The sequence below is a fragment of the Solanum lycopersicum genome, chromosome 3 (genome assembly GCF_036512215.1).
Source record: "Solanum lycopersicum chromosome 3, SLM_r2.1".
Classification (NCBI taxonomy): domain Eukaryota; kingdom Viridiplantae; phylum Streptophyta; class Magnoliopsida; order Solanales; family Solanaceae; genus Solanum; species Solanum lycopersicum.
Window position 1 is genome coordinate 20,873,532 of NC_090802.1, and position 61,283 is coordinate 20,934,814.

At 35.2% G+C, this 61,283-nt stretch overlaps 1 protein-coding gene across 6 annotated transcripts; it reads left to right on the forward strand.

Moving 5' to 3' along the window:
• The first annotated feature begins 9,566 nt into the window (after nt 1–9,566).
• On the forward strand, nt 9,567–51,273 carry LOC101265709 (kinesin-like protein KIN-7K, chloroplastic). 6 transcript variants are annotated; one of them, XR_011219908.1, is made up of 24 exons: nt 9,567–9,920; nt 10,221–10,465; nt 10,545–10,642; nt 11,777–11,866; nt 13,042–13,094; nt 15,966–16,031; nt 16,107–16,160; nt 18,096–18,155; nt 20,682–20,760; nt 25,914–25,981; nt 26,105–26,167; nt 26,802–26,906; nt 28,312–28,416; nt 28,528–28,635; nt 28,714–28,857; nt 29,860–30,042; nt 30,250–30,408; nt 43,033–43,254; nt 43,608–43,748; nt 43,838–43,963; nt 44,136–44,186; nt 44,275–44,354; nt 44,440–44,643; nt 50,463–51,273. XR_011219908.1 is itself a non-coding variant. In XM_004234712.5 (24 exons), exons 2-24 carry the CDS (start codon nt 10,227–10,229, stop codon nt 51,057–51,059), a joined length of 3,063 nt encoding a protein of 1,020 aa, XP_004234760.2. In that variant the 5' UTR covers nt 9,567–9,920; nt 10,221–10,226; the 3' UTR covers nt 51,060–51,273. The 6 variants fall into 6 exon arrangements, 4 of the variants coding, with proteins under 4 accessions (XP_004234760.2, XP_010317864.2, XP_069150990.1 ...); XM_004234712.5 differs by having other exon boundaries at nt 44,307–44,354; XR_011219909.1 differs by having other exon boundaries at nt 9,704–10,055.
• The last annotated feature ends 10,010 nt before the right edge of the window (nt 51,274–61,283 follow it).

Below are 61,283 nucleotides of genomic sequence, written 5' to 3' on the forward strand. Positions count from 1 at the left end.
GGTAAGTTGTGACTTTTTCCAAAGGGTTGAGATTTTTCTTTGAGTTGTGACTTTTCCAAAGACTTGTGACTTTTTCGATAAGTTCTGACTTTTTCTAAGGGTTGGGACTTCTCGGAAATGTCATGACTTTTCAGATAAGACATAAAAATATGTGTTCATACTACCTTTTGTTGACTATAAATAGAGAGACTTCCTCCCATATTTCAACAATATTTTAATCTTCAACTCTTCTTCTTCTTGCATTTTTTTTTGTAATTTATTAGAATTGGGTGAGTTCAAAGTTAAGACGAATATGAGGTGTAACTATTCTAATGAAGTAAGTCGTTCTATCCTAAGCGTGTACATTCCGTACCCTTGAGTACTTGAGGAAAATAATTTTGATGATATAATGATTATTTTTTTGCTTAATATATGTAACACTGTGTAATGTTCCAATATATGAAGTTAACATGATGTAATCTAAATACATTCATTTTTTATAACAGTTTCTCTTGTGATGTATATATATGCTTCTGAATATTTTTTTTTAAAATTTAGAGAATTGTCACGATTTGTTTTTTATGCTTAAGACAAAAAAATGACTTTATTTATCAATGCTACTTAAGAGATTTAGATTGTCTAGAAGTTTTCGTCAAATTATTTATTACTCTATAGCCCTTGTTTTACTAATTTACTATTTTTTTTAATATTTCAATATTTTAGACGAAGAAAAGTTCATATGACTTGTAATAACACAATTGATGTTTCTATTAGTTTAATTTTTATTATTTACATAATAGCTTATTTTTTTAGATTAATATTATCATTAATGCATATACATACATATATATATATATATATATCATATTATATTATAAGTGGGAAGCTCCAAGATGTAAAGTTGAATTACCATTTTATCCCTATACTAAATAAAAATGTTATATTCATATTGAGCAGTAATTTTCTTTTACTATTAATTAATTGAGAATACTTGAACAGTTATGAAAATAAAACAATCTAAGCGTTCAAGAAAATGAAGAGACAAATGTTAGTTAATGAGAGTAAATAGGTAGAGATTTAAGTTGCACATTAACTAAAATATAGAAGCAGTTACCTTTACATTGCTAGAATCTTAAAAGTTATAAATTTCAATACAATGAATCTCATAGTTAATATATTAATATATGTTATTTTCAATGATAAATACATGAAAAGAAGCTAAAGAGACTAATTAATCATTTAAAGTGAAAGTATTATATAAAGCCAAGAATAGTTTCATTTTCCTCAAGTTCCCTCTCCATTTTTATAGGCTCTAAAGAAGAGTATATCATTTCTCTGAGCAGTTTTTTCTCAATCAATGTCAAAGTTAAAGGCAATTAAAATACGCTATGAACGTTGTTGGATTTGTGCAAGAATTTCAGCTATGCATGTTGTTGGATTCATCACAGAAATTTCTTAATGAAGAATACACTCATGACACTTACTATTTAATTTCCTTAATAGGGTTTAATATGTGCAACACACAACATTAATTTTATGGTAAAAGATTTTTATGTGTTACTGATTTTACATATATTTCATTAACGTAGCACATAACATTTCACTTATACATTTAAATATCGTAGTTGTATAGTTTTTTAGATTTTGGATCTTAGAAACAAAAACACCAAGATGCTTATCAATTTTAAGAACATGTAGTTTGTATTTTCTATTTTATAACACAAAATATAACTTAAAAATATTGCTAATATACAATCTTCACAAAAATATTTATATTTATATGGCCACACGCACGTGGCGCGTACCCAGAAACTAGTATATATATATATATATATATATATATATATATATATATATGAGTAAGCATTTGTATTTAGCTTAAAGTTTTATATATGTCAAAAATGTATTATCAAGTTAACAAGATCTTCTTACTTCAAAATATATTATTTTAAAATGTTTCGAATTCTAGTTTTTAGAAAAATTCGTTATTGCACATTACTTCTTTAGTTATGACATTATAAATTTTCTTAGTTATTATTACTAATTATTGAACCGTTCCACTCTTTTACATTTTTATTTATGATATTATAAATTTCATAGTAATTACATTAATTATTTCTATCTTTAAACTTCTTTATATTAACATTTGACCTATAATTTTTCATATTATTATACCGCCCATATATGTGCGATAAACGATGTTGCTATATTCCTTTGAAAACTCATGCTTGGTTGAATAAATTGAATATCGTTCACTATTATTGAATTATATATTTGTTGGATGTAAGATAAACATGTGATTATATATATGATTTCACAAATATAATATATTATTTAATTTTTTGTTTTTTATTTTACGATTAAATAATGAATATTTCTCAATTAACTAGGGACAATCAATTTTTGATTTATGTACACAGTCAATCAGGAAGTCAAATATGAGAGGCAACAACATGAACATCGTCCATTATATTATAACTTATAAAATAAAAATTAATATACAAAAAATAGTTCTAAAATATGAAATGCAGTTGTTCTTTTCACATGTTCATATGATATCTAAACAATTAAATGTGAAATACGTGTGCAAAGTTTTGGGTATGTAGCAAGAGTTAATGAGAAACAGAGGGAAGATGATAAGGGAGGAACTTGGAAAATTGAGAACTTGAAGAGTCCTCTTATGCTTTTGTGAAAAGGCATATTTCCATCATTGGCGGTGGAACGAAAATTAGAAGAGCTTAAATATTGAAATACTTCTATTGAATTTTTAAAAATTTGGAACAAGGGACCCCCCTCCCCTTCATCGTCGTCGCTCACTCGACTTTGGCTTTTGCTTTGGATAATAAGTGATCGAGAGATTAGAACTAGTTCCTCTTACCTCTATATACCATTCATTCTTCAGACTTTTTCCTTAAGAATTTTTCTGAATTCTTCTTCTGCACAAAAATTTCTTCATGTACTTTATTGTTGTTGAGTGGTTTGCCGACATCAGAGTTTTGTATATCAATACGCTGAGAGTTTCGTATATCAATACGCTGGTGATTGAGATCATTTTGGGAGGACATATTCCACATCAAACATTGGATATTAGAGGGGAATAATTTCCTTAAGGGGAAAGACATTATGCATTCAGTGGGCGTAATTTTTTTCTATTCTATTTTTTCCAGATTTTTGTATGTTTACATATTCCAGTTTTTTGCGAATTAATTTATGTACATCTTTCTTACTAGTTCTTTGAATGTTGGTAACTTTGTGTTTCTGCAATGTTTTATTGGAATAAGTAGTTTTATTTTTTTAACACAGATTGACAACAATATTAAGGAAATCAGATTTTTATTTAATCTTTGTTCTGATGGAGACAAAAACCTTTGTGGTTTTATACTCATTTAAGTGTGCAATTTTAAGTTTTTTGAAACTGAATCTTTATCGATTTTGTTTATCAGAAATGACAAACAACAAGGTTATAATGGTTGTCGCTGCACCAATTCGAACTATTATACCACTAGCAGAGAAACTGAGAAAATTCTCTAGTGCGAATTTCAAAGATGGCAGCAACGAGTATTTTCTGGCTTACCACTCTTGGTTTGCAGAAACTTATCAATGAAGAAACGCCAGTGCCAGCTGCTGAAATGCCAAACAGAGGAAAAGTTATGACTATAGAAGCATGAAAATAGACAGACTTCCTATGTAAAGGCTACATTCTGAGTGCTTTAGAAGACGACTTATATAATGTCTATAGTACAATAACAACTTTGAAAGAATTGTGGGATGCACTTGAGAAGAAATATAAGGCAGAAGATGCATGATTGTAAAAGTTTGTGGTTGCAAAATTTTTAGACTATAAAATGGGAGATAAAAAAACTTTTGGATCACAAGTGCGGAAACTTCAACTTATTTTCCATGATCTGATTGCTGATGATATGGTAGTAAATGAAACTTTTGAAGAGGATGCAATGATCGAGAAGCTGCCTCCTTCATAGAACGACTTCAAGAATACCTAAAACATAAGCGAAAGGAAATGAAGCTCGAAGATCTTGTGGTTCTTCTCAAGATTGAGAAAGATAACAAAACCGTCAAAAAGAAGTCTCGTAAGAGCTCGACAATCATTTGAATTAATATACAAAAGTCAAAACTGGCAAAAAGGAAATTCAAAGGTAACTTTTATAATTGTGGTACGACTGGTCATTAGTCTTCTAACTGTCGTGCTCCCAGAAAGGACAAGGTCAAAGGCAAAGGCAAAAGTCAATCAAACATCATGGAAGAAATGGAAGATGCAGATGACTTGTGTGCAATGATTTCAGAGTGTAACTAAGTCGAAAATCCAAGAAGTGGTTTCTCGACTCAAGTGCCACTCGACATATTTGCTCTGCGAAGTAGTCTTTGCAATGTACACTCCTCTTGAGTACGATGAAGATTTGTTCATGGGAAACACAACAACAACAAGGATTACAAGAAGTGAAAAAGTAATGTTGAATGACATCCGGCAAGGTGTTAACTTTGAATTGTGTTATGCATGTCCCTGCTATTAGGACGAATTTAGTTTTTGCTGCACTACTTGTTAAGAACGGATTTAAGTGTGTCCTAGTTGATGACAAAGTTGTAGTAAGTAAGAATGAGATGTTCATAGGAAAGGGCTACCTCAATGAGGGTCTTTTCAAACTAATGTAATGGTTGTCGACAGTATCAATAAGAATTCTGCTTCTATTTACTTATTGGAGTCAAATGATTTAAGGCATGCCCGTTTGGGACATGTAAATTATAAAGCCTTGCAAAAATTGATTACTCTAGAAGTATTGCCTGATTTTAAATGTTATAAATCGAAATGCGAAATTTATATAGAAAGTAAGTTTGTTAAACATCCTTATAAGTCTGTTGAGAGAAATTCAAAACCTTTAGACTCAATTTAGACAGATATGTGCGATAAGAAGTTGACACCATCTCATGGTGGAAAAGTATTTTATAATTTTAATTAACGATTGCACTCGATTTTATTTTGTATATTTGCTTAATAGTAAAGATGAAGCAATTGATGCACTTAAGCAATGCGAAAGCGAAGTGTAGAACCAATTGAATCTAAAGATAAAAATGACTCGCGGTGATAAGGGTGGAGAATACGAATCTCCGTTTGCAGATATATAAATGGAACAAGGTATTATTTATCAAAAAATACTTCACTTTATACACCAAGTCAAATGTTTGGCGGAACGAAAGAATAGAACGTTTAAGGAAATGATGAATTCTTTGATAATCTGTTCTGGTTCACTACGAAACCTTTGGGGGAAAGCCCTCATTATGGCCAATAAGATACTCAATAGGGTACCCTGTAGCAAATATGCAATCAATTCCATAAGAGTTGTGAAAAGGAAGGAAACTCAACTTGAAATATTTCAAAGCGTGTGGGTGTCTAGCCAAGGTTGAGGTTCCCTTACCTAAGAGAGTGAAAATTTGACCCAAAACGATGAATTTTGTATTTATTAAATATGTTGTGAACAATAAGGCCTGTCAATTTTTGGTTTGCAAATGTGATAATCCTGAGATTCATGTTAATACGATAATTGAATCAGATAATTCATAGTTTTTAAACATATTTATCCATATAAAATTGAATGTGAGTCGACAAGTGAAAGACCTAAACAACCACTGAAATAATCAACGGAAAATACACTACCTAGTGAGGATCCTAAGTGTAGCACTCGCCAACAAAAATCCACCTCTTTCAAACCAGATTTTTTGGCACTATTGCTTAAAAATGAGCCTCAAGCATTTAAAACAACTATGTCTTCGTCTAAGTCAACTTATTGGAAAGAAGCTGTCAATAGTGAGATTGAATCAATTTTAAGTAATCATACTTGGAGATTAACTGATCTTCCTCCTAAAATAAACCTCTAGAATCAAAGTGGATATTTAAAAGAAAAGTGAAAGTTGAGGGGACTATTGACAAATATAAGGATAGTCTTGTAGCTAAATGATACATACAAAAGGAAGGTCTGGACTACTTTGACACATACTCTTCAGTAACAAGGATAACATCAATTAGAAAATAGCACTAGCGGCAGTATATGATCTTAAAATTCATCAAATGGATGTAAAAACAACCTTCTTAAATGGAGAGTTGGAGGAAGAAATTTACATGAAACAACCTGAAGGTATTGTAGTTTTCGGTGAAGAAGAGAAAGTATGCAGATTTGTGAAGTCGTTTTATGGGCTCAAGCAAGCACACAACAATGACATGCTAAATTTGATCAAACAATGTTGGCAAATAGATTCAAAATTAATGAATGTGATAAGTGTGTTTACATTAAAAATATTATGTATCATGAAGTCATTGTTTGTCTGTATGTTGATGACATGTTAATAATGAGTAACAATATTGATGATATAAATGCTACAAAGTGCATGTTGTCTAGAAAGTTTGATATGAAGGACTTAGGAGTTACTGATTTGATCTTAGGGATTAGGATTCTCAAAATTCCTCGCGGACTAGCATTATCTAAATCTCATTATATTGAAAGAGTATTGGATAAGTTCAAGTACTTGAATTTCAATGTTATCAAAACTCCAATTGATTTAAGCTTTATATTTTTTTAAAAAAATGAAGGTGAAAGTGACTCTCAATTGAAATATGCCAGAGTGTTGAGAAGTTTGATGTATATTATGAATTGTACGCGATCAGATATAGCATGTGGTATTATCAAACTGAGTTGGTTCACTAATATTCTGAATCAAACTCATTGGACGATAATGAAACGTGTGCTGGGGTATTTGAAACATACACAACACTATGCTTTATATTATAATAAATATTATGTCGTGATTAAAATATATAGTGATGCAAATTAGATCACTGATTCAAATGAAGTAAAATCCACAAGTGGTTGTGTTTACACTTAGTATAAGAGCAGTCTCTTGGAAATCGTCTCAATAGACATGTATCACTCGCTCCACAATGAATTTGAATTTATTACTTTAGATAAGGCTGGTGAAGAAGCTGAATAACTCCAGAAATTTTTAAAGGATATTCCATTTTCACTCAAACCCGTGGGACCTATTTGCATACATGCGATAGTCAAGCAGCAATAGGTAGCGCATGGAGCGTCATTTACAACGGGAAGTCTCGTCATATAAGATGAAGAAATTACACCTTAAGACAACTACTCTAGTGAAATTATCACAATTGACTATGTGAAGTCAAGCGATAATGTGTAAGATCCACTAACGAAAGGCGTAGTGAGAGAGGAAGTTGAAAGATGATCTAAGAGAATGAGTTTATGGCTCAGGACAAGTCAGCATGGAGGTAACTCTATCTAGCAGTCCGGAGATCGCAAGAGCTAGATTCTAGGAGAAAAATAAAGTTATGACTAATAGTTCGACATTTTCAATCTACTCAATCCATTCTCATGATGAAGACAATGTTCAAAAACAAGATTAAGACTTTAAGGCTTGTTAATGAGCTAATAAAGCTTAAGGTTTTTAATTATTTGCTAAGTTTGGAAAATTTGACCAAATAGTGTATCTAAAAGATAACATGGTTAAAAACCACCTATGTGAGTGTGAAGTGTAAGTTGCTACAAAAAGAATTTTAGGTCAAAAGTCTATTCTATATATACTCATAAAACCAGAAGGTATTCATGGCTGAAACGAACAAAATCGTAAGAACCATAAACAGTAAAGAGTTAATTGTATGACATATGGTTGTCTAGGTATACACCAAAGGTCGACGGTTCAAAGATATCACCTCTAACGATTGACCGAGTATATTCGACATATGTTTACTATGAAAAGTCCAAAGGAAAACCTACTTATCCAGATGCAATCAATCATTCCTTGTAAAGTACACGCTTGTTCGTGAGTTCCTATGTTATAACCATTCCCCATTCATGTGGGGGATTGTTGAGTATGTAGCAAGAGTTAATGAGAAATGGAGGGAAGATGAAAAGAGACGAACTTGAAAAGTCCTCTTATGCTTTAGTGAAAAGATAATTGTTCCTTATTGATGATGCAAAGAAAAATAGGAGAGTTTAAATATAAAAACACTCATATTAATTGTTAAAAGGGTTGGAAAGAAGGGCGTTGTTCGCTCGACTTCGGCTTTGGAAAATGATCGATGGAGAGGTTATTTTTTGGACAAAATTTGTTTTAGCTATTTAGTTAATTAATTAAATTAAATTAAATGGCCAAAACGTTTCAATTAATTAGTTAATTAGCAGAAACGTTTCAATTAATTAGTTAATTGATCGATCCGGATCCGCGCAGGCCCATTTTATTTTGATTCTTTCCCGTTTTATTTGAATTTTTTGTCGTTGGAAGTGACTGTTTTGAAAGGTAGCAACTTGCGGGAACAACCATGACCGAGGGGCAAAATAATCGAATTTATGGAGATCTTGGCCTTTGATGAAGATGAACTGATATACTGACATTCTCTTCCAACTCTGTATCCTAACGTTTGAAAGATTGCAACTTTCATGAACGGTCGTATGAATTTTGAAAGGGTTGCAACCTTTTAGAACCAGTTATTTTTGCCTATAAATACCATTCATTCTTCAAATTTTTTCCTTGCGATTTTTTCTGACTTCATTTTTTTTGCACAAAAATTTCTTTGTGTACTTTAATATTGTTGAGTGGTTCATTGACACCAGAGTTTTGAGTATCAATATGATGGTGATTGAAGTCATTTTATCTGGGAGGACATATTCCAAATCAAACCTCGCATATTAGAGGGGGATAATTTCCTTAAGGAGAAAGTGTGCATTCAGTGGACTTGATCTTTTTATACTCTAATTTTTAGATTCCGGCACCTTTACAAATTTTTATTTTTTGTGAATTAATTTCTATTCATCTCTCTTGCTGGTTCTTTAAACTTTAGTAATTTCGTGTTTCTGCAAAGTTTTGTTGTTGAAATCAGTAATTCTATTTTTTAAACATAAATTAGCAACTCAAAGTACATCTGGTTAGATGACAAGAAAAATACAAAATAAATATTGTCTTTAAAGTAATATTAGTGAGACCCAACTAATAACATGATTGAACATCATTAAATTGAAATAAATATATACATCATTGCATTTAACTAATAAAATTTTTCATTGATTATCTTCTTAGGTTCGCGCGAATAAGATATATAATATATATATATATATTATGATGATGATTCACAAAATCTACATAATTATTTTGTGCTAAGCTTATTATTCAAATATTCTCTTAAATAAGTACTATTTAATGTAACATATATTTTCAGAATTGACAATCACGTGCAACACATGTGTCAATGCACTAATAACTAGGATAAATATATACAAAATTTTAAATTTAGACAAATAAAAATTAAATTATACAGATTTTAAATTTATACAAATTAAACGAATAATAAAATTTAAAGATATTATAACCACAAATTGCAATTCTTTTAAACGGTAGGTATAGTACCTAATATAGGTTTCATGATTTCCCCTAAAATTAATAAATTAATTAATATCTAAAAGTATAACTTTGAACTTAGCTCATAACCGAACGGCCCTACATAATTCTCGTCCATCTTTGACGCAAGAATCTTGTGAACAAATATGTAATGTCATAAATTTGTTGTTGTTGCCCCCTACAATTTAAACAATAATACCAAAGAGGGAAACAAAACGCCCCCACAGTTTATAAAAACTAACATATCCACCCTGCCAGTTTTCTTCTTCACTGTTTCTTTTATCTACAAACAACCATTTCAATTTTCAACACTATTGACTTCACGAGTCGCACTTTCTTTTTTTTTTGTTTCATCCACTACCCAGCGCAATAGTGTGGGACGGTCCTTTTCTGTCTCTTCTCCAGTTTTCTCTCTCTACACACACGGCACAGTTATGGTGTCATTGTGATAAACAGTAGAGAGTTGGTTTAAGCTTTCATGGAAATAAGTAAGAGAGAGAAAAAAAGTGTGCATCGCTTCCAAGGTAAGCTATTATAGTTAGAGAGAGAAACAGATTATCCAATCCGAACACAATCTTCTCACCTAAAAGTGATATTCTGAGAATAATGCTGTTTTTTTATCACCTACTTTTAGATCTTAAACTAAAGTGAAGATTAAGGTATTTTTTTCCAATCTCAACTGTAAATGCATGCAATTATTCACTTTTATACCTTTTCTTTTTGCTAATTTGAGTCTATAAATGTAGGTTTTGATTGTTCTGTTTTTTTTTTCTTTTCAGATTTTATATTTATCTGTTTTGTTTCCAATGGATTAATTTCTGTAGATAAAAATGGCGACTAAACAAGCTTCGAAATTCCAGAAATTGAGCTCAAGAGTAGCGAATTCGCCTACGTCATCAACAACATCGTCATCTAAGCAGTTTCCAGAACATTCTATAGATGGTGTGAGCTCCCCGGCTTCCTCATCAGCTAGGAGTAAGCCGCAGTTTCATTACTCGGAGAGTGTGTCAGTAGAGACAGAGAGACCCAAAGAGAATGTTACGGTGACAGTGCGTTTCCGACCTCTGAGGTGGAATTGACTTTACTCATCAGTTTTTGAAATTGGCATCGTTTTTTTTCGAAATTAATTTGGTCGTTAATGTGATTAGCCCGAGGGAGATTCGACAAGGGGAGGAAATCTCATGGTACGCAGATGGAGAAACTATTGTTAGAAATGAGCGTAATCCTTCACTTGCTTATGCATATGGTATGTCTCGATGTATATTGTCATTCTTTCTGTATAGTATAGACAATGCACTTTTCTTATTTAGAAACATAAGAGTTAGCTTCCTTATTGCTTGGATGCTACTAGTTCATATCTTTCTATTCCCCTATTATTCAACCAAGAATTGTATTCAGTTAGCACTTAATTTATGACTTTAGTCAAAAATTTCTTTTTATGGTTTATCAACTCCAAATCACTTTGTTAAGGCTAGATGTATTAAGTATCTATTTAGCTGGCAGAATGCGTCCCTCTTCATAACTGACAATTTTTTTTTTTTTGAATTTTGTTTGCTCCCTAGTTTAAAATAGCCACTCATATGATGGAGCTAACTCGTTACATTTTGTAATGTCTTTTGTACAGCCATGCATCTTCTTGATGCCATCATATGAAGCTATTTACTTCATCAATAAAAGAATTGACCATTTCTACTGATATAGAAATGTTTGTCAACTACGTCATAATATTATGAAGTGCAGCAGTACTTGCCAAAAAATAAAATAAAATAAAATATTTAGTGCAATAGTAATGTTTGTAACATACCTGAGCAAATGATAAATTAGCATGCCAAATCAACAAATTGTTGAAATACTAATTTGCATTCAATGGTAGAAAGGGGAACTTAATCATATATCCGGTTACAACATTTTCAAATGATTCCGCAAAAAAATAAAAATAATCACCAATTGCTTCATCCTGAATGCTGCTTAAGGTATATGAGTTCCTTTAGCTAGAAAGAACAAGAAGTTGAAACTTGAGCCACTTCGTCAATTGAGGTCATCTCAAGGAATTGGGTCTGTGACTGAAGATTTAGCATAAGGACTTTCAGCATCCTATATCGGACATACTTGATTGTTTGAATCAGGTGTTTGATTGTTTATTGCAGGTTTAGTGTTTCACAGTAGTTAGACTGTTTGCGTTCACTATTCACTACCAGACTGCTTATTTCAGCAAAACTATAATCATTATTCGGTCTTATTTCTTTTTGTGTATTGAGTCTGACAATTGTTTCAATGCCTGATTGTGAGACATGCTTGTCTTGTCCATTATAATGCCTTGGTCCTTCTGTATCTAACTATTCACATAGGCTAACTAACAAATGTGGTTGACTCTTGACAGATAGGGTTTTTGGTCCTACCACCACAACACGTCATGTCTATGATGTTGCTGCACAACATGTTATTGGTGGTTCCATGGAAGGCATAAATGGTATGTAGCTTTTATCTTATGATCAAGGATTATGTTTACACAAGTAAATGGAGTTTATGTAGCCTTGAATGTGCATTTGCTGCTCATGAACACTTCCCATTTTTGCTTGCATATTTTTCTGATAATCGATATTACAAAAGAATACAAAAAGCTGACAATGTTATGGTGGAATACTCATTTGACTTAGAATAAGTGCCTATCAAATGCAAATACCTGTGTTAAAGAGAAGTGGCAGCCAGCATGAAACCTTTGCCATATATGGCATGTCTTGTGGCTTTCAGTGAGCAAGCTACCAGAAAGTTAGTTGAGGGATTATATTTTTTCCATTGAATTTGACCTGTAGTTAAAACTCTGTTAGGTAGCTGGTTTATCTGTAGCAACCAATACTTAGAGGGTGTTTTTCCTTGTCCAAAGTAATTTCAGTTTCTTGAAAAGATCTTCTTATCTTTCTTTTCGCCGTGATGTCTGGGCTAACTTGAATGCATCTTGACTAATTCCATGGGTTCCTGCTACCTCACCACCGCCATCACGGTAGCCGTGTCGATCAAAGCTTGGACAGATAGGAAGAGCACCTAGTGTTTTTTGCCTCTTCTGAGATTGAACCAAAAGATCTTCTTATCTATGATCTTCCAAACTTCTAAAGCGTAAGCTGCATCCATGACCTAAAACAGTCAATAGCTTATTAACTTTACTTATCAAACCAAAAGAAAAAAGAAAACAAAAAGAAGAAAGGCAGTGTAAAAAAAGAATAACGTGAGCTGATGGTGAAGTAAGGTTCCTGTAAATGATACTTGTATCGAAACAGGGCTTTTGTCAAATCCAGTTCTAGAGTAACTATCAGTAACTGTGACCTGAGAGAATATATCAGATCAATATTACAGATTGAATGCTAGAATACTAGTATGTAATGTAGGCGTAAGATATATCTATATTCAAAACACTACTTGACAAGATTTACCAACTTGACTGGGATCAAGGAATTGTGATTCATAGCAAGTAGTCGCATTTAAACTGGAGGAGCTGGCTAATATCATGGGCTGCTCCTTTTCTTGTATATAGGTATCACAATTTTACTGATTTTTGGAACGAGTTTCCTTCAAATCCTTGGATGAAATTTGAGAGGCTGATATTTCTCATTTTCAGTCAGATATTCATCCTCGTTTTTTCAATTGCAGGCACGATCTTTGCGTACGGGGTTACGAGCAGCGGGAAAACCCATACCATGCATGTAAGATAATTGTTTCCACATTGTTGATTTTATCTACTAGAGCATATCCTTTCCTCTTCCATCATGTATCTCTGTAAACATACTTCTGTTGGTGTGCATGTTGAACATGATTTCGACTTTGTGTGTGAATGAAATAAATAAGCCATTTTCTCTCGAAAATTATGTATGGATAATAAACATGTTGCAGTCATACTCATGCCACTCATGGAAGGTTGGACTGAGTAGCTGCCAAAGGAAATATAGACTATCCCTAAAAGGAAAAAGAAAAAATTATCTAAAGAATACATATGAACTTACTTGACAAAAGAAAATATGTAAAGGAAATGTTATAAAATATCATATTGAAGAAATCAAAAATCAGGTAACAAACTGAATTAGATGAAAAGTCCTTCATAGGTAAAACACTCTGTTCTTTCTATTCTTTTAATTGGTTCTACACTTGTGCTAAAGAAAGAAATAAAGATTAAATTCCTTCTCAAGAAAAAGAAATAAAGATTAAATTTGGCTAGAATCTAGTTATCATAGAAAGGATTTAAGACAACTCAACTTCACTTTTTTGTAGTAACTGTACCACACGAAAATATCTGTTACTGCTTCTGGTCCTTATTTTCATGTGGGGATAGTTACTACAAAAAAGTGAAGTTGAGCTGTCTTAAATCCTTTCGATGATGACTAGGTTGTAGCCAAATTTAATCTTTATTTCTTTTTTTAGTCAGGAACTTCGTGAGTGCAGAAAAGAATTGACTAAAGGAGTCAAGCTATTCCTCAAATGTATAAAGCTAGGCTATATCCCTTCAAACACCCTTCTATTTTTCTTTTGTATACGTGAACATTTTTATAAGCTAAAGAAGCACCAAGATTTTGCAGTGACTACATCAGGAGCCTTATAAGTATTTCAATCTCATATCTAGGAACCTTCCAAAAACTCAGTTCCTACCTACTCTAACCTGGGAGATAACTGAGAATATCGAAGAAGCTCTCTACAGCATATACATTTTGCATGTTGCACCAAAAGGCTAAGATGAGTAAAGAAATTGAACTTCAACTTGTGTGTGTGCTCTCTTTTGCCTTCAAAACATTTAAGATTCCTTTATTTCCAAATCCCACCTAATACTATTTTACTGATAGTCTTTGATGCTCGCTGCTCCTTCCCTATTCAAAAAAATGGCGATTAAGGATATACTTTGAGTCTCATCTCGAACTTCTGATTTTGTCAGATGGAGTTATTATTTCCTCACCTCTTATGTAACCTTGTTCCAGTACTGTTGGAAGAAAGCCAAAAAGAACCATCAGATCCCTAGGAGTTTTATCTTGTTTACAGCTATTCACCACCTCCCTAACCTCCTCTTTCCTTATGTCCCTCTCCAGCCATTCCCTCATCCCTCTCCTTATTGTTCTTGTACTTTCTCCTTATCTGCTTATATTTGTTCCCCCCTTTACAACACCCTCGGTGCCGGTGCTTCCCTTTGGCCAGCGAACCCGGGAAGAAATCAGATGCCCCTGGCTGTGGGATTTCCAGTGTTGTTACTACTCTTGCTCTCCACTGTGCAGTCCTCTGTAGCTTCAGCTGATCCAACCCATATTGGGAAGCTTCCTACTTGGTCTTCAAGAATTCTTTCTCAACTGCATGTTTTCACAAGTCCAATTGAAACCCGGCTTTTTCCACTGTTTATCTTCCTATAACCTCCAGGTTCAAAGCTGGCTATGCCTGTGCTTCCTTGATCTGAATTTCTTGACTTGTCGAGAAAGATCTCTCTCCAAACATTTTTTTCTTCAGCCAGATGGCAATATATGCTCTGAAAATTAAGCTGACAGAATTCCAGCCGATAAAAAGTATTGAAAACTGGATGGGCTGGAAACAGTGGTGTTGCACTAGAATCTGTTACAAGCGCCGCACATGATTGAGACTCAAGGAAATTACTTTTCCTCTCAATATGTGTCACTGCATGGCTGTTCCGTCTGGGAAGCCACTTCTGTGATTTGGTTGCCTGGAACTTCCGACACCTTGGCTGTGGCCGGATCTACTAACTAGTCGCCAGTTTTGTCTCCAATGTCTTGGGCTTTTGACTGTCAGGGTGAACTGCCATTCTCTCTCTTACTGATATGGCAGTTAAAACTATATCAGATCATTGTCTTACTATTTATAAGAACAAAGATATTTAATGATAAACTTGAAAAATACATACTGGAAGATGGGGTGTCTGTTGCTTACAAACATTGGAATAAGAAAAAAAATGAAGACAACCTTCAGTAATAGACAATGAAATCTGTACCCGTGAACATTGTCAGATAGTATACCATTCTGTCTAGTTCCTGAAATACCTGAACTCGTGCGTCATCCATAAGTGTTTTTAAAAACAAAAAACAGAAAAAAGCAACAAAGTGAAGCACACATTTTATGGGGAAAATAGAAATCATCTACGGGTTAAGTACAGAAAAAGTTAAATTGTAATTAAAATAACTAGTTCAGCATCCAATATCCAATGCCAATATTAATCCAACTTCTCAAGGTTGAAACTCAAAGAGGCGATGGATCCTTGATGGGATCACTTTGTGCAGCACTTTTTGAAGCTCAAACTTCTTAAAGTGGATGGGATCACCTGTGAAGCGATAATCCCTTTTCATTGCTTTAAGTTACAACATGATGGCTTTAAATTAAATAAGGCTGATTCATTCTACAGGGAGTTCACAAATCTTTAAATTGCCTTGGCAAGTGTAGGTTTCACATGATAGGCTGGCTCTTTGTTTGCTAAATTGGAGCTGCTGTTGCAGTTCCCTATACATTATGCTATATAGGGGCCTATGTAATCAACTTACTGTTCATTTGATGGATGAATCTGATAATTCTATGAAACTTATGTCTCATCATAGGGTGATCAAAGATCTCCTGGTATTATACCATTGGCTGTGAAGGATGCCTTCAGCATTATCCAAGAGGTACTTCTTGTTAGTGCAAACTTTTATGGATTATACTCCAACATAAATACTTGGCTGAATTTGTTGCTGGTTTAGACTCCAAGCCGAGAATTTCTGCTTCGTGTCTCATACCTGGAGATCTACAACGAGGTGAGATTCCAACCATTTATGAAAATTGGCTGTTTCGCTTTTAAGTTCGTAGTTCTGCTCAATATATGTATAGTACTTGTCCACTGTTAATCTCTTTCCTTGATCTACTTTTCTTTTTTTGAAATTGGCATCTTTGTATATTTCTATAAACTCAAACAGTTCAGTGGTTGTACTTGCACCACATTTTCATCAAACGACTCCAAGAAGCTGGAGCTATTCTAGTGTTCTAGAGGGAGTCAAATACATCTAGAATTTCAACAGTTCACCGTTTCAACTGCCATCCCTTTCCTTGATCTACTTTCTTTTGTTGTTTATCCTAATTACTTGACCCCTTTTAATTAAATGTTGAACTTCCCCATATCCTTGATTTCCACCACTGTGGATAATGATAAAAGTTTGATTTTCATCTTTTCAACAAATAGCTACCATTAAATATAAACCGGAATGATTTAGGAGACCGTTCTACTTGTTCCAGTTTGTCATTCCGGCCACTGTACTCTCTAAAGTTTCTTTTAAATACCTGTATTGTTAAATCACACTATCTAAAACTCTTCTTACCTTCCGTGCTCTTAAGACGTTTCAATATGAATGACAAATCAGTGGCCACATCGGATTTTTATCACACGTCATATTAATTTATTAGTTTTATATTACTATTCTTTTAAAAAAACTACCTTTTTTGAATTTTTTCCTTTTAGATCTATCATCATCTTCACCACCTTGGGACTACCCCCGCCCCCTCACCCACCCACCATCTCCATTCTCCACCTTTTCCTTCACTGAACCTTCCTCTTCATTCCACCATCTTCATCCTCTTTTGTTCCACCATTTTATTGTCAACTTTTTTCTTTCAATAATAAAAAATAAAAGAGATTGACAAAATTAAATTTCCTTCAGCACCAACGGCAAAAATAAGATAAAAGAATGAAAAAATGATGAAAGATTTCAGCTTCAACCAAACAGATTCAAAACCCTTTAAAGAAATGAAAACCATCTTCACTGGCATCATAAACAAACAATTTTAGAACCTCTTTCCAAAATAAAATATAGATCTTCAGTTTGATCTTAATTGTTTTTCTCAAATAGTGATTTCAGGTGGTGAAAATGGGGGGGGGGGGGGGGGGGATGAAATAGGGGAAGAACGGAGGGTGGAAAGAAGAAAGAGGTGGCAGAATTTTTTTTTCTTTTTTATTGTTGGTCTTTTTCTTTCCTTCTCTTATTTTAATCATTTTTAGTGTAAATTTAATGTTTATGCTCGTTATACGCGTGAAATTCACGCATTATTCCAACTCAACCATCGAATTGCCACATAGGATTGGTCAATGGTCATAGGGGTTTAAATAACGTGATGTAACAATTACAGGTGTTTAATTGAAACTTCGAGTGTACAGGAGCTGGGATGACAAACATCGACACAAGTAGGAGCGTCTCTTAGGCCATTCCGCCAAATAAAAATTCACGTATAGATAAAACTTGAGAATGGCTTATAAGAATTCATCTGCACAAATATTAAAAACTGAGTAACATGTATTTATTATATAACACCTTTACCAGTCATACGGAAGTTCTGAAACAATTTTCTTTTTGAAAATTTTCTTTAATATGAAAATGTATGGGTGGAATGAGCAAGCTCAATGAAACTATGACCCATATGTTTCCATCTTCTGTTTTTTAGAAATAAGCTATCAATTATCTGACGTGTAAGCATGATTCATGTTTAGTGTGACTTCATAAGGCTTTGACATCATCTTGATGATTCATTGAGTTGTTTATGTTACACATTTAAAATATCCATGCATTCAGACTACTAATTTCTTCTGTTTAACTGTGGTTACTTGAGAACTAAAGGGTTGATGCTTACAGTTTGGGTTAGGTGTTTAATGTTGAAACAATTTTGTGTTAGTTCATTGTATCCGTAACATCTGCTTTATTCAGGTTGTCAATGACTTGCTAAATCCAGCTGGACAGAATTTAAGAATCAGAGAGGACACTCAGGTTTCATTTCCATTAAGATTTTTATGCATGTTCACGTAAACAATGCTAATAAACACCTATTTTTCTTTATGATGCTGCATCAAGTCATTAGCTGTATGATTTACTTGTTGTTTTGTTAACTTCCATTCACTTGGAAGCTATGTTGATTGGACTCTTTAAAAATGTCTACGGGTGCATGTCGGATTCTCCAAAAGTAGTGTATTTTTGGAGAACCCGTCACAGGTGCGACATCGGAAGTGAAGAGTCCGTGCAAGAGCTCTTGTTTTTTCTGCTAGGTATCCCTTTTAATATAAACAAACTGTACTTCTACATATGGGAGGGAGTGCAGTTTAGTTTAGCATGATCAATCTATTCCGGGTACCTTCTTAGTTCATTCAATGAAATCTTACTCGATCAAAAAGAATAAAAAAGGTTTAGGGATCAACCTACTGGACACATATATCTACACATGTAAAAGAAATGTCGTGAACTTGCAGTGGAGAACAATCATAAGTTACATGCATGAGTAGTTGCTTCCTTAGGAATGCTACATTAATGGCATTGTCAGCACTTTGTTCCAAATACTAGATTCACCTCAGCAACAACAACAACTCAAACTTTGTTATCTGAAAGAAGATGCTGGTTATTGCACATTATTTCCGTTGCTTGGACTAATCATTGCCTCATTGGTTAGTAGCATTTACCATAACAGGCCATGGAGCACGTGATAACTTGGGTGTTAAATAGTTGCATGAACTATTTGGCTACTAAGATAACTTTGAAATTGAGAAATCTTTGCGAAGCAAAGCTACTTTTGAATCACCATTGAGTAGAAAAACAAAAAGACCTTGTGAACTATACTGGAAATTCTCTTCATCTTTTGGTTAAAATAAACCACTTCAGTGGTTATTTGATAGATAAGGGGGACTTGTTCTGTCCCTAGGCTAAAAAGAATTGAAACCGTTTAAACCTTGACAGAAGTGTAGGTGCTAATCCTCTGGAATGTAAACAAAAGGTTTATTCCTGCATCAGAGAACTCCTTTTATTTGCAATGTGAACAATAAATAATTTAACTACATGACTGACTTTACAAAGGTGTCTTCTAATTGTGGAAAGTATTTTGATAATTGAGGAATTCACCGTACTCCAACTTCGAAACTTGAGGGATAATGGGCCTATGCTTTATCCTTCTCCTTTAAGTATTCGCTTGATAAGATTTGAACTAGTGACATGAGCCCCTCATACATCTGCCTTGTACTACCTTTTCCGTTGAACAAAATTTTTGGAGCAACTCGGCTAGCAATTATTCTTTTTCTTTTGGGCTAGCAATTCTTATCAATCTAAAAGGAGAACTCCTCTTAACCTTTCAATCTAAAAAAAAGGGCTCAGCTAATGAGAGCTTTTACCTGCTATGTTGGAGAGAATCTGGGAACATTAACAGAGATAATTCGTGTATACATAATCCCCAATTTAAGCGACCCAAGTTTGGCTTGAATGATTTGCTGGCACATAATAAAAATTGTGCGAGCCCCCTTGAGATAATAAGCTAGACAACACTAAGTTCATATAAATAACATGCCTATTGCAAGGTATACATACAACTGCAGATCTGATAAAGAATATATACCACCACGGATACTTCCTCCTTCAAATTTTTAAAAAAATATTTCAGCATATCAAGTGGTAGCGTCTTTTGTGACATTTAATGACTTGTGCAAATCTAAGTGTTTGTCGATTGAGAACAGAAGTTCCAGTGAAGGGGGATTTTACTTACATAACTGATATATATATATATATATATATATATATATATATATATATATGTATGTATGTATGTATGTATAGAGGGACTAGCTGGATTATTGTAGTTCACAACTTCATAAGAATGTTGACTGGATATAAATTAATTTAGTATTGCGGGCATTTTGTGAAAAAACAGAATATCTATGGTTCTATTGTGAGCTCCAATCTAGGGTTTTGTTTGCTGCTTATACCTTACTTAATGTCACTGTTATCTAACATCACTATTGTACTCGATTAGTGCACACATTAAGCAATATTGTTATAGCACCTGTAGGGTCATTGTCTGATTGACTTCTTCTGGGTTCTCCAGCCAGCTTCCTGTATTAAATGCTACTAAGCATCCTCCTGATGGGATGGCCAGGGTGCTGCTTAATATACAATAAGGACCTTCTCCTACAAGCCTACATCTCACACACTTGCACATCCAGACTCCAGAGATTGACATTTGTCGGGCTTCTAGCTGCTTTAAACTAAGCATTAGTGCTTATTTTTCAATCGGCAGTGGTCTTCTTTTTCGAATTAAAGTAATTGGTAGTGTTCCGGTTAGTTTGTAAAGTATTGTTTATGCTCAGTTAGTTTGTAAAGTATTTGCTTATGCTCATTTTTCTCCATCTTAAGCTATTTTAGTATGTTGAACTCTTTTATTTGATGCTAACAACTTTGAAATTATGTAGCACGCTGCACTTCAATGTTCTGATTTCTAAATACAGTGTTCTCATTTGTTGTTCTCCTTTTTGATTTTAGGGGACCTTTGTGGAAGGAATCAAGGAAGAAGTTGTTTTGTCCCCTGCTCATGCTCTTTCCCTTATTGCTGCTGGGGAAGGTATAAGCTTATGCTTTTATAAGTCAGTATAACTATCTCCAACGAAGAAAATATAAACGGAAATGTTTCTGTTAGAGTTAGAATAGGAATAAGAAATTACGTGAAATCCTACTTGGATAAGGATTGTAATGTAGAGTCTATAAACAGGGCCGCAATAATGCAGATACAAGTTAAATGATATTTTTCTCTTATACTTTTCACATGGTATCAAAGCATTGGTGAGAAACATCTGGTGAAGGAAAATCAGGTCAAAATTGCCGCCATGCATCAAATTCTGGCAACTTTCTAGGGCTGTTGGTAAATTTCAGAAGTACAAGATATTAGATAGTAGAGAAGTCAAGAAGAATATCAGCAGAAGAACTTTTTATTGATGTCTCACCATTACATCTGTTAGACTGGAGTGAAATAAAAAGTATTAAACACGGCTAGGAGATTCCCTAAAGCACTAACTAACTCCTAAATAATAAGAATACATGGCTAACAACTAATTGACTAAGTCTTATATAATATAAAGCAGTAAACATAAATTATCTGCAGTTCAAAAGAAAATTCCTAACACTCCTCCTTGCTTTGGAAACTGCAAACTCCAAATCTGTCTGAGGAGCTCAAACTTACTGACTGGTAAATGTTTAGTCAATGTATCAGCCAATTGTTCTTCCGTCTTGCAGTAGAGAAGAATTATATCTCTTATCTTTTTGCACTTCTCTCAAGAAGAAAAACTTGATTTTGAAGTGCTTAGTTCATTGTGAGATATAGCTATTGTTGCCTCATTGTCCACGAGCACTTCAATGCTTCCAGTTGGCTTCATATGCAGATCAATCAGAATTTTCTTCAGCCACAGTGCTTGATTTACTGCTGCTGCTGCTGCCACAAACTCAGCTTCTGTAGTAGATCGAGCCACAATATCTTGTTTCTTACTATTCCATGAGAAAATTCCAGGACCAAGACTAAAACAGTACCCTGAAGCACTCTTTGCATCATCCTCAAACCACCCTAATCACTGTCGGTGTACCCACAGAGCTTCACAGGTTTCCTCTTCCGAAACTTGACTCCATAGGTGATGGTTACTTTGATGTATCACACAATTCTCTTGGCAGCCTGCAATGAAGAGTACAAGTCCCAAAAGTGGACCACAACAAAGCGTGTCTCAAAAAGCAACAAGACTAGCCAAAACAAAAGGAGACAGGATAAACCCAAAACGCCAAGTGCTCACTCTCGTCTCCGAACCACAATTGCAAAAGAAGGCAGGAACTGATCACCATTGGTAACTGGTACTGGGACCTGCATCATCACGAAATTGATGCAGAGTGTAGCATGAGTACCTCAACAACATGTACTCAGTAGGCATCAAAGGCCGACTGAGTAAAAAAGATAGAAGTAAAAAGTGTAGAAACAATAAGAAAGGATAGAATCTAAACATAGAGAGGTCAAAGCGGATATGAAAAGAAAGCACCAAGCATACCATAAATAAAGAAAGTATAGCTAAACTAAACCTAACTGGACCCCAATAAGCCCAGAAGGTACACTCGTGCGCAAGTTCAAATAAAACCTGAACTGACCCCCATTAACTGATAGGTACAAAGAATAGCTAAGTGTACTGAGGAAGAAGAAAACCGGGCTCCCAACCCAAAACAACCAAGATAACCCATCCGACTCCACCCAGCTAGCAGTGCACTCCCAACCCAGCTAAAAAGAGTGACCCAGGGGGCACCCAACCAGACAGTCCACTCCCAGCCCTGCTAGAAAGACAACTCGGGGTGAGATAGATATCGCAAGTTGTCCTACCATGCAGTCAGCTCCCAGCCCAGGGATACCCAACCACCACACTCCCAGCCCGGCTAGAAAGAGAGGCCTGGGTGCGATCGCCGAAATCACCAAGTCCACCCAGCCAGTGATAAGCACCCCACCTAGCTAGAAAGAACGACGCGGTGGGTGATGGTATCTCCAATAGGATCCAATCCAGCAACAACCACCGTGGAACACCGTCTACTCCACACAGTAAAGGCTCCAAACCTATACTATCTCAGTTCCACGCCTCTAGTGACGCACTGATCCTCCAAGAACATGTTGGAACAACAGAATTAGTGGGAGAAGATACAGAAGTGCAACAAACAGCGATAGCCTCAAGTCTGCTACTAGTCTAAAGGAAGCTAAGTTATCCGAACGATGTTGGTAGAATGTCAAGGCTATCCATCCCACAAGATTCCACTGGCACAAAACCTTCCACATGCCATAGAGCAGCCGATTTGCTAAATAGGGTTGATGATTTCAATGGCACTACTGTTGAACCAGATACATTAAGATGGAAAGACAATATTGATGGGCAATTCTCTGTTAAAAGGGTTTGTAAAATGGAAGAAAGGGTAAAGTGTAGAGGGCAACCAAAAATATGGAGAAACTTATGAAATAGTCCATCCCCGACCAAGGTAAAATGCTTTACTTGGTTGGTGGTTAAAGGGACATGCCTGACACTAGAAGTTTTGAAAAAAAAAAGGGGCCATCATAGTTTCCAGGTGCTTCTTATGCAATGAGACATGAAACTTTTTGCACTGCACTTTTACAACACAACTTTGGTCTCTATTTCTCAAGATAACAATGACAAGCTGAACTATGCCGGAGCATACTGCAGATTTGCTTAGTTGCTGGATGGAAAGGGGAGGCAGCAAAAGTCAAAAGAAGTGGTGGAGGATCTTCCCACACTGCATCTGGTGGACAGTATGGAGAGAGAGAAATGGGAGGTGTTATGAAGATGGATCCAATTCCATCTAGAAAGTTAAATGGAGTTGTATAATATCTTTCTACTTTTGGTGTAAAGAAGTAGGTTTAGGGATATAGATTAGTTTGTAGATTTATTAAGATCTCTGTAAGTATCTTGTTTTCTAGTTGTTTTTTTTTAATCTAAACACTTTTTGATGGTGTCCAGCATGCCCTTAATGCCGAGGAATACACATTTACCAGTTTAAAAATAAAATAAAATAGCTTTCTCTGATGAGATGTAGATATTCTCAACACTTCATTCTCTTCAAAGTTGGCTTGTAAAGCTTCCTTTTCCTCCTCTATTATAACTGGACATTGGGCATCTTGAAGAGTAGGCCTCCATTGAGCTGTTTCAGTGTACACTTTTTTTTTTTTTTAATGAGTGATTTCTCCCTGTACCATGAGCTGATCTATGTTATTATATCTTCTATGTGCATTTGCTATTCTGTGAAAAAACTTGGTGTTCTTGTCCCCTTCTTTGAGCCACAATGCTCTTGATATTTGTCTCCACAGACTTTCTTCCCTTTGACCAGTTCCTCATACTTCAACATAATCCCTGCCTTCTGTTATCTCTTCCTCTGTGAGAATTCTATCTTCTCTATTTGCATCTATTACTGCCATTTGTTCAAGTAGCTTTTTCCGCTGATTGCCCAGATTTCCAGCATCATATTTCCTCCATTCCTGTAGTTTAGTTTTAACAGCTTTGAATTTGGATGCTAAAACATGGTCAGGTCTTCCAGTGAAGTCGAAAGAATTCCACCATCCTTTCACTCTGTAGACAAAATCTCATTCAGTTTCAAGCCACCAGTTTTCAAATTTGAAAAGTTCTTGTTTCTCTCCCAAGATCCACCCAGCAAGGCTAATGGAATGTGGTCTGAACTCAATCTTTGGAGGGGTACTTGTTTCAAATTAATGAAGTTAGCATCCCATTCTTCTGAAATCAAGATCCTATCAATTCTGGATGCTACTTCATGTTACAGTAATTACAAACATCCCATTAACACATTCTAGCCATATCGGCAATATGTTGGCTATTAGGCGGCAACTTGCTCGTCGGATCCTTCTTACATATGCTTCTTTCTACCCTTTTTTCCCTTTTTACAGCCACAAGTTAAATGCATAATGGACACATTTCTAATAGCTAATAACAAAGTGGGATCCTCAAAACAGTCCTCCACAACCAAAAACTCGGTATATTGCCACACCCTCCATTAACAACCCAAAGCCACAATCAGCCCTACCATAAGGCTTCCATTTTTAGAGACAACAATACATATAATACAAGCTCAATCACAGAAAGAAAAACTTGAACTCACGGCTTTCGATCACCGTCCTGTGAGTTCGTACAATAATTTTGTCTACAGTTGTTTCTTATTTTTAATTTTTATAAACAACAAGAGAGGGAGGGGGCAAAAAATGCTCTCAAATTGAGAGCGCTCCCATTTAATATAAAGAATTTTGATTTTCATGCCTAAAAGTCTACTATTTACACCCCTAAATGTTTGTTAACCCTAATTGTAATATCTTTGAAAATATGCCTACATTAATCCCTGATATCTCCTATATATGGAAAGCAATTGTCACCATAACCACAAGTAGGGTCTGGGAAGGGTAGTGTGTACTCATATTTACAGTGATTTTGAGTCTGAAAAATACTTTTATTTATTGCACCTATTGAATTATTTTTAATTAATTGCATCAAGGCAGTGCCAAGTTTTATGACATATATATAAAGGAACACTTGCACCAAACATATAAAAACAACAATAAATAGGCTGTTGATCCTCTTTGTTGTCTTCACAATTACTTTGTGAAGTACATTCTATTAGGAATTGTTCATCTCTTTTATGTACTTCGTCAGAGTTTACAGTTATATATTACTCCCTGCATCCCAATTTATGTGTCACTGTTTGACTTGACACAATGTTTGAGGGAAAAGGAAGACTTTTGAAACTTGCGGTCTAAAATAAATCTTAAATATTTGTGGCTACTAAAGAGTAAAGCAATATTGAAGAATAAATTGATCCTTTTATTAACTTGTGTTGTGCAGTATATAAAGGGCTATATCCAGCTGATACAGAGTCCTGATATATACAAAGTTTGTACATGATAACTATAGGAGATAAAATAGGATAATGAAGTGACTGAGATAAACTCTTATTCTAGAAACTAAAAGACAACTAAACAAGAATAGGCTAAAGCTTAGGATGAATATTCAGTCGTTATTAGCTATATATCATTTAATTAAGGGTAAGTGAGGAATTTCTAAGTTGTATTGTTTCCAATTATGGAAACACTATTATTTTTGGGACTGACTAAAAAGGAAAGGGTGCCACATATTTTGGGACAGAGGGAGTATGTTTTCAGTTTTTTGAAAATTGGTTTTCTACTTGCAGAGCATCGGCATGTTGGTTCCACAAACTTAAATATACTCAGTAGCAGAAGTCATACAATATTTACACTGGTATTTTATATTTTCACTAATGAACTATAAATCTGTGTTTCATTATGCTATTTAATATTACTTGCATATAGAGTTCCATTGGAATAATGTATATAGTAATTTTAGCTAACTTTCTTTTGACAGACAATAGAAAGTAGCCCCTGCGGTGAATATAGTGAAGGAGGGGCTGTTACCTTGTCACAGCTGGTAAAAACTCTGCTCTAGACTTGTTAGACTTCAACATAATTACTTTGAACAAATCATACATTTCTTACATCTTGTTTGGATGGTTTTTACCTATTGTATTATGTTGTATTATTACTTCAAATACAATATATGTTTTGACTGTTACTTAAATCTTTTTGTATCGTATTGTTAAGTTGGTTGTTTTTTAACAATCTAAGTGCCATTCTACGTAACGCTGATTAGGTGTATGTTTTTTTTTTCTTGTTCTCATTTTGTCCGTACTTATTATTTAATAATTCTATTTTACCCTTCACCCATCTTTTTTATAATAATCCAACTCATGCCCAACTTTTTTTTTGTAATATTATGAGTTTATTATTCATATTTCTAGTGTGTGTTATTATGAATAGAGAGATGATACGATTTATCATCGTTATATGTATCAAAACAATATAATACAATACATTATGAAATGATGCTTAACGACCATCCAAACAAGTTGTTACTGGCTTAAACTAGTCCTCACTTCCTAACAACTAATATCAGGTTAAGTTTTGCTATTTGTCTGAAAGAGTTCCATCTTTGTTTTGATTGAGAACTTTTCGCTCTTCATTTCCCACTTTTCTGTTTCTTGATTAAAAAGATATGCTTGCAGCACCTTATTGATTTGGCAGGTTCTGAGAGCTCAAAGGCTGAAACCACCGGTGTACGCCGAAAGGAGGGATCTTACATCAACAAAAGCCTACTGACTCTTGGAACTGTAAGGACCCAAACGACTTTATTTTATCATCAGTGAAATAGTTTTTCTGGACTAATATCATCTTTTTTGACATTTTAGTTATAAAGTAGCTTAGTTATTTGAGAAAAATTATTTATATACAAGAAGTACCCGTTTTTATGATCAATCATCAGGTATATTGACTTGACATTCTGTTAGAATAGAAATAGGAAGATGAATAGTATATATAATCCTACTTGGATAAGGATTGAAGTACAGTTTCTATAAATAGAGTTAGTGTAATAATGTAGATACACAGTTCAGTTTCCTCTTATATTTTGTCACATGGCATCAAATCCAAGTTGAGAAGCATCCAGGACAAGAAAGCAATTACTGTGCGTCTTTCTGTTGACTTTTTAAATTTGATTTGTGCATTTCCACTTTTCATTAGTGATGTGTGAAAACCAACACCACGAAGAGGTCCAATGTCTCCCTGCGATCAAACCCCAACCAACGCACCACAAACTGACTTACCACTCTCGCCTAGATGGTCATCACCTCCGGTGAGATTTAGAGCAGAAGTAGAATATCAAGAATATCGAGCAATGATTATAGCAACTTGTGAGCTGATTTGGATTAAACAGTTGCTTAGATAACTAAAATTTGGAGAAATCGGTCAGATGGAACATGTATGTGATAACCAAATAGCCTTTCATATCACATCACTTCCGATATTTCATGAGAGGACTGAGCACATTGAGAAATGATTGTGAATGATAGTGAAAAGATACTCAAAAGAGATATTGTTACAAAATTTGTGAAATCAAGTGATCAACTTGCAGATATCTTCAGCAAGTCCCTCACCAGTCCTCATATTAGTTACATCTGTTACAAGCTCGATACAACTGACTTGTATGCACCGCTTAAGGGGAGTGTTAGAATAGGAAGTATGAAGAATCCTACCTGGATACGAATTGTAATGTAGTGTCAATATATAGAGCTCAATGTAACAATGTAGATAGGCAATTCAATAATATTTTCTCTTATATTTCTCACAATTGTAATGTGCACAACGGACAAAAGATTTTAAAATTTGGAATTTTTGATGATTATTTTTTGAAGAACCAAACTATAGCTTATCATCTTGGGTATTTGATGACAAGGTCAGGTTAAAAGAGGTATGTAGTGTGTATGGGTAAGTAATGACTTTATGTAAGGGGTTTAGAAAATGTTGAGTGAGCATTATATGATACATGAGTTGTTTGCAGATGCTTTTATTCTTAATTCCGACTAATGGAAAGTTATTTAAAAGGTTTCATTTCGTCACAAAATAACTAGACAGGAAGAGGCTTGTGATTAATAGAACAAAAAGAAGGAAGAAAGGAAAGAAGGTTCCTATCTTTGGTTTTCATTTATTTTGGGCTAGTATTTACTTTTTTTCTTTCAGGTTATTTCTAAGTTAACTGATGGGAAAGCTACTCATATACCATATAGAGATTCAAAATTGACCAGGCTTCTTCAATCATCATTAAGTGGTCAAGGACGTGTATCTGTAAGTTCTTTTTTCTTTATGTGTTGATTATCATACTAATGATCCTTATTAACCAGATCTTTAAATTATAGGGATTACCTTACAAATATGTTATTTCTTCATCTCTAATAGCTAATATGCACTGTGAATCCTTCGTCAAGCAATTCTGAAGAGACGCATAACACGTTAAAGTTCGCTCACCGTGCTAAACACATTGAGATTCAAGCAGCACAAAACAAGGTCAGACAAGTCCAGATACATGTCATCTTTTATTGTGGATTGTCAGTAGTGTTTGAAATGGAAACTGTCAATTTGCAGATAATTGATGAAAAATCACTTATCAAGAAATATCAAAATGAAATTCGTCGTCTAAAAGAAGAGTTAGAACAACTAAAGAGAGGTATCGTTACAGTTCCACAAATGAAAGATAGTGGAGAAGATCTTGTGCTCCTGAAACAAAAGGTAACCTTGGATGACGTTGCTTTCTCCTCTGGCCTCTATATTCTTTCCATAAATCAGCATTGACTGGGAAAGGTTGTACGTTTGTTTCATTCAACTTTATAAAAGATTACAGCTATTCAGATAGTTTTTAGTGGGATTGAGTTGATGCCATTCCCTCACTATCAATTTGCATATCAATTTCAGCCTGGTTTCTTGAAGAGGGTCTTTGTTGAAGTGATAACAGAAAAGGGATGGGAAGTGGTACCTTCTGCTAAGCTAATGTGAATGAATAGGTTAAACATCCTTGCTGAAAAATAAAAATAAAAATGAGTAAGGCGAACATAATTAGTTAACAAATAAAAATGAATCGTGCAAACATAATTAGTTAGGGTATCCATTTATGGTGGTCATAGTAGTAGCTTTGTCAGTGTTTGTCATCTTTCTCTTTGTTCGAGATTAATTTGTTCCAGATATAGTTGTTTATTTTGCTCTATGGTGTGTACCTTTCTGGTTTTCCTTAACTGATAATGGGCTTGTAATGTCTTATTACTGGTTATAGGGTGCTGTGTTCTGAAGCCCTCTTTGAACTATTCAATAATACTTTCAATAGAAATTTAGTTGCCAGACAGTAACTAGACTTACATCTTATGCACTGGCATATTGGAAGTCTTTTATGTTTGTTCCTGCCCTGTATTTTTTTTTTTTTGTATATTCTATATGCGTTTTTGTTATTTAATTGAAGCCTTCATATGATAAGGAATACAATGGTTTAGCAGCTTTCCTGTTATCGACTGAATCTCAAAGTCATTGCTGTCTATCTCAGACATCTGGATCTCACTGAATAATCACTGCGAATATGTTAGGTTTTTCTACAGTTAGTACATCATTGTCATTAACATTTTTTGGTTTATAGCAAATTGGAAGTTTTTGTTTGATATTGTGTTTGGAGTGTACAATGGTTTGTGACTATTGTATAATGCATTATCTAACTAAAGTCCATCTATTTTGACATAATTTGTAAAGCTAGAAGATGGTCAAGTCAGACTACAGTCGAGGTTGGAACAAGAAGAGGAAGCTAAAGCGGCTTTGCTTAGTAGAATACAGCGTCTAACAAAGCTAATTCTAGTATCCACTAAAACTTCACAGTCCTCAAGAGTTCCTCATCGGGCTGGTCCTAGAAGAAGACATTCCTTTGGGGAAGAAGAGGTGCTGTTACTCATAATGATTCCTTTGTTTTGATACTTGCCTTTTGCAGTATGTTCATAAAGTTCTAGTGCTTAGTAGACTTTCCAATGGTAACTGGTTATAATATGATGTAGCACTTGACACAAGGAAAGAACCTGCCTTAACATACTAGTAATGTTTTTACCAGGTCTTAACTGCCCTTTTTCCTTCCCTTTGTTGAATGTATAGCTTGCATATCTTCCGCATCGAAGACGAGATCTCATCTTGGAAGATGATAATGTTGATTTGCATGTTTCGGTTGATGGCAATGTGGACACTTCTGATGATACATTCAAAGAGGAGAAGAAGACTCGGAAAAATGGATTGCTAAACTGGTTTAAACCACGGGTATTTGGAATCTACTCTATTGTTATTACAACTGCTTCACTTCTTACATGTCTGTTCGTGTTTCTGAAATGATGTTAGTGGCATGTACATAGGCAGTTAGGCACTGTGTTTATTTATCAAGTAACAAGCACATTACACTTAACAATGACGATCTGGGTGTGGAATTGTAGCAAAGTACAAGAACCCCTTCAATTTAGGGATTTTGAATTTAGAGAACACGTGTGAGGGATCAGACTGACAACTATTGAAAAGGTTGGCGGAGCAGCACGTGAGAGGCACATGGGTATTTTAAATGTAGTCCCATGTTTGGGTCAACTTCAGAAGCCCAACACAAAGAACCCAGTCTCAAGAAGGGATGGGGCTGATATTGCAAGCCAAGCATATTTGATGATTCAGCAACAGAGTCAAATCCCTGGAAGCACTAGAGGATTGTCTTCTCCAAGACGTAGTTCAAGAAGACATGCAAGCCACAGAACAACCACCATCTTTTTTTTGATGACCGTGGTGTCCGGTCTAGCTTTCACACACCTCGACTAATTCTACGGGATACCTGCCACCTCCCATTAACAATAGGTACTAATTTACTCTGCCCACCAAGGCTAGGACAGATGACAAGAATAACTTAATGTTTATGTCTCTGCTGAGGTTTGAACCTGAGACCTCAGGGTTCTCAACCACACCCTTGGATGCCACATAACAACCACTATTAGAGGAGAACGAGGTGGCGAATACGATAGGAGATTTGATAGAATAACCAAATACTACTAGAGACAGATGGCTAGGAATTGGGAGATGATGATATTACAAAAGACGAAGAAAGTTTGCCTAAGGCAGGGGAACAAAATTCAACCATAATAGTTGGGGATGGGAGGTTGAGCGGCTGAACTACTTCAAATTCAGCAAGTGATAATTAAAAAAACAAGGGAAGGGAGGCATCTTTATGGGTGCAAGAAAACATGATCAAACTGGGCAAAGTATTAGGGCATATCTGCAGGGCTGTAAAGAGGAGATTTGGAACTACTTTTACAAGTAGATAGTTCTAGACAAGCAAGAAGAATGGAGGCTGAGGCTGTTTGTAAGAGAACAGATTCAAAGGCTTGCAAGTGCTGTAAAGTCTTGTGAAATTTGATCTGAAATTTAAAAGAAGTGGGAAAAGGAGCAAGGGGCTTGAACAACACAGATAAAAATAGATTTGTAAAGAGTTTAGTGATAGAATGGAAAGCAGATATCATGTCTTTTAAAAAAATTAAACTTGGGGGGGGCGCTTATCTGAGGAGGTGAAACAGATATGGGGAGGCAGACGAGTCAGGTTTGCATGCCCGAAGGCTAGTGAAACTAGAGGGGGGATACTGCTGCTGTGGGATTGTAGGGAATGGAAGTGTGAAATTCTGGAAACAGTTGTTTGCACTTGAACCTGCAAGTTTGAGGCACAGTTACATAATTATTCTTGTCACATCACAGGGATGTATTCTCCTATTATATTGAAGGAAGGCTAGTGTGGGAGGAGATTGGAGATGTAAGTGATTAATGGAAGGACATTCGGCTGTCTGTTGGACTTAAATGTTAGATTCATATCAGAGAAAAGAAATTGCTTGAGAAGAACAAGGGGAATGAGAGAATTTTCTGATTTCATTGAAGATTTGAAGCTAATTGATACACAGCTAGAAGACAACACTTATATTTGGTTCAAAGTGGATTACCTAGAGATAGCTTCTAGGATTGATAGGATACTAATCTTAGGAGAGTAGGATGACAACCTTAAACAAATCCCTCTTCAGAGGCTAAGATCAGATCATGCACCACTTGCTTTACAAGGGGATTGTTAGAATAGAAATAAGTATTTCTTACTTAGAATAGGAATTAGAATAGGAATAAGAATAGGAATTCTAGTTGGAAAAGGTTTCCAATTTAGTGTCTATAAATAGGGTCTTCATGTAACAATTTAGATACGCAATTCAATAGTATTTTCTCCAATATTTCTCACATGGTATCAGCACAATTGTGAGAAAAAAAAATTAAAATTTTCCAGTAACCTAGTTGCTGTCCGGATAATTATTATTTTCTGTCACTGTTTTCATAAAATTGACACCACCACTAGCTGCGGAATTTTCCGGGCAAGCAAAGCCCAGTCATCCCCATCGGAAACCAGTGCTACACGCGCCGTCGGTCGCCGACGAACTGTCAGCCCCATGCGCCGGCGCGTGTGACTTTTTTCGGCCAGTTTTTTCGACAATTTTTTCTATCTAAGTCGCCTTTTCATTCCGAGGCTGACTATGTAATTTTTTTTTCTGATTTCGACCAGATTCGATTGTCGAAAGTAGGGTTCCGGCTATTTTCAGCAAAAAAAATTTCGAGATTTGAATTTTCCGACGATCAGATCTCAATAATCAAGATTTTTTTGTTGTTCCTGAGATAAATTTAGCATAATGTCTTTTGGATGTAATGTTTTTGGTTCTAAAAATATAGGGATTGGAAATTCTAGCCCTACAATCACTTCAGAACTTCTATTAGGAAGTTCAAACTATTTATCTTGGGCTTCGTCAGTTGAATTGTGGTGCAAGGGTCAAGGTGTGCACGATCACTTAACGAACTAGACTTATGTGGTAGATGTAAAGGCAAAGACTAGTGAGGAAGACGCAAAAGTCAAAGCACATTGGGAGAAAGTAGATGCTCAATTATGTAGTCTCCTATGGCGTTCGATTGATTCCAAATTGATGCCCTTGTTTCGCCCATTCCAAACGTGTTATATAGTTCGGGAAAAGGCGCGTGCTTTATACACTAATGACATCTCTCGATTCTATGATGAAATATCTCGATTGACCAACTTAAAGAAACAAGATCCGATATGTCTACTTACTTGCGACAGGTACAAGCAGTCATGGAGGAATTCGACACGTTGATGCCAGTAACTACGGATGTGAAAAAACAAGAACATAGACAAACATTGTTACTAGTTCTTACTCTTGCTGGACTTCCTCCTGATAATGATTCTGTGCGTGATCAAATTTTAGCTAGCCCTACAATTCCTACAATCGATGAATTATTCTCTGGTCTCCTTCGTCTTGCGGCACCTCCTAGTCACAAAGTCGTTTCATCACCCACTGTTGACTCCTCTGAAAAGCGTACATATTAGTCTACGGAGAATTGGCGAGGGGGAGGACGTTTTGAGAAACCTCGATCCAAGTGTAGTCATTGTCACAAGTCTGGACATACTCGTGACATATGACATATTTTGCATAGTCCACCACCCAGTTATGATCCTCTTGTTCTAAAGGAATATAATGAGTTCCTTCAAAATCGCGCAAGTAAACAGTCATCTCCACCAGTAGCATATGGTGCTCAACCTAATCAACCATCCATAATGCTCATAGTGCTCAGATAGAATATGATGAGTTCCTTTAGTATCGGGCAAATAAGCAAACGTCTCCACAAGTAGTTTCGGTTGCACAACCTGATGTGTCTGTCACGGGTAATTCTTTTGCTTGTGTGTCACAATCTAATACTGTTGGAATATGGGTTGTGGACTCTGGGGCTTCTGATCATATTTCTGGTATTAAATCACTTTTATCCAATATTGTTTATTAATCTCTTCCAGCTATTACTTTAGCCAATGGGATCTAGACAAAATAAAAAGGGGTTGGAAAAGCCAAACCCCTATCTTCTGTCACCCTAGACTATGTTCTTTGTGTTCCTGGTTCTCCTTTTAATCTAGAATCCGTTAGTCGTTTGACGAAATCCCTACATTGTAGCATAACTTTTTTCGATGATTTTTTTCTCATACAGGACCGCAGCACGGGACAGATGATTGGAACAGGGCATGAATCACAAGGCCTTTACTATCTTACCTCTTCAAATTCCTTGACAGCATGCTCCGTTACAGATTCCCCAGATCTAATTCACAAAGGTCTGGGACATCCGAGTCTATCCAAACTGCAAAAGACGGTGCCTAGTTTGTCTACTTTATCTATGTTAGATTGTGAGTCGTGTCAATTTGGGAAACACACTCGTGCTACATTTTCTCGTAGTACTGAGGGTCGTTCGGAGTCTATTTTTTTCATTAGTTCATTATGATATTTGGGGTCCTAGTAGAGTCAGTTCCACCTTAGGATTTTTCGTTATTTTGTTAGTTTCATTGATGATTATTCAAGATGTACTTGGGTTTATTTTTAATGAAAGATCGTTCTAAGTTATTTTCTATTTTCAAAAGTTTCTTTGCTGAAACAGAAAATCAATTTGTTGTTTCTATTCGTACTTTCCGCAGTGATAATGCCTTAGAATACTTATCATCCCAATTTCAGCAATTTATGTCTCACCACAGAATCATTCACCAAACATCTTGTCCATACACTCCTCAACAAAATGGTGTCGCAGAAAGAAAGAATAGGCATCTCATCGAGACTGCTCGCACTCTCCTCATTGAATCCCATGTTCTGTTGCGTTTTTGGGGCGATGCAGTCCTTTCAGCTTTTTATTTAATTAACAAAATGCCCTCTTCGTCTATTCAGAATTAAGTTCCACATTCCATACTGTTTCCTCAGTCACATCTCTATCCTATTCCCACTCTTGTCTTTGGGAGCACATGCTTTGTTCATAATTTAGCCCCAGGGAAAGATAAATTAGCTCCTCGTGCCCTCAAATGTGTCTTTCTTGGTTACTCTAGAGTTTAAAAAGGGTATCATTGTTATTCACATGATCTTCATCAATACGTTATGTCCGTTGATGTTACATTTTTTGAGTCTCAGCCTTACTATATATCTTCTGATCATATTGATGTCTCTATGGTCTTACCCATATCTCAAGTTTTACCCGTGCCAACCTTTGAGGGATCTACAATTACGTCTACATCTCCAATTGCAGTGCCACCACTACTAACTTATCATCGCCGTCCACGTCCAACCCTAGTCCCAGATGATTCATGTCATGCGCCAGACCCTGCTCCTACTGCGGATTTGCCTCTACCTAGCCCATCGCTTGCACTTCAAAACCAGACATCTCTTTTCCCACGAGTGTTGTAAGTCAATTTATGACTTTCCCTTGTGATAGTCATTGGGAAGCAGTTGTTCATATTCTTCGATATATAAAGTTAGCCCCCGGCAAAGGACTACTCTTTGAGGATCAAGGTCATGAGCATATCATTGGATATACAGACGCTGATTGGGCAAGATCACCCTCTAACAGACGTTCGACATTCGGATATTTTGTTTTAGTTGGAGGTAATTTGGTGTCGTGGAAGAGTAAGAAACAAAATGTGGTTGCTCGATCTAGTGCAGAATCAGAATATCGAGCAATGGCGACAGCAACTTGTGAGTTAGTTTGGCTCAAACAGTTACTAGGAGAACTAAAATTTTGCAAAATTGATTAGATGAAACTTGTGTGTGATAATCAAGTGACTCTTCATATCGCATCAAATCCAGTGTTTCATGAAAGGACTAAGCACATTGAGATTGACTGTCACTTTGTCAGAGAAAAGATACTCTCAGGAGATATTGTTACAAAATTTGTGAAGTCAAATGATCAGCTTGCAGATATGTTCACCAAGTCTCTCACATGTCCTCGTAGTAATTACATTTGCAACAAGCTAGGTGCATATGATTTGTATGCACCAGCTTGAGGGGGAGTGTTAGAATAGGAATAAGTATTTCTTACTTCTAATAGGAATTAGAATAGGAATAAGAATAGGAATTCTAGTTGGAAAAGGTTTCCAATGTAGTGTCTATAAATAGGGACTTCATGTAACAATTTAGATACACAATTCAATAATTCTTTCTCCAATATTTTTCACAGGGAGCATGGAACAAGAACCAAAATTACTTCAAGTTTGAAAACTATTGGCTAGGTACAAAAAGATTAAATGTTAGAATCAAGGAGTGGTGAACCTATTTCAATTTCTCTGGAAGACTTGATTTCATTCTTGCATCCAAGATTGATGCCTTAAAACAAGCTTGAGGAATGAAGCAAAAGTTAGCAAGGAAACTTGGGTCAAAAAGGAAGAGTTTACTCTAAAAGTTGGCAGATTTTGATGATGCTCCGGAAGTGTGAAGACGGACAGAAGAATAGACAGCAAGAAGGGAAACAACTCTCCTAGAATATGAGGAGCTGATTAACAATGAAGAGATCTCGTGGAGAGAAGAATCAAAATCACCGTGGCTAAAGGAGGGTGTTAGAAACACCAAGTTCTTTCACAAAAGGGCAAATCCACACACGAGATACATTAGCATTGACCAACTTCTAATTCAGGGGATACTATCTCAGGATCCAGCTAGAAATGAATGGGTAATAGTGAATTATTATAAGAAGATATATTCAAAAACCACAAGATAGAGACCTGCCTACTTATTCACAAATTGTCCCAGATTGATAGAGGAGGAAAAGGAGACCACAAGGAAGCTTTGAGAAAGTGAAATCTTGAGGTGTCTAAAACTACGTGCAATTGACCAGGCATCTGGTCCAGATGGTTTCACCATGGGTTTTGAGGTGTTGAAGTAGGTCACTATGATTACCTTCTAAAATTTCTATGAACAAAAAATGTTTGTAAGAAGCCTTAATGCTACATTTATAACTCATCGAAAGAGGAAAGGATCCAAAGAGCTGAGGGATTTCAACTCAGATTTTTGCCTTGGAAGCTTATCTGGAAAGTCCAAATTCCATATTAGGTGGCAGTCTTTACTTGGTTGGTAGTTAAAGAGGCGGTACTAACACAGGTTAATCCTCCTAATGAAGAGGGGAATACATGTGTCCTAAATTTTTTTGTGCGCTATAGGCAGAGACAATCAACCATCCGTTTCTTCATTGCAAGGTGGTTAGACAATTGTGGCATTTATTTACTAGCTTCAGGGGAAAAGAATCCAACAGAGTGTTTGAAATTCAGAACCCTACGATGATTGAAACCTCAAGGTGGACCAAAATAGTGATGGTCAAGGCATGCAAGGGTTTTGGGGTTAATATAACAGGATTTGAGCATGAAACATGATTTTGCACATGTAACATAAGAGGCAGCTGCAATTGAATAAACAAAAATTCGAAGGTGGTTTAGCAAATAGTCTCGAAGAAAAGGTGAACTCGAGCTAGAAAGGCTGAAATGTGATTTAAATTATGATGGCATGGCAAAGGAGGATGGGGGCAGGTTTCACAAAGCTCTTTCTGAATGAAAATAAAAATTATCAGTTGGAATGTGAGGGGGTGGGGTGAATGAAGCAGCTAAGCGAAGTTCAGTGAAATCTTTAATGGGTAAATGGAAAGCAGACATAATCTGCCTGGAGGAGATAAAAATAGTAGATTGGTCGTCATAGATGATTACACAAATATGGGGCAATAGATGGGCTGGTTGAACCGAGCTGAAAGCAAGTGGTAGTAGGGGTGGGATAATAATTCTCTGGGATAAAAGGTTGTGGAGTTCCATTGATGTGCAACAAGGTTCATACACTCTCTCGTGTATGTTAGAGAGTTCTCAGGAAGAATTTTGATTGTGTTTCACATGTGTTTTTGCCCTCACTCTAATCCAGAAAGGGGGGATCTATGGCTCAAACTTGCAGCTATTAGAGGTATCTGGAACGAACAGTGGGTCATCAGTGGTGATTTCAATGTATGCAAATTTGGAAGTGAAAGGTATAACTGCATCAGAAAATCGAAAGCCATGAAAAGCTTCTCAGATACCATCCAAGATCTGAACTTAATTGACCTCCCTTTACAGGGTGCTTTCTATACTTGGTCCCGAGGAGAAGATTCTATTCAAGCTTCTAGAATAGACATGTTTTTGATATCACCTGAATGGAGTGACACCTTTAAATCTGTAAAACCAATTGCTCTTCCAAAATTATGTCAGACCACAGACCTGTACTTTTGGTAAATGGTGACTGGGAAGACAATCCTTCCTATTTTAAATTTGAAAACATGTGGTTGCAAGAGGAAGGGTTCTTAGATAACATTAAAGAATGATGGCAGAACTACTCTATCAGGGGTAGTCCAGATTTTATTTTCTCAGAAATTGAGGTGTCTTAAAAAAGATATCACCAACTGGAACAAAGAAATCTTTGGCAAGATGGAAACCTGAAAGAGCAAAGCACTGGATGAACTTATGGCTATTGAGCAGTCAATTGACAACAGGCTCCCATCCCAAGCAGAAAAAGAAAAAAACTAATGGTCCTAAAAATGGAACTACAACAGATCGCTAAGGCGGAAGAAGTGTCATGGAGGCAAAAATCCAGGTGTTTATGGCTTAAGGAGGGTGATAGAAACACCAAATATTTCCAAAGGGTTGCAAACTCCCGCAGGTTGAACAATTAGATTGATACACTGAAGGTGGGAGATGCGATTATCGATGATAAAGATCAAATCCATAATGAAATTCTCGACTTCTATCAAAATCTGTACACTGAAAAAGAGCAATGGAGGCCTACTGCAACCTTTGAAGATCTAGCTAGCCTTACGATGGAGCAAAAGGAATGGTTAGAAAGAGCTTTTGAGGAAGACGAAATACTTGCAACAATTAACTCTTGCGCTCCCAATAAAGCTCCAGGTCCCGATGGCTATACTATGGCATTTTACCAGAAGACATGGGATTTTATTAAAACTGATGTTTTGGGGGCAATGCATCACTTCCATTAGCGTTGTTACATGGTCAGGTCCAACAATACCTCTTTCATAGCACTGGTTCCAAAAAAGAAAGGTGCCATTGAACTCCGAGGCTACATGCCGATAAGCCTTATAGGCAGTGTTTACAAAATCCTTGCCAAAGTCCTAGCGGAAAGACAAAATTGTGATTGTGCAACTGATTTCGGTGCAACAAAATGCTTTCATCGAGTCCAGGCAAATCGCAGATGCTGTTTTAATAGCTAATGAAGTTCTAGACTAGAGGCTCAAAAGTGGACAGCTAGGCATTTTGTGTAAACTGGATGTTGAAAAAGCCTTTGATCAAGTCAGTTGGACTTACCTATTGCATATGTTGAGGATGATGGGTTTTGGAGATAGGTGAATTAAATGGATCAAATACAACATCACTACATTCAAATACTCTGCTTTAGTTAACAGAAGCCCAGTCGGATCTTTTTCTCCTCAGAAAGGCATCAGACAGGGTGATCCTCTCTTACCCTTCCTTTTTATTCTTGCCATAGAAGGCGTCAGCAAGATGTTGGTCAGGGCCAAGCAGTTGCAGTGGATTGACGGGTTAACAGTGTGAAACAACATAGAAACCTTAGTATCAGTTTCTCACATTTGCTTTATGTTGATGATACCTTGATATTTTGTGGCGCTAAAAGATCCCCAGTAGAGCATCTTAATCTGACCCTTCTTGTATTTGAAGCTATTTCAGGTCTCCATATCAATATGCTGAAGAGCGTGATATACCCAGTGAATACAATTCCTGATCTTCATGATTTAGCTGAACAATTATGCTGCAGTGTTGGGTCTTTCCCGACAACCTACTTGGGTCTCCCTTTGGGGGCAAATATAAGTCCATTGATGTTTGGAGCAGTGTTATCGAGAAGGTGGAGAAAAGGTTGGCTACTTGGCAAAGGCAATATCTTTCTATGGGTGGTAGACTAACTCTCATCAATAGTGTCATGGATAGTATCCCTATGTATCTCATGTCACTATTCCCATTGCCCGACAAGGTCTTGAAATAGCTAGATAAAGTCGGGAGGAACTTCCTTTGGGAGGGTAACAGTGAAGGGCACAAGTTTCACTTAGTTAAATGGTGTAATGCGGTCAGACCAAAGATGCAAGGGGGTTTGGGAATCAGGGACCTAGCCAAGCATAACAAAAACATGTTGTTAAAATGGCTATGGAGATGTGGAATAAAGGGAAATGGCTTATGGAAGAAAGTGGTTGCAGCCAAGCATGGTAAACCACTTGTGTACTTAGCAAAGCAATTCTCCACACGGGGTAGGGGCATGGAAATATATATGCAAATATTGCGAAGATTTTGTTCAACAAATTTCTTTCAAAGTTGGGAATGGCCTGAAAGTGAAATTCTGGAAAGATAGGTGTCTTGGGAATTTCATCTTGAAAGAGCTTTACCCAACTCTCTTCCTAATAGCACGTGATCCTGACTCTACAGTTGCGCAGAACAGAGAGGACAATCAATGGAATCTACTTTTTATGAGAAACTTCAACGATTGGGAGCTTGACAGTCTGGTTGAATTAATGGGTAGACTGGAAGGTTACAACATGAATCCGCAAGCTACGGATATCATGTGTTGGGAACCTAAGGCAAAGGAAAACAATGTGAAGAAGGGGTATAAATTGTTGTATGCCCAGAATAATATTACAGATTTATGTCCATGGAAACTAATCTGGAAAACAAAGCTACCCCCAAAGGTAATGTGCTTCAGCTGGTTGGCATTAAAGAATGCTTGTTTGATAGTGGACAATCTTTGTAGAAGAAACTTCCAGCTGGTCAGCAGGTGTTATTTGTGTCAGGAAAGTGCAGAATCAGTAAATCATCTTCTCTTGCATTGTGCGGTGGCTGCAGGCATATGGCATATGTTCCTTTCCCTATTCAGTTTGAACTGGGTGATGCCTCAAACTATCAGAGAAGTTGTTGTGAGTTGGGGCCATTTGACAGTTGATGGGGCCATCAGGAACACCTGGAGAATGATTCCAGCATGTATTTTATGGTGCCTATGGACCGAAAGGAATCAACAGTGTTTATCACTCACTCAAAGCGTTTGTTCAGTCTTTTTTGTTGGTCCAACCCGTCTTATGTGAATAGTTACACTGCTTCCTTAGATTTTATTAGCTCTTTATCTCTAGGCCAGACATAGTCATGTTTTAAGCCTTCTCTAGATTTTTTGAATTGGTGACTGGCTCCCGTGTCTTAACTGCTATCATGTAACGGAGCTAACATTATTTATCTAGGGGTGGAAGATCGACTCTCATCAACTCAGTCCTTGATTTCCTTCAAACCTATATGATGTTTGTATTTCCAATTCCAATGGGGATTATCAACAGGCTGAATAAAATCAGGAGGAATTTTCTCTGGAAAGGAAACAATGAAATGAAGGGATACAACTGTAGTGATCACTGGAAAGAGATGAGGGGGATTGGGAATCAAGAATCTGAAAATTCCGAGTTAAGTCTGTTAGAATGAAATGGTTATGAATATATAGCAATGAGAATCAGCCTCTTTGGAAGGATGTCATCAGTGCAAAGTATGGTAGGAAGACAATTCGTTGACCATGGACATAACCATACCCTCTTGAGTTAGCTTATGGAGGTCTATCAAATCTCTGTGGAGTGAATTCATGGTTAACACTAAGATCAAAGTGGGTGATGGGGTTGATTTCGGGAGGGATGAATGGCATGAGGCAGGCAAGCCAAGAAACCTTTTCCATACATAAATTTATTAGTTTCTCACCAGCAGAAGACTAGTGCGCAGAGAACTGGACACCTCAAGGATGGAGCTTCATTTTTGGAAGGCAGTTAAGTGACCGGGAGATTCAAAGAGTGACACACCTTTTCATTAAAACATAGACCAGTTTAATTTTCTGGAAGAAGAACCAGATACCTTATGGTGTAAAGGAAGCAAACAGGGCATTTTCAAAGTTAGTAATGCTTACAATTGGATGAACCACTCCACCCAAAGTCAAAATACCATACAACAGTGGCCTGCTTTGTATAGTAGTTAGCCAAGGAATCAGTACTGATTCAAGATAATTTGATGCGGAGAGGGATATCATTATGCCCTAGGTGTTTCTTCTGTGGTGAGACTGCTGAGATAGTCAACTATCAATTTTTTCACTGCAAAGTCACTGGACAACTGTGGAGGATATTCTTAAATTTTGAGGGAATACTTTGGACTATGCCCGTGAAGATTACGAACAATCTGGAGTTGGGTGGAAGCTATTTTGGCGGGCAAAAAGCAGAAATAAATTGAGAATTGTCCCTGCTAGCATTTGGTGGACAATCTAGAAGGAGAGAAACTCTAGATGTTTTGATAGTATAGATAGTAAGCAAAAGATCAAGCTAAACTATCTTTTGATACTATATTTTTGGTGTAATCAGTTATACTCGAATCATATTATCTCTAGAATTGATGTTCTAGATTCGATTCAGGATAAAGATAGCAAGATTTTGAAGTTAAGGTTGTAATTGTGGTTTCAGTACATAGGATGTACCGTTCTGCTCACAATGTGATACCTACAAAGTTGACAGTTTAAAAAATGAAGTTTGTGTTGATCAATGATTAGAGCTAAATTGTCTTTTGATGGTAAGATTTTGGTGTAATCAGTTATGCTCTAATGATTTTATCTCTATAATTAATGATCTAGATTCAATTCAGGATAAAGATAATAGGAATTTGAAGTAAATGTTGTAAATATGGTTCCAGTACAACCTAAGTACTGTTTTGCTAAGAATGAGATGCATATAAAATTACCAGTTTCAAAAAAAAAAAAGAAGTTTGTGTTAATCAAGGTTAGCATGGTCGGTTTAATTCTATGTGTGCCTTGATTGCATATTACTGCAGTTTATATTGCAATAATTTCTATTCTTGTAAGTTTTGAATCCCAAGGGTCAATCAAGCCTTTGAAACTAGTGATAATAGTCGCCATAATCTGAGTTACTGCGTTCAACGGGACTTCCTTACCTTATTACTTGTGCTGCTTCAAATTCTTATTTTATTTGCAGAGACGAGACAGTGGGTCAGGTACCTTGGCTAGCACTAGTGATAGATCCAGTGGACTCAAGTCAACTAGTACACCATCCACTCCTCAAGCCGAAAATCACATGGAATCAAGAAACTCACACTCTTTACCGACAGAAAGCACGCCATCAGCAGAGCATTTATCTGATGTTAGATTAGATAAAGAAGTTCCAGAAGACAACCTTTTGGACCCAGAGACTCCTCTGGTATGAAAGTTAATAATTTTTGCACTGTTTGATAAAGAAGTGAACATTAGTATATCTATTGAATGTCTTATAACAAACCCCAATATTGTATTAGCAGATTGAGTTAAATATAGTGTTGATCTGGAACAGTTGCTCTTAAATTCTTCCATTTTTAAGGTGTGTGAAGTTTCTCTGAGAAGTGCCAGATGGGAAAACTAGTGATTGGATCCAAAGTTTTATATCATGAAATAAATACTAGAAAGCTCCCACATGGAATCACTGTCAGCTTTGTGTTTAAGCATAAATTGACAATGTCATGCTTACTGTGCTTTCTCATGGTCTTGTTACTCATAGTTTTACTTCTTGTGTAATAGGCTAGCATGAAGACAATTGATCAAATTGACCTTCTGAGAGAGCAGCAAAGGATTTTGTCAGGTGAAGTGGCACTGCATACAAGTGTTTTAAAACGGTTGTCAGAGGAAGCTACACAGAGTCCAAATAAAGAACAAGTGCAAGTATAAGTCATGAAACAATATCTTTTTCATCTTATTGTTTTCTTTTAAATGCAAATACTTTCCGACTATTAACTCTGTGAGTGCTTAAGATGGAGATTAGGACATTGAAGGATGAAATAAGAATGAAGAATGAACAAATAGCTTCACTGGAGATGCAAATTGCTGAGTCCATTATTAGCCCTTCTGATAAGATGGATAACCAGGAAGAAACTGTTGTAAGTTTGGCTTCTTCTACATCAATAATTTATTACCTTATCAAATAAAAGAGGCTGGTTTACTTCATCAAAAATAAAACAGTCTGGTTTCTTCTACTATTCCGGTGGCAGCAGATCTGTGATAGTATATTTCTCCATTCACACTGTTTTTTCTTTTGTCTGGACTCTACAGTCTGTTGCTGAGCTCTTGGCACAGTTGAATGAGAAGTCTTTTGAACTTGAGGTAGTGTGACTTGCATGCCTTCACTAAGAATATTCCTTCTTCCATTTCTCCTTGTAGTTAGATTTTATGCATATCCTTTCAATTGTAGGAAACATCATCCAGTTATATTGCTCTTGCCAGGTTAGAGCTGCTGATAATCGAATAATTCAGGACCAGCTAAATAAAAAGGTGGATTGCCTCTTTCAGCTGTTTCCTCATGGAATTTTTGATTGATCCAGGGAATCTGGTCTAATGATATTTCTTATTTTGATAGACCCATGAATGTGAGAATCTACAAGAAGCAATTGTGTCCTTAAAGCAACAGCTTTCTGATGCCCTAGACCAGAGAAACCGCAATCCATCAGTTGCCCATTCACAACGTCTATCTGAAACCAAAAGTTTACTTGTGGAACTAAGAGCTGAAAAGGAGAGTGTTGCCTTAAAGGATGCAAAAGAATCATTATTCCTACAGGCCCAGGTTCTCATCTGTTTTTCTCTGTTGAGTAGAAACTCTTGCATATCACCTACTGTCTTGTTGGCCACTCAACTCATATACCTCGGGATCTATATGTTTGTTGCAACACAAAGAAAATGATTTGCTAGAATGAGAAAGATGGAACAAAAAGAATCTTACTAGAGGGATATAACAGCTTCAAGCTTAAGGTCATATTGTCTCAGCATTTTACATTTTGTTCCCATTTTGATTTGCAAAGTGTTTCTCCACATCAAGAAAACCTTCTGCAAATGTCTTTAGGATTCTTATCGCCTTTGCCACCTACCGTTAAATACGCAACCTCACAATCATATTCTTTTTGATGAAACATCCTGGATAATCATATTACTGTTGTTTATACATAAGTGTACATGTATGCAACTTTTCGCTTGTTAGTTTTTCTCCTTGCAATACCTAATCTTTGCCATGCCTAATCTATTTTTATTTTTTGACTGAAAGAGGCTGCCTGTACCCTGTTTCCCGCTTCTGCCACAAGTATATACCCTATGGAATGACTTATTCTTGTGATATTCATATTCAATAAGTCTCTCATCTTTAATAGTAATGCGAACTGCACCCAAGGGTGTGGCCTAGTGGTCAATGAAGTGGTTGAGAATGCTGAGGTTACAGGTTCAAAACTCAATGGGGAAAAATCACTAGGTGATCTAGTGATTCTTCCCATCTGTCCTAGCCTTGGTGAACAAAGTTATCTGGTACTTGTTGCTGGTGGGAGGTGGCAGGTATCTAGTGAATTAGTCAAGGTGCACAAAAGCTGGCCCGGACACCACATTCATAAAAAATAAATTGTAACGCGAACTAAGTGTGATAGTTCATGATGATTGTGTTGCGTCATTTTCTACTTAAGATGGTGCTCCATTATTGTGTAGGTTAAAGTGATATTTTCGATGTTTTGAATAAGTATTTCAATATTTGGTTCAGAATAATATTTCAGACAAGACTAAAAGGAGAGATTATCTGGTTGGTTTAGAACATTTCATTTTTGGGCAAGATAGGAAATAGAGAGTTCTGAAATTAGAGAGATGGATTGTATTAGGATCAGGTTTAGATCATTGTTTCTTTCAATAGCCTACTCTTTTAATAAGTGTAATCTGAAAGAGAGTAACCTGATCTATCTGCATAAAGTAACATGATCTATCTGCATATTCAAAATAAGTACTATTTTAAAATTAGAAAGGCTCTCAGGCACAGCTTTCGAGGGGGAGGGAAATCTTTTTTCTCTGGTGACCTCTGGTTTATTTCCAGCGTTCTTCTACGATTTGTTTATTAATCAATCATCTCTTAATGATTATTCTATAGCCTGGTGTAGTTTCATGGGGTAAAACAGAATCTGTAGTAGGTTTAAGTATTACGTCATTACCAGACTAGCAGCCAGAGCTGAAGTTTGGCATGAATGGGTTGGAAGAAGTAGAAATTTGATGAGCAGTTCAACCTATAGCAGGAAGCCATTGAATGGATGGTTTTAGTGTTACAAGAGTCATCAAAAGACTCCGAGACTCATACGAGAAGGTGGTAATAACACAAGCAACAGGCAAACTTCTTTTGATTGAGAAAACACATGTTCGGAAGATATAAGCATCGTTACAGTGCAAGGAGGGAACAGATCTATCATTATTATTCCAGAAAATACATTCAATGCAGGATGGTGGAGACATAGCATTTTAGATTGATAACTTCATCAATGAATATAAAGGACCATTTGTTACAAATATTCCTAGGAAAACAGACCCTACGATTCCTTATGGAGACTCAGTTAGGGCCAGCAAATGGCAGATGAAGGAGGCTTAATGTATCTCATATCAACATATCATTTCCGGCGGTGCTGGAAATCTTTATAATGGACTGTTAGGCTGGTGCATTGTGGGAAGTTTCAATGTAAATTTGAAGAACCAACATAAGTGGGCTGGGAGCACTTGGAAGAATGCTTTTGGAATTAACAGATATAAAATGGGTGGCTACTCCTTACTTTTAAGTTCCCGAACAAACATATGGAAGAGCATATCTTACTGGGAGAATGGTGTTGGAAGCATGAAGATACATTTGAAATGGTGATGCCCTATTGCCGGATGCTGCGACCATGGGAAAACTTTAACATGGATAAGAGCAATGGGTCTTCCTCTCCATCTTTGGACAGAAATATTTGAAGCCATTGGGAACCTCTGTGGAGGTTAGCTGGAAATAGAGGGAACATCATGAATGAATTACTTGAAATAGGTTAGGATGAGAATCAAAGTAGAAGGGGCTGAAGTTCCGAAAGAGGTTAAGTTAGATGATAATGGTCTTACCTTTATTAATCCCATTTGGTGCGAATTGTAGACCATGGTGGCTGTCGGAGAGGATGGTTTCAATGGGCAAAGAAACCCTTCATAGAGAGGGATATCGTATATAGCTGTTTGATTATAAATGTAATCATATCAGATGGAAGAGGATGTCTTATTCCAATAGGTAAGCAATGTATAAATAAAATAGATTGTGTGCTAACTTAGGAAAGAAATAAAAGATGATTTCTGTGAATATGCTAATTGCTACAAATCTTCTATCTAAGTAAGGCTATGTATTCTACTAGGAATGAAGTCTATATACATTCTATAACACCCCCCCCCCCTCCCCAAGTTGGAGCATAAATATTGGTCATGCCCAACTTGTTACAAAGTCAGTCAACTCAAGCTCCATGCAATGCCTTTGTGAGCAAATTAGCCAGTTGCTCTCCTGTCTAAACATTGCCGTGGAAATCAAGTTCTAAATTCTCTCACGAATAAAATGATGATCAACCTCAATATGTTTAGTTCTCTCATGATACATCGGATTTGAGGCTATATAAAGTGCAACTTGATTATCAAGATCATAAACTAAGGTTAAGGGGAATAAGTCATGTTCTACAAACTAGACCAGTACATCAAGAAATAACATAATTGCACACCAAAGTTTTGCTGGTGTATGATGCTTTAGGCCAATTCCGTTAAAAGATGATGTATCCACATAATCTCACACGTAGACTGGGACATAGTTCTGTACTCAGATTTTGCACTTGATCGAGATACAACACTTTGCTTCTTACTCCTCCATGAAACTAGGTTCCATCCAACAAAGTCACAGTAGCCATTAGTCGATCTCCTATCAATTTTGGATCCAGCATAGTCAACATTTGCAGAACACTCAACACGGGTATGATCGTGATTGTTATACAATATTCCTAGTCTAGGGGCACCTTTCAAGTGACATAGAATTTGTGCCAAAAGCTTCCCAATCTTTGATCGTAGGTGATGACATGAACTGGTTAACAACACTTATTTCAAAAGCAATATCCGGAAAAGTCACAGTAAGGTAGTTTAGTTTTTCAACTAACCACCCTTCGGGGTGGCCCAGTTGTTTGAACTTGGGACTTCCATGTTGGAGGTCTCAAGTTCGAAACCCCTTTCCAGCAAAAGCAAGGGGTTTGCCTTCTGGGTCGAGCTCGTCGCATCAGGCTTGCCTAGTGCGAGTTACCTCTCCTATGTGGTTTGCGAGCTATTGCATAGGAGCGGGGTTTTTACCCTGGGCGCATCCAAAGGGTAGTGGCTGCGGGTTTCCCTTGTCATCAAAAATAAATAAATAAAAAATTCCCAACTAACCTTCTATATTTGTGTGGATCATCAAAAGGATCACTATCATCTTTCATTAGATGCATGATGTGAACCATTGGAGTACTGCAAGGTTTGGCTGCCCGGTTTCCGCAAGCAAGTAAAGAATATACTTTCTCTAAGTCATTAGCATGTTTTTGTATTAGTTAGGAATTGCAACTATATGTCTCTAAATTATTAATAAAACAATTTCCTTTGTCAATATTGCATTATTTTCTCTGTAAGCCTTTCTATGTTGTCCCTAATTTATTTGCTAAAGACCAACAATTTGTATCTATAGCCATTTTCATCATGACGAATCTGTGAGTGAGAGATCTGAATATAGCTTTCCACATAGCTCCTCCTGGCTTTGGCGAAGTTTATCATCACAGGCAGTAAGAATGGAGACTTCTCTTGAGGTTTTACATCTCTAAGGAGGTTGTGGGAGAGTATTATGATGTTCTTCCTTTACCAAATAATCCCACGGTGGCCCAAATTAAAAGCCAAAAGGAATATAAAATTAGAAAATCAAAGGCCAAATCAAATATAATACAAAAAAAATAGATACAAAAAAGTATAGATGGGAGAATAAATAAAGAATAAGGGTGTGTTTGGTATGAAAGAAAATTGTTTTCCTAGAAAATGTTTTCAGGGAAAACAAGTGAATTTTCTAACTTATTTTCTCATGTTTGGTTAGTGAGTAGAAAATACTTTTTAATGTTTGGTTGGTGAATGAAAAATAATTTTTTTTTTGGCTCGAGACTAAAAAGTACTCTTCTGGAAAATAATTTTTGATCCTAAAATCAACCCCAATAATTGATCTAGAATCCGACCCCGACATCCAAACTAGGACAAGACCCCGATGACCTTTCCAAAATCCGACCCAGGAAAGAAAAATTCAAATTTGAAAAACGAATATGAATATTTTTCAAAAACAATTTTTTAAATAATTATTTTTTGGGTGACCTAAAAAATGAAAAAATAAATTAAATTTGAAATATTTCCTAAAAACAATTTTTTCTTAAAATTTGTTTGTTGACGGGAATGGCCTGGGTAGGGGTGGCGGGGGAGTAGGGTTAGGTGGGTGGTTTCTTTCTAAAAAATTGACGGGGTGGCGTAAAAAATAATAAAATTTGAAATATTTTTCAAAACCTTTTTTTTCTTTGGGGGTGGAGGGGTGGGGTATTAAACAATGAAGTGGAGTTTGGAAATTGTTTTCCTCAATTTTGGAAGGGATGTCATATTTAATATTTCATGAATCAACAAAATATAATGTTGTCATTATAGAATACAAAATTCAGCGGAAGCAATGATAAATAAATACAAATACAATGGAAATAGAGAAGATACCAAAAAATAGAAGAGAAGTCTTGCAAAGTTATATACCAATCAGTACTCCTTTTTTTGTAATTCATTAATTGAATGTCGATGAATTAGGATGAGGTGGTTTCCTTAAAAACCTCTCCCTTTTTTAAATATCATCAACAGTACTGATAGGTTCTGCCCTTTTTTTCTGGGATATATAAAATAGCAGGAACTTATGTGTTGTCCAGAAAGAGGACTCAATGATTATTCGTTCACCGAAATCGCCTCTTTTTGAAGTTGTTGGAATTACTCGTTATAAGATATTGTCTACAATTGAGAAGGTCTCATCAATAAAGTTTCCATTTATCTGTGATCTTGGCATAGGTAGCATGCATTCTAGAATTTTCTCATTACCTTGTAGGTGAAAAAGACCCCACAAAGAAAACAATTGTATGAAGTTGTTGGAGTTACTCGTAATAAGATATTGTCTACAATTGAGAAGGTCTTACCAAAAAGTTTCCATTTATCCTTGATCCTGGCATAGCTAGCATCCATTCTAGAATTCTTCTCATTACTTTTTGGGGGAAAGATTCTACAAAGAAAACTATATTGTACGAAATAACATAACTTGTTTTTTGTAAAAGAAAAGACAAAAGATATTGACACTTCACTGGTGGGGCATTGTTCGATTATGACACTTGGAGAAATTACAGATTTATGTCTGTGCATTCATGTTTGTATTACACACAAAATGTTCAAGATTCTTATGGTACCAACAAGTACCCCATACATATTAAGTTATAATTAACATTCTTGTGTTGTGTATCCACTACCTCATCCCCAACAATATGTAAACTGAATTGTTGCTTTTGCTCCTGTTAGGCAAGAGAGATTGAAGAACTCCACAAGAAAGTGTCGGAACTGGTTGAGGCGAAGGAGCAACTGGAGCTCCGGAACCAGAAATTGGCAGAAGAGAGTATGTATGCCAAAGGGCTAGCGTCTGCAGCAGCTGTTGAATTGAAGGCACTTTCTGAAGAAGTTGCGAAGCTAATGAATCATAATGAGAAATTAGCTGCTGAGCTAGCCACCACCCAGAAGAGTTCCTCTACCCAGCGTAAGCCAAGTGTTGCCATGCGAAATGGAAGAAGAGATCCTCATCCGAGACGAAATGAGCAAAATGTATTGAGTGCAGAAATGAAAAGAGAACTTGCTTTGAGCCGGGAAAGGGAGCTTTCATATGAAGCTGCTCTTGTGGAAAGGGATCAGAAAGAAGCTGAATTACAGAGTAAGGTTGAAGAATCCAAACAAAGAGAAGCCTATCTTGAAAACGAACTGGCAAATATGTGGGTTCAAATTGCAAAATTAAAGAAGTTTCAGGGAGTTGAATCTGATCCTTCTGAATCAACCATATCAGAAAGCCAAAGAATTGATGGTTTTGAGGTTTGGGATAGCGTTGTGCAGTCTAGTAGGCGTCAGTGAGGGATGTTTGTACTTAGAAGCAAGGGTGAGTTGTGATTGTATGATAGTTTAGTAGGTTTGTTGCAGATTAGGAGGGCCATTCTGTTTTTCCCCTTTTGCCACTGTAGGTAAATTAGTCGTGAGGGACTCCCTGCATTGTTTTGTGCATGTTGTGAACTTACTGCTCTTGTACAGTGGTTGATGTTTGCAATTTTATAGCTTGAATGTTGAATCATAGGCATGCATTTTGCAAACTAATTTTGGGAAATTGGTTTGCTACCTTTTACCAATTGTCTCTACAAGGCAATAAGTATTGTAGGGGCGAGAATTATTTTATCTCTTTGAGTTGGACGGAGTCTTTCCAAAATGCTGTCAATACATAAATACACCATTTAACTACATTATGCCTCCTAACATTGGATGTCTACAAGTGGAAACTTTGAACAAGTAGAAACATACATCTTACATGACATGATACATATAGGCACAAAATTGTCATGTAGGATGCTATGTAGGACAAATGTTTTACTCAGTTTTATACAAGTTTAAGTGTTTATTTGTGCATATTCAAAGTTGGAGGACATAGACGTGAGATAAGGTCAAGTCAAATGACATATTTATGTGTTATGCAAAAAAAAAAAAAATATCGGGCAAACTACATAAATCTCACTAGATTAAGTCCTTATTACTAAGATTTTAATAGTTCAGAAATTATTTGTTCTACCATATTATGTGCTTAGGATAAGTTTGAATCCACTGAAATACTCGTATCCGTCGAATTTTAAAATTGAGATATATTTTATTTGTTTAAATTAATTTGTTGCCATTAATTTCTTAATTAGATGAGTATTTGAGGATTTTCAGGAAAATGGACAATTAATTCTGGATATTTAAATTAATCAAATCTCTTATAGAAGATAGAAATTAAGGAGTATTAAATTTCATTTTATTATTTTTTGTAATAATAAATTCATTAATATTATTAAGAAAAGTCAAATATGTATATTTTGATCATGTAATTTAATTAGTTTCATTTTATTACTCTTAAAATTAATAAATTCATTAATTTGTTTTAATAGTTGTCAATTACGTGATGTATCCAACAAACTAAACGCTAGGGATTATTGGGTAAAGTATATAAGAATAAACACTATTGCTAAATAGAATGTATTAGTAATGCTTGTATTAACAATGCATGTATTAGTTATACTTGTATTACTTTTACATAGACTATATTTATGCATTGTTTGGTTCGATGCATTAAAAATAACATGTATTAGATAATAAAAAAATATTTTCAAAACCTTCCATTATTATGAAGGAAAGGATGTAAAAAGTGATTTTAGGGGCAATTGAGTCTTTAATTGAGCTAATGTTTGCATTAAAATCATTGTATTGTTAATACCTAGAAATTATGGTATTAGTAATACACACCTTAATAAACAATAGAGTGTATAACTAATGCGATCATTAGTTATACATAGGTTAGAAAAAAGTACCAAACAAGGTATAAGTAATACATAATGTTAATACATGCATTATTTTTCGAAATATTCTCTATCAAGCTACCCTTTAGTATCATATAAGTACATTCCTATGTATCAGAGAAGTATCTAGATTTACTATCATTTACTTGTTATATGTATCTAGTTAATTTCATGTATCTATTTACATGATCTAATTTTAATTTCATGTATCTGTTTATATAATATGTATCATTTATAGATATAATTTGATGGATCAAATATCAATTTCATACCTTATATCCAAAAGCATGTATATGAGATATATAATAAACACATACATCTAACAATGTGTATCTTAATATAAAATCGAACTGAAACACATGAATTTAGCAACAAATTATGAAGGTAGAGTATCTTTATGAGAGTGGAATAAAGTATTTAATTGTTCATATTTATAAATGTTTCAAATGTAATGTGCGTGAGTTTCACGACAATAGTAATATTAGGATTTCTAAAAGCAACAAATAAATTAGGGCACAATAATATACCTATCGTTGTCAGCTAAATTATGGGAAACAAGAAATAATTAGATGAAAAATTTCAAGTAACTTACGAACCCTTGCCACCGTCGAGCAACAAAATAAATACTAATTTTCTCATAAAATATTTATAATCATTACTCAGATATATAAACGCTTACTTAGATATGTGTACATCTAATACCTTTTGTATCTCTTTCCTCTTGAGACCTAATATTACACTTCAAGATGCATAAAAATAATGAAAAAAATAGTAACAAACCTCCATTTATAATGTTGATTAAGAAGATTTAAACATTAAGAGGATTACGGAAGAGAGAGATAGAGAGGTGGGAGTGGGGGGTGAGAGATACTACGTACAAGTAATGGGACTGGGGAAGGAAAACGACTAATGTGAGTGAAGTAATTTGAATTGCTAATGGACTATTAACTAATGAGTTTAAATTTTAAGACAATTATTCAATATAATATTTAATGAATTTCATGTGTATCTCATTAAATTTTATAAACTACATGGTATGAATATTAAAATTGATATTATGTGTAATTGTCTTAAACAAGAAGTAAAGTAAGTACATATGACACTGAGGTATGTCTAGTTATGTAGTTTTTCAAAAAGATCTGCCACAAATTATGCCAAAGAAATTGATGGACAATAATATGCCTAGCGGAAGCATTACTGAAAGATTGTATATCTATCTAGATTATTTTAAAAAGATATATTTTCTAACGTGAATATTAAGTTACTATAATATTCCCAACTAAAAACACCCCTTAACATGAATGTTAAATTAATATAATAAGAGGAATTGACACAAAAATGCAATCCGCACATAGTATTGGCATTAAGTAGCCAAAAAAAACAGTTAGCAACCGAAAGACCTCAATTAATTAGCATTACTTAGCCACTAATAAAAAGATGCACCACCTCTTTTTAAGGAAATAACGTTTTTGTCAAATAACATTAATTAATTAATCAATTCAAAAAAATTCAACTACATTTAGAGAATGAAAATATTGTTATAAACAATTTATATTATAGTGAATGTCTAATTATGTGCAGTCCTTTTATGATATGATTAGGAATCTTACTTGGGGACTAAGTTAAGTTTTCGCTATAAATAAAGGATTTTCCTTCATTTTAAAGAAGATTTATGAGTCCTGAATATACTTTAAGAGAACTATCCCTACTTCCTTTTTCTTCTAAATTTATATAGTTTCATAACAAGTTATCAGAACGATTGTTCTATTCTTAAAGAATTATGAAGAAGACGGGAAAAGTGCAAAAGAGATCTTGCATAAGTTATGCGATAAGGTTCTTATATCTTCAAGGTATGATTTATCTTTATGTTATACTCCCTCCGTCAAGAATTGTTTGTCATGTTGCGCTTATCGAAAGTCAATTTGACTAATTTTCAAAGGTAAATTAGATTACATTAATTCGATATTTTAAACAAAAAAAATTAGATATTCTAAAACTATATGAAAAGTACTATAAATTACTTTTTGCATATTAATATGATGAAAAATACATTTTAAAATGTTAGTCAAAGTTTTTATAGTTTGACTCTAAAAATAGAAACCATGACAAACATTACCGGACCGAGGGAGTAATTATTTATGTAACAGATCTGGAGGTACCATTTAAATTATGTATTTAAAGAGACTTGTCGACTTTCTATATGTTTAATTTTAACCGACTGGGAAGAGAATTCCTTGATTTATTTTAATAATTAAATAAGCACAATTTAGTGAAAGATATATTTTCAATCTTTATATGAGGTACGTGATCTATTAAACTTATCTATTAACTGCTAATGTTGATTATAAGAAATCATTAGTCTCAGTTTTGTGTGTAATTATAATATATAATCATATTAATGATCATCAAAAGTGATAAAATTACAATTATTTTCAAAGGCTTGAGGTTGAGCCTCATTGTGGGTAAGACAATGAGTTTAAGTCCAAAAGAATAAGACGATTGATTTACGTCCAATCACACCAAGAGGGCAAGATATCAGAAGTCTTAATGCTTTGTGATGAAAGATGTTGGATTCAAGTCCCTCATTGATTTATGGCATAAGACATTGGGTTTGAGTCTCAATGCACCATATTGATGATATTATGATGACTAAGGAAAATAATGAGTTTTTGATTAAACTAGTCATGAAATATATCTCGTTGAAGCAGATCCATTTCCCAAAGTGAATGTAGCAGTGCATAAATGTCTAAAAGAAGACAATTGATTAAATGATGCACATGAATATAGAATGAGGTACTAAGTTATCATAATTTGATATACTTAGATGATTGTGTTCCATTCATGAAGAATAAGAGCCTTTGATAAATGGTAAAAATACATATCCATTCTTTAGAGTGAATGAGGTGATAAGCCATCATACTAGACGTGAAAAAGATAGCAAGCTTTCGTCAATGATGCGGTATCACCAAGAATATCTGTCTCTAAGAAGATATTTATTATAGAAAAAATTCATTTTTTATCTTTAGGCTTGTATTGGACAAGAATTAGTACAATTGAGGCACATCCTATGGTAAATAAGAATTTTACTAATTTCAATACTTTCTTAGTTTGACACGATTGTCTAGGATATCGTTAGTCTATAATGTTTAGACGAATTATGGAAAGTTAAAATGGACATCCATATAAGAAACTAATGTTTTTTAAATAGTGGATTTTCTTGTACTGTTTGTTAGCAAGACAAGTTAATTGTGAGACCATCATATACGAAAGTTGAGATTGAATCCTCTGCATTGTAGGAACATATTCAAATTTTTTTGGACATATTCATCCACCTAGTGGATTGTTTAGATACTTAATGATCATAATAGATGTTTCTTCTTGATGCTCTCATGTGTGTCGATTGTTATCTCGCAACTTGATGTTTGCAAAAAATGCTAGCACGAATAATACGATTACATGCATAATTTTCTGATAATCAAAGTAGTCTATTTAGTGATGGGATCACGACTCACCTTTAGAAGAGGTAGAGTAATTGAGGGAAAAAAATATTTGAAATGTACTCTCAAAGTATTAAAGTTGAAATTTTCTCATATAATAGTAATAAATTGAGAATTTACTAAAGCAAAAAAGGCACATGACATAATAAACTTGCAGTTTACAAGTACTAATATCTATTAGTTGGAATAAATAATTTGGTCATCCCAAAGATGTACATACTGAGTAATGAACATACATTGAAAAACTAGAAGATTCTTTCAGAATTCTTTAGCTGTTGGTTCTCATGACAAGTTGATTGGATCAACTAATGTTGAGATTAAATCTCTAAATTCTGAAAAGTAAAAAAGGTGAATATGGGATCGTTACCTATCATGTGACATGATAAAAAGATGTATTTATAAGATAATCACATGTGCGTTTGTTGTCAACCTGTAGTTTGACATTCATAAATTATTTATGCAAAAATAATTGAGTTAAGAGCACAATTTCAGAATATGTAATCAAAGACAATTTATCTTTGATAATATTGATAAATACTCAAGATGTCGTGACATTAAATGTCAGAGATAGTGAAACCATTGCTTGTGAATGTTTACACCCAATTTTAACCCTTTCAATAAATTAATTAATGAGCTTCTGGATTTTAAACGATATAAAATAACTAAAGGTATTGCAATTAATTTTTTTTAAAAGTTATTTTAAATTAATATCATCACCTGTTTATTTTTTTAGTCAAATAGCCATGTTTTTATAATTGCGCATATGATTAGCATATTTTTTAAAATTATTCGAAATTCGCCTCTAGATTTGTTATTTGTCTAAATATTTTACCAATTAGTGTAATGACATTTTTTAATTGTTACATCAATTATTTTATTTCGTTGAGGTTAAGAAGCTTGTTAACTAATTATATTATTTCATCTTATTTTTGAAATTTAGTCAGATGGGTCAATGGTCAGTTAGTTACATTGGTAATATTTTGGGTCATCTAACACATTCCAGCCTATTCACATATCCAGGCCCAACCATTGAAACCCAACCCATCTCCTTTAACCTCATTCCTTGAAAGGAGTCAATTCAATTTTGCAATTCCTAGCCCCAGATTTCGAGACCTGACTTGCTTCATTTTTCTTTTGTTGATATGATCCAAGAGACGCGTAGCGACATACTCGTTCTCTTCTTCTCCCTCAAAGCATCCAACCTAGAGATTTTAGTGATTTCTACATGGATAAATCGAATCACGCGTCCGTCTCTCTCCCTCTCTCCACTCGCGCGTCACTCTCTTCTTTTCCCTTTTCTCTATTTTTACAACCCTCAGGGAAAAGCAGTTTGTACGTTGAGCAGGCCAAATGGAGTGATCTCCACGATTTACGCGTCCTTTGCTCAAGATTGGATGACCTTCCTTCGAGTCCATTGTGGTTGGTACATTTTGGTACTAAATCCTGCTTGCTCATCCTTATCCTCTGGAAAGAAAATTTGAATTTGGGTGGGAAAAAGAATTGGTCATCCTCTTTCTGAGGGGGAGGATTTTTTTGGGAGCCGCATAGTAAAAGGGTTTTTTTTTGTGGAAATATTAGTGAAAACTCTAGTTTAAATTTTTTTGTTGAGTAGTCACGATAAGTTCTGAAATACTTCCAGGAAACTAAGGGACAGTTTACAAAGGGGTTTAAGTTCCTTGGGCAAACTCTGTTTGCTTTCATTCGTCGACTTTGGAGTCCCGTGAAATTTTCGATCTCTTTGGCGTGATAGTTGTCGCTCATCTCTGCTTGTTTCGTTCCCTGTTCGTTGCCCTTTAAATGTAATATTACATTACGATTTTGGCCTTTTTAATGCAAGCTGACAGCTGCACGATTTCTATGTGTGACATTTAATACCTCCCTGAAAATCTATTTAAGCTTTACTCACTAGTTGTTGGGAAATGTTAAGGTTTCAAGAAAAAAAATTATTTGTGATTTGATAAACGGTGTTGTAGCTCATATCGAAAAAAATTTGTTGCATCGCTCGTCTGAAGTTTTGGTCCTCTAGTATCGGTCATGCTGGTTCATTATTTTGACAAATGATGTGGTATGTGTGCATCCCTCGTGATTTGGCTATATATTGATGGTGTGACCCTTCCATTTTGCCTCCTTTGCTTGCTCTTGACTTCTTTATCTCTCTTCCGCTACCCTTTGAAAAGATCATTAAGAGGCTTATTGTCATGCATATACAGCAGGTTTCTTGCTTTATCATTTAATCTATGATTTCCGTAGTTTTGTGATTGATTATAATTCATTCTTTATTCTTTGTTTTAGTTTGGAACTAGAGTTCGACATAGTATTTGAATAGATCTATGCTTAGGTGAATGTAAGCTCATTTTATTTAGTAGAGCAATATTCTAGGTATATCGGTTTTGTTGTCATATGTTGTATTTGTTTGTCATTAAGTCATGTTACTATCTAGCATAAATCGTTATGTCCATTTTGTGCTTCATTTTTAACAAAATATTAGCGAGGCGGTCATGGTTTTTTTTTGTTACTGCAATTGTTTCTAGTTAATGTATGTATATCAAAGATTGTCGTTTGAAGCACTCGGTGATGTGATAGTATTTTTGTTAGTTCATGTTGCTGATACCTTTCTTGTTATCATTTATTAGTATTGTTTTATTACTTAAATTCTCCATTTACCTTATTTCAATTAATATATATATATATATATATATATATATACCTAGACTCCGTTCTTCAAGGAGACCCATGTGCATTTCCTCTGTTCTGTGCTCGCTATGCCCTTGTGCCTTTAGTTGAAGTGTAGGTCGTCGATTCAATCTATCTTGATGGGATTTTTCCACTCCACTTTCTTTTTTTCTACAAGGGTTCTTTCTTACTTCTAATGAAAGGGCTTTTCTTCGATTTTTCAATAAAGACGAGTTTTTACTCCTTTTTGATATTTTCTATTATAAAATTCGAAGTTATAAGAAAGGGTCATTAAACTTATCGAATTAACTTCTCATTGATGTATTCTTTCATCGAGATTTAATCTAAACCGCGATGGTATTTTCTTGTTCCTGAATGGGTCTGTTTCATCTTATTAGGTTTATGCTCTACTCAGGGTAAAGATCCGCCCGATTTGGATTTGTACATATAGGACAAATGCTCTCATTACCATTTCTTTTTGTATTTTTTTCAATTCATTTTATGTAAGTATTTATTAGAGTTGAGATAACTTTGCTTGACAATTAGGATCTCTTTACAAAGAAAAAATATGAATAGCAATCATAGATATCTTACATAGATATCTTACCAATCCAATTGGGTTTTTTCTAAACGGAGCCAAAACTATTTGGGGGGGGGGGAGACCCATCCCCCACCAATGCGGCCTCGGCCCTCTTTTCCAAGAGGAACTGCTTCTCTAGGATACCCAAAAAGAGTGGGAGGTGCCTGGGCTCGTTCCTCCCGATAAAATAGAAGGACAACCGGTGTTGAAGCTCCGCTCTCCTTTGGATATTAGGAAGGAGAGGGCGTTCTAATTACGAAACCAGAACGGCGCGCGGAATGGGCACGCCACTTTAGAGTAAGTCTTTTTTGTTATCAATGAAACCGAAAGAGAGAGAAAAAAAACAAGTGCCTTTCATATAGATCGAGACTTGTAGCTTGATTCTTTACTCATACCATACTAAGAAAAATATATATTTATAAATATATATATATATATATATATATATATATATATATATGAATAAAAAATAACGAGCTTCGTTTATGCTTAGGTTGTTTACTGACCGGCGCAATTTCATACCTTTGTTTTACTTTGCTTAAACAACTGTATCTGTTTTTCTTCATTTGCTAGTCTCCCTCAGTGTGCTAATAGAAGTTGATTAAATTTCATTAAATAAAGTCATAAGGTCAAAATATGTGGTGCTCTTATTTATTAATTAGGCAACATGCATATATTTGTTCTCTGAACATTTCGATTTTCTTATTAGCAAGTGATGTGCATCCTTATATATAACATGTTCATAGGAATACATATGCATTTATACGCGTGTCATCAGCAAATCTCCCTAAGTGCTCGTTAATTTTGTCACTAATTTGGTTCAATTGGTCTTTCTCTAGAGTCAAACATTTTGGCTCAATTCAAATTCCATAATTAGTCTTTCTAGATTTAATTTCATTTTGATCAAATTATATATTGTCTATAATTTCGTATATTAATTTTTTTACCATCATTTTGTTGCAAGTGAAACCTACCCGAGCTCGTCATGAATTCCTCCTCCTTTGCATCATGAGAGAGTCATAAGACTCGATTTCTTTTCATCTAATTTCCCACCCCAAAATTGGAGAACAGATCCGAAGTTTCAAGAATTGAAGATAGTCGGAGAAGATGGATTAGAAGATCATTTTATTTTCGCATTTCGCATTATATTTTTTTTTGGCATAAGCCCTTGTCGTTTTTTTACTTTATTTTATTTTGTGCAATTATTTATTTATTCTAGGACAGGTACGAAAGAAAAGAAAAATGGATCAAAAAATTCAAAACAGGTGGGTCCAAAAACTGGTCAAGGCGAACAAAACCCGGATTTGGACACAAATCTCTTTTCCTCTTTCTTATTTCTTGATTCACTTACTTGATTTATTTGGTTAGTTAGTTTTAAGTTAAGAGACCCCTCAAATCTCCGCAACTACCATTTTGTTTTAACAACTTAAAAGAAAATCAAGTTCGAATATGTTTCAAAAATAATTTCGTCAAGTTAGGTATCTCACTTAGGTGGAAGTTAGACATTAATTTTTTGAAACAACTCTGAAAAATACTTTTTATCGAAATTCTAAGTATTATCCAAATAAAGTTAGTTGTCGGATAGCCGTAGGTTAGCGGAACGTCTTAGGTGCCTTCAAACCTTCCTAAGACGTTAATAAGAATCCCCAAACCCTCTTTAATGTTTTGAAGTAATTTTTGTCTGTTTAAGTCTTTTGAAAACAATAGTTTTTCTTGATTTTTCTTCAAAAATTAAGTGGCGATTCTAAAAAGTCGAAAACTCTTCAAATTAATATTTTCCCAATTTCGGATAAAACAGAAATGGCGACTCTACTGGGGAATTTGAGAGGATTCTAACCTTAAAACTAACATTATTTGGCTATGTGTATGTTTGTTTATCTCTTTATTGCTTTATTAAACTGTTTCATTCATGGCATGACATCTTTCGTCAAACGATAATTATTTTCATTCGCACTAAAAGAACGAGTATGCGGGTTCGCAGTAGTTCATTATCTAAAAATTTTCTCGG

What these genes read in the sequence shown, in the direction of transcription:
- LOC101265709 (XM_004234712.5), top strand. Translation starts at nt 10,227, where the DNA reads ATGGCGACTAAACAAGCTTCGAAATTCCAGAAATTGAGCTCAAGAGTA. An exon ending in CCTTATTGCTGCTGGGGAAG is followed by an intron (nt 20,761 to 25,913) that starts GTATAAGCTTAT and finishes TTCTACTTGCAG; the next exon opens with AGCATCGGCATGTTGGTTCC. An exon ending in TGGACCCAGAGACTCCTCTG is followed by an intron (nt 43,255 to 43,607) that starts GTATGAAAGTTA and finishes CTTGTGTAATAG; the next exon opens with GCTAGCATGAAGACAATTGA.